At 32.9% G+C, this 72,089-nt stretch overlaps 5 protein-coding genes across 6 annotated transcripts in view; 1 reads left to right on the top strand and 4 right to left on the bottom strand.

The window, feature by feature from the left end:
- Nucleotides 1–23,377: 23,377 nt before the first annotated feature.
- Nucleotides 23,378–34,279, bottom strand: LOC148313492 (endothelin-converting enzyme-like 1). The gene is made up of 12 exons (XM_088261038.1): nucleotides 34,052–34,279; nucleotides 32,772–33,831; nucleotides 31,948–32,052; nucleotides 31,318–31,763; nucleotides 30,492–30,584; nucleotides 30,269–30,396; nucleotides 25,572–25,938; nucleotides 25,111–25,220; nucleotides 24,902–24,966; nucleotides 24,600–24,805; nucleotides 24,370–24,510; nucleotides 23,378–23,916 (listed from the first exon to the last, which is right to left on the bottom strand). Exons 1-12 carry the CDS (start codon nucleotides 34,208–34,210, stop codon nucleotides 23,656–23,658), a joined length of 3,141 nt encoding a protein of 1,046 aa, XP_088117164.1. The 5' UTR covers nucleotides 34,211–34,279; the 3' UTR covers nucleotides 23,378–23,655.
- Nucleotides 34,280–35,109: 830 nt separating this feature from the next.
- LOC148313491 (zinc finger protein 341-like) lies at nucleotides 35,110–37,457 on the bottom strand. 2 transcript variants are annotated; one of them, XM_088261807.1, is made up of 2 exons: nucleotides 37,257–37,457; nucleotides 35,110–36,643 (listed from the first exon to the last, which is right to left on the bottom strand). In XM_088261807.1, exons 1-2 carry the CDS (start codon nucleotides 37,267–37,269, stop codon nucleotides 35,205–35,207), a joined length of 1,452 nt encoding a protein of 483 aa, XP_088117933.1. In that variant the 5' UTR covers nucleotides 37,270–37,457; the 3' UTR covers nucleotides 35,110–35,204. The 2 variants fall into 2 exon arrangements, with proteins under 2 accessions (XP_088117933.1, XP_088117944.1); XM_088261818.1 differs by lacking the exon at nucleotides 37,257–37,457 and adding an exon at nucleotides 36,938–37,167.
- Nucleotides 37,458–38,335: 878 nt separating this feature from the next.
- LOC148313490 (transcription and mRNA export factor ENY2-like) lies at nucleotides 38,336–39,354 on the top strand. The gene is made up of 2 exons (XM_088261795.1): nucleotides 38,336–38,699; nucleotides 38,988–39,354. The coding sequence occupies exons 1-2, from the start codon at nucleotides 38,641–38,643 to the stop codon at nucleotides 39,208–39,210; spliced, it is 282 nt and encodes a 93-aa protein (XP_088117921.1). The 5' UTR covers nucleotides 38,336–38,640; the 3' UTR covers nucleotides 39,211–39,354.
- Nucleotides 39,355–46,470: 7,116 nt separating this feature from the next.
- Nucleotides 46,471–67,570, bottom strand: Megf8 (multiple EGF like domains 8). The gene is made up of 20 exons (XM_088261026.1): nucleotides 67,322–67,570; nucleotides 67,059–67,236; nucleotides 64,585–64,776; nucleotides 63,656–63,882; nucleotides 62,467–62,658; nucleotides 62,254–62,350; nucleotides 61,624–62,054; nucleotides 61,307–61,471; nucleotides 61,066–61,202; nucleotides 60,290–60,529; nucleotides 59,351–59,487; nucleotides 56,708–56,921; nucleotides 55,905–56,437; nucleotides 53,076–55,815; nucleotides 52,063–52,503; nucleotides 51,571–51,744; nucleotides 50,273–51,105; nucleotides 49,883–50,181; nucleotides 49,080–49,327; nucleotides 46,471–48,468 (listed from the first exon to the last, which is right to left on the bottom strand). Exons 2-20 carry the CDS (start codon nucleotides 67,233–67,235, stop codon nucleotides 47,501–47,503), a joined length of 8,445 nt encoding a protein of 2,814 aa, XP_088117152.1. The 5' UTR covers nucleotide 67,236; nucleotides 67,322–67,570; the 3' UTR covers nucleotides 46,471–47,500.
- Nucleotides 67,571–69,291: 1,721 nt separating this feature from the next.
- Nbr (exonuclease mut-7 homolog) overlaps nucleotides 69,292–72,089 on the bottom strand; it is a 3,810-nt gene continuing 1,012 nt past the window's right edge. Inside the window, exon 1 of the mRNA XM_088261013.1 lies at nucleotides 69,292–72,089. This exon is cut by the window's right edge and continues 1,012 nt beyond it. Coding sequence (XP_088117139.1) covers nucleotides 70,140–72,089 — 1,950 coding nt within the window. The 3' untranslated portion in view covers nucleotides 69,292–70,139.

Raw genomic sequence — 72,089 nt, 5'->3', positions numbered from 1 at the left:
ATTTTTCATTCTACTTTCTATTGTTTCTGATAGATGGCACTTCAATCTACTTTTTAGTTTACAGAAGTAACAGTCGGTCGCTATTGCTTCAATGCGTTTTTCCTGTCCGAACGTAAAGAAAGTTTTCTGTCTGAAAATTGTGTCCGAAAAAATCCAGTGGAATCAGTATACTGAAACTAGTTACAACAAGCGAGTGGTCTCTAAATCGTAGGTAGATAGGCCCTGCTTTTCTCAAATGCTGTATTTTTTAGTTACATTGTCAAGTTTTTGTAAAAATAATATTTTTTTAAGAACTGACTTGTATTGACCACATTTGGGGTAACATTGCACCAAGTGCAAAGTATCCACAAAAGGCCATAGTTAATTAATTTGATGAAAAGTCTTAAAACGGCTAATACAACTTGACATGTTTGCTAAATATCTATAGGTTTTGTGTACTTACTTAATTCCTGATGGTATATTTTTTTCAAAAATGTCAAGAACATACAAACAGCGGCCTTATGCCAGACGATACTGCGATTTTACACCGAAGAGAGTGGAGCAGTGTTTGGAGGCCATTCGAAATGGTGCAATCAGTCAAAGAAAGGCTGAAGAAAATCCCCAGAAGGACGATTAACTATAAGCTCAAAGGTCAGCACACAAAACCTGTGGGAAAACCTCCGATATGTGACAAGGGCGAAGAGCAATCCTTCGTAAACTGCATAGTAGACATGAGTGAGTACGGTTTCCCAGTGAGTGTTTTTAACATTCGCTACATTCTAATAGCCTATTTGGATAGATTTGGCAGAAGAGTACGAATATTAAAGAACAACGTACCAGGCTCTGAATGGATAAGATCATTTTTGCAAAGACATAAAACCTTGACTGTTGCTAAAACTAGTCAGTTGCTTAATCGGTTGCCATTAAAAGCGTATGACGATGACGTGCGCCAGAGTTTTCAACGGTTTTTGGAAGAAAACAGATTCAACCCAAAGAATTCAGTCTTAAAACGCAGGAAAACGATACCGATAGAACCAGGTAAGAGCATTGCTCACGATCCAAATGTCGAAATGAACGTTGACGAGACACAAATGCTACCTGAACCAACTACATCAATGATCCCACCTTCCGCATCGAAACTTCCAGCATATCTAGCATTAACTGATTATAGTTACCACGGAAGCTTTGAGGAAGAGGGAGAAGAACAAAAACGATGACTGAAATCAGTTATCGTATTTGTTCTTCCGTTTCATTAGGACCAGTAAAAAAGAAGGTGGGAGAATATGTCGTATTTCATTATGAAGGAGAAAAATTTCCGGGACAGATTTTGGAAATAAAGAAAGACAGAGCTGTTAAATCCATGCAGGAGAGTCTCAAATCGTGGAAGTGGCCGATGAAGGATGACTTTCTTCAATATTCTTGAAAGGATGTAGCGGGTTCCATAAAAGAACCGAAAATGCAATCCAAAAGAGGTTTCTTTACCGTCCCGGAACTTGACCATATTTAGACCTAATTTAATTTTAATTCCTATTACCTATGTAGTACGATATGTTTTAATATCCACCTTTTATTTTTTATAATTTTAAACCTTCAGTATTGAAAAAAAAAACATTTTTGTTAGATTTTTCAATATTTAAAAAAAAAAAATTCTATCAAGTGTCTTATTTTTCCATAATTATACAATATTATAATCTGCATTTAGTGAACTGTGAGCCAAAACCCTTCATAAGGTGCAACAAAACTTGTAGGATAGCCTTTACTTTGCATCAATTTGGATTCTAGTACGAAAAGTGTAGAGAAAATATCATGGTGCAAAGTTGTACTTTACCCCGGGATACTTTGCACCAAAATATAAATATAAAAAAAAAATATAGGCAAAATAGATGAAAATTTAAAAACATATCAGACATGTTACAGGTATATGTGTTATTACATTGCAATAGTTGAAACCTCAGAAAAAGTAAAAAATCTGATCTGAATAGACAATTTTTTGAAAAAATGCAATATTTTGGTGCAATGTATACCCACTTTACGGTACCGTGAGATTGTGTTTTCCGTTCATAATGCTAAATCAGTAAATATGAAATTCAGAGAATTTTTACAAATTCCTGACGATAGGTTTTGTAATTCTCCGAACTACGTTTATTTATTATTTTTAAAATAAAAAATGTATAATGAAAATACTGACAATCTCATTGTTCTAATATTTTTTTTTCAGGAACAAGTTTTTTCATCATAAAATAAATAAATTGAACACAATCAATTACAATATGGGTTTAATTTTATTGTATTTTAGATTAACATCTACAGAAAATGTTAGATTTGTGTTGTGAGTTGCAGAAATAAATCAGGGATAGATTTATATTATGATTAAATTCTTTATTTCAGCTACTAATTAGATTTTTTTTAAATCAACGTTATAAAATTTAGCATTTCAAGCTTATATACAAAAAATAGTTTTATTTGTATAAATAAGTTATTTTTCACATTTTTATTGTGTTACTTTAATTACTTAAAGAAATATTTTAACCTTTCTAAAGATAATATATACCACCTAAATCCATCTCCTTCGTGGTGTAGTGGTTAGCCTGTTTAGCTACCGTGCTGGAGGTTCCGGGTTTGATTCCCAGGGAGGGGGCTGAAAATAAATGTTAGTAGTATTAACTTAATTTAACCCTGGAGTGGCCCCGAAGTGCAGAAGTGATCACCTTGCCTTCATGTAAGTAACGATCAAGATAAAGCTGCGTCAATACGATGAAGTGCCCTATGCACCAGTGGGTACGGATAATGGTAAGAAGATAATATAATTTATCTGGCAAATCGTTTCACCACAGTAACACAAAAGAATCCATTTTTTTTCGTGTAGTCCTTCGGAAATATTAAATTCAATGAAATTGTAAATGAAAATACTTTGTTTTTTAAAATTTTTTCGAGTGGTAAAAAACATGCGTTGTCATTTAAAATTTCATCATGTCTTACCACAAAGTAAATGCCGAAACAATAAATAGAATTCAATGAAGTTTTATTTTTGCATTACAAGTATTTCGTCCATAAATCGTGAAGAAGCAAAGTATCAGATGAATGTTTTCCGCGGCGATCGGTCCAGTTAAGTTATTCACATATCCGAGGTCGCCGAACAAACAAGACATGATTCCTTTAATGCGATTGATAGAGATTTATGTGGCATATTGATAAAGTGGTATAGCCGAAATCAGTCCCCTCCCCTCCGATACTATATCAGATAGATATTGTTAGAGGGTAGTTATACTACAGTAGCCAACATTCCTGCATACGGGAAAATCGTGTGCGAATATTTCTTTCACTCAAATTAGACCACGTTCCGCACAAGATAGAACTTAACATTATTTTTTGTGGTATATTCGAATAAATAATTTAGTTAGCGAATGAACCATGCTTGATAATTATTACTAAACACACAGTATTTTTTTATTTTTTTATTTATTTGGCAGTCACCCAGTGAAAGGATATTTCTGCCAGTGTCAAGTATTATTTTAATTTACAAATAAAATAATAATTAAAAATAATAATAACAATTAAAACAATATTTCATAGTTTCAATGAGTTAAGCTTTATCGTTTTAGAGTATTATAGTGTTACTTAAATATGCAGTATGAATATTGGTTAGAACTTTAAATTGCATAATATTCAATAATGACCTGTCCGATAATTTTTTTAAAGTGATAAATAAAACCGGCCCATCAAATGCTATATTTATATTAATGCATGCATTATAAGACAATAAATTAAGATTTAGATACATTCAGTATACATAAGTATAATATAATTACATTATCAGGCGTTTCCTGGTACGATGTTGGGAAGAATTTTGTGGAATGAATTTTGTTGGAAGATCATTGTCGCCTATGAATATTATTCTGTAAATTGTAGTGTAGTCACTTATGACAAATTTACAACTTTACAAGTAACATGGTTGCCAATTATGAGTAGAATAGAATGGTGAATGGTTACAGAGTATATAAAGTGAAATGTTCAACGAGTCTATGATGTGTCGTAAGCCCTGTAAATACCAGGCTTCAATATTCTCATCCTAATACACTTCTTCATCAATGCTGAGATATAAATTAAATCTTGACTTTTAATAAAATGTTGATAATATGATCAAAATATGAAGCATACAAACATCACGTGTCTCCTAGTAAATATTACAGAAATAACGTAGATTACAAATGAAAAGAAATTCGCATTATATTTCACAATATTCTAGCTAGATGTTGCTTTAAACTCGCATGCGAATGGATAATGTATAGGACGTACAAATTCATTGTCAAGTCGAATCGATGCTAAAAAAATCATGAATGGAAAACGTTGCACAAGTGTATAAAATTATCACTTAACCTAGACGACGAATCTTAAGCAGTTTACAGGCGCAAAGACTTCCATATTCTATTCCAATCAATTGCTTCGTCTCTCGAGACATATATAATAAATCATACTTAATGATTCTTATGGAGTCCTTACCCAAAAAAGAGCATTAAAGATTTGTACCCAAATGATGATGAGGAAAAATAATCAAGTCAAAATATTAATAAATATTTTTTGTATTTGTCCTATCGTTAGTACCATGAAATGTCAGTACTATATATAAATATTTTAAATATTGTGGCTGAATATTTATGTACTTCTTAGGAACTTACAAAGTAAAAATATATAGGTATATCAAAATTATAACTATGCGTATCAAATATTGGGAATAGTTCTGTTGACAAATTTTGTATGAGAGTATAGAGATATAATTGAAGAACAAGATGGGATCTAACTTGTATTTGACGGAATCGTAAGACAGTACTAAACTGGGTTATAAGAAAAAGCAGTAAACCAATCAAATATGCAGAGCTTTCATAAAGTAATATCATGCTCGTTATATTTGTCCAGCACTGGTTCACAGCGGAATAATTCTGAGAAAATGGAAAACTATTCCATCAATAAGGAAAGGAAATTTATACAATGGATATTTTCCGTCTTGGAATAATCCGGTATAATGCGCTCGTGTTGTGAAATGGCGGGACAGTTAGTAGACTATATTTCGCTAGTGTGTAGCGTACACTGGGTGCCCGTAACATAAGAACCGCTCCTTATATTTGCTATATTATAAAAAAATCCCCCGATATACCAGAATACAGCGTACCATGGAAAATGTAGGCCTAGAGAATAGAAAGTCAGTCTCATATGTCATGATTCCTGATGTATAGCTTAAGCTTCTTCTACGTAATGATGGAAGAAGCTTGGAATTTAGACAGGATTTTATGACAAGATTGAAGGTGTTATCCTGCCATATTTTCTGGTTGTAATTCTTGCTCCTCTTCTTTTTACGTAATTTAACATATTAATGTTAATAAATAACAAGGAAGCAAACTTAATGACTGAAAAACGGGTCGACATTAGATAAAACAAATATGTATGTATACAAAAAATAAAAGAAAGTAATGAGGGATTATCTATCGTAATTTTTGACGAACCTCAGGCTATTAAAATCGAATTTTGAATTTAGTACATAAATATTTATACAACGATATAAATATGTAGATGTAATTCATAAATCAAATACTTTTTCGTTTCATTTAAAGTTTTATTAATTTTTAATTTACCACGGTGCGCTTTCACCTTTTAGGAATGAATACCGTCAGCTCAATCTATAAAGTATCTAATTACATTTCATAAGAGCACAATGATATAAGGTACATAATTTTTTAGTGTATTTCAGGATGTTATTCCAGGTGGAGTAGACACTTGACGGATCAAAGTGACGATATTTAAATTTTAATATATTGCAGCAATTATTTAAAACTAACCATGGTATGCATATATCAAACCATAACTGCAAGAAAAATGTTAGGAAAATAAAACCAAATCTGACATGCACTCATCTTTCCAATTGTGTTCTATGGTGGTCATAATATATTTAGTGTAATATTGTACGATACTCCGAATTTAATTTGAATAATGTGCTACTACTATGACAGTCACCCGGTGTGCATTTGAAGGTTCGGGGTCAGGAGAGACCCCAGCGGTAGTTCGACATGTGGACTGATTTATAGCATCAGCTCGCCTTATCTTGTCCCCGTAACGTTTGTTTGTTTGGTTGCCCGGTTTTATAGCTTTACTCGGCCCTTCGTCCGCCGAGGACAGGGTCGTGCTGAAAGATTAAGGGAAGCTGCACCCGTTTAAATTTGCTTAATTTATTTTACGACTTTGCTTATCGAGGTCGATGCTTTTTACATGCTCACATTCACCGAGTTCAAATTATATATGTATATACCTTTGAAAATGTGTGTCCGTAAATAATATCAACAAAACGTATAAAATAATAACTGATGACGGATTAGAGATCGTACTGTATGAAAGATTTTTTTTGTGAAATAAAAAATGTTAGTCCCTATTTTCTGAACTTTTCTTTAAAAAAAAAACAAAATGACCTTCACATTTAAACACGTACTAAAGTTTCAAAAGTAAATAATAAAAATGTCATATGATTATGAATTTGAATTTGGCAGAATCGATTTAGTTTAAAAAATAGTATACAATGGCAAAAATTATGGAATTACAGCTAATCCATCGATGGCTCCAAATTACCGGCGTATTTTTAATGCCATCCCTTAACACTCGTTATATTCGCCTATAGAATATGCTGACTGAACGCTACGCGTCGGCGTCGGGCGCTATGCCTTTATATGTAGTTACAACTTGCAGCTATGACATAAGGCACGAGGCGTATCTAATACAACTTTTAGAGAATAGAGATCGAAAGTAAAGTGACGATTGATAAAATCTCCAAAAGTATTACAGCTGATACTAAGAAAATATGATTCCAGAAGTATTTATGTTTACGTGTGGGTGGAAAAATATGACAATTTAAAACGAGGAAACCACAAAAGTCCTTTAACATGTTTATTACCTAGCCATTTAACTTGGTGCAAAAGTTAAACTTAGTTAGATTTTACTGTCACTGTTTTGATAATGTTCTTTAAAAAAACATACAGATGTACTTCCGGAAAATTACGGTAGTTTTTTTTATCAATGAAGAACAATAAGACAAATTAATGACAAACAATACAACGGGTCAGGAGTCGTAATAATCGTCGGGTATGTATGAGGAGATGCATGAATGTAGAAGAGGCAAAGAATGTTAGCAAATACAGAGTGGTGTGGCGTTCGATTCTCTCTGCCTACCCCTGTGGGGAAGCGGCGTGATGGTTAGTTAGTTAGTTCAATACAACGCATATCAGAATAAGGAACACCTGGTGTACATATTCTAGAAAATATATATACAAAACTAAAAATTAATAATTGTAAAATTCCTTTTATAAAACTATCCTCTATCCTTTTATAAACCAGCAATATCAGTAAAATAATACTTTCAATTAAGGAAATCGGGCGATAAAGGTAATTGTAAAATTCACGATTTAGAATTTTGAGATAAATCACTGATTTGCCGCAACAATGACATAATGCAATTATGGCATTTGAAGTTATTACTTGGAATTAAAATATTATAAAGTGATAATGAGAGATTCGGATATAACGATGTTTTACATTCGTAGTTAATATTATAATATATAAAATTACTAATCACTTCGTGGAAATAATAAATAGTATGTTTCAACTAAGGTGTTGCAGGAAGAGACCAAAATTGTTCTCAAAACCTTTGTCGAGGAGGAAGTAATTATTTTTAGATATTTACATCATGTATTGCAGAATAATTATTTTATGTATTATTGAATTAAATTAATTTTATTTTACGTCAACAAATCCATCAGTGAGGTAAACTATTTCAACTATTATTTTCCAGATTCTTGGATTTCTAATAAATTCATTCTTATTATATTTTTATTTGAAGAAATGAGAGCTTCTCAAGACTGCAATTCTATGGACTATTGCAAAAACATTAAATTCTGTTCTGAAGAAGCAATAAATGTATGTATGTACTTTCTTGGCCCACCGAAAGCAATAAATCAAAAATTCCAATCACGGAGTAATAAATTTTATATGGGGCTATATTAATGGAAGTGTAAAGCTCTCGGAGAGATGAATTGCGTTTGTTTGTGATAAAACAACAAAAACACAATGGATTTCTGATTCCAAGACTCAAATGTAAACTTTTTTTACTAACGTAAATTTATATATTTTTACAATCTTGGAATTTTAATCAATATTATGTGTATGTATAAAATTTAAAAAGGGTAAATTAACTACAAAAATAAACGATGCAATGTTTGAATGATAGCTGCATTATTTTAAAACGAATTTTGATACAAATCAATGTTACATGTTATAAAGTTCAAAAAGGCATGAGAGGATAGACAAATATAACGAAATTGAGTTCTATTATATTTTTTTCGACATAAAAGGATGGCAAAAATATAACTAAATGTTTGTTATTGGATCGTGATAATCTACAGCTCTAACGTTTAATATTTTCTAAAATGATACAATTTATGGAAAAATAAATATGAATACATGAATCTCGTTCCGGAAGTAAAGTGTACAGGGGTTAAAAAATAAATGTTCCAGAATTCTTGCGCAGGATATAAAGAGAAAAGAGAAAATCAGTTACGTGATTCACGTGTAAGTGTGACAAAACTATTGAAGCGTGGAAATTGAGACGCGACACCTCCTGACTGTCAAGTTTTTATGGAGTAGAAATACAGCAGGACCGATCTCGCTGCAAGCTAACAATTTTAATCAATCCACCTCAACAAACACATCTTTTTTATTATTATTTAAGATGGTGTGAAAGTAAGTTTGATGCCTGGATGAAACTTATTAAAGCCTTAGTTTAGCGAAGTTTTTTGAAAAATCTATGTACTCGTTTATAATGCCGTGTGAATATACACACTTAAAATAAAGAATAATTTTAAGGTGGTGGGATTTTGTTTTATTTTTTATCTAAATGTAATGCAAACATGAATATTATTTGCCTTTTTCTAAAGAATTGTCATCAGATATTGAAATGAGTATTGAAAAGAAAATAATTTTATTTTTGCAAATGTTGAATTTCGTTGACAATAAACTTACGCTTAATCCGACCTTTATTTTTATGGAAATCTATGAATAAAGGTCGGTACAAGGGTGTTGCTAAAAATCTTTGGTGTAAAGCTTTCTATGAGAGGAAACGAAAGGAAACCACATTGGTAGGTTAGTCACGTTCTCTTACAAGGAACTACACATATCCACACGGTACTTAGATATGTCTTCGTAATATAACGATAAACGTAACTATGGTCGGGGAACGAAAATGGAGAATGTCAGAATTACTCAAACACGCTGGCAGCAAAGCCAATTGATAAAGAAAGGGGTGCATTCTTTTATCTGGATTGAACACGGTGAATTATTTATTATTTTTTCGTTTGTGTGCTCTGAATGGAAAATGTCCATAAATTGCGGAGAAAATTAAAAACACTTCGTAAACTCGATAAAAATGCGGTCAATGTTTGCTGAAAAAGGGCCATTTAAACGTGAGGATGTAACAAGGGGATATTAGCATTTTAAACGTCCACTTAGGATGGGTCGTCACGCTCTCGGGGGTGTCGGGACCACCTCCCCTGTACATTGTATGGTGTGTTCAGTGTTCAGCGTCCTGTTCCAACTCCGACCACCGGGCACTGGACACTGGACACATCGTTAAACGGGAGTAATGGTGAAACATTCAACATCTGAGGGTTCCAACATGCCTGACTCGGGTACCACTGATCTTATGAGGTAGAGATCTAAGAAAGGTTTTTAGGCATATCTGAGTAAATGAAAACATCTTATTATCTTTACAGCCGTTTAAAAAAAGTATTATTAATGAAAAAACTTGATGCAATCAATCGATTAAATTATAATGAATAATGTTTAGGACACAGTTCGATATACACACACAATAATATTATTTACTGTCGTCGACTCGTAGTTTTTATGTTTGACACCATCAAGTCGCTTACTTAGGCTTACCTGAAAAAGAGCATAAAATTTTTACATTTGTGTTTATTATAAAACCACATTAAAAAAATACATACAAATATAAAAAAAATAATGGATAATATAATGTATATGTAACTGGCGTGATAATATAATAAATGCGATAATAATTTCGTGTGTTCATAAAAAAAAAATATAATTGTCAGTGATATACTTAATTTGTTTTTTTTTGCATTGACTTTAACTATATTTTTCCTAAAGTATAAAATATACATAAAAATACTTATATAATATTATATTTACGGGTTCCGAATTTGTATGTTTTATGCGGATTTTATTTAAACCTTTCGGAAAGGGTTGTTTGTATATGAATCCCTGAAATCTTTTAATGTTTCATAAATACGCGTGGAGATATTAACACAACACATATGGGTCTAATTAAAGTTAACGATTTGCATACAATCTGAGAGGGAACAGATTAGGATTTGATACCTCTATAACTCCGAATAACTATCGCATTTATCGGTACTTGGGATGGTTTTGTAGAGCTTTATAAATTTTGCTTTTGTTAGCTGTCCTCTGGATGTTCTTTTAATAATCTTGGGTAAAAGTCGTTTTGGAATAAGCCGAACAAATTAACATTTCTGTTTGCTTTTAAACCTAACTATTTTGTATTCACAAGGACAACCGAGTTATTATTAATTTACAAAAAAATAACAAAATGTGATTTTCAAGCTAAACTGCCAAAAAGGAAAATCATATACTTTTAATTAAGATGAAACATATTATAGTACCAAAGGTACTTTAATAATAATTTTGTGTTTTACCCTAATTTACCAGAGCAATGAAAAATAAATGTGCAATTTTTTTTCTTTTAGCCTGATTTGAAAGTAAATTTGAAAATCGTGTGTAAATAAACTCCCAAAAATATATGTTATATATTTAAGTTATGTATTTTATTATTCGCAGTAAAAGCAATATCAATAAATAACGAAATTCTGAAAAACAAGTATTTGACATTTGCACGATATTGTAATTATATTCGTCTTTAAATAAAAAATCTCTGTTTTTAGTTGTATATTGTTTTAAAACGTGAAATTTCCATTTAATATGATTTTTCTGTTGGTCCTTCTTGCTTTGTAGATACACCTTTTATAAAATCTACACCCTGCTCAATTTTATGGTAAAATGAAAATCATTTTACGAAACAACCAGAGTGGGCGTATTGGTACCTATTTCAAGATACACCCACATTTATTATTTCACGGTTTGAAAATATTTCAACAAGGATAGATATGGGAAAACAACGAACAAATAAAGCATACTGATGAGTATATTTATCCAGATAAGGTAGTCAAAAAGACCTTCGTGAAGGGTCAGTTTGAAGTACAAGGAGGAGTTCCCCGGAGAGTATGTTTGACCAGTTATAAAATAGTATACGGGGTGACTATTTTCAAAACTGAATATTTACGAGGGATTTTCATAGGGATACGTGTTTTTACTTTTATTACTGCCAACGTGATTTAACACTTATTTTTCGTTCATATTAATTTATTTTACATATTTGTTCATTTATTTCTTACTACTTTCAATGTATTATTGGGCTTATTGCTAAGAAGTAATACAACCGACTAAAAAGTAAGTGATACTAGTTAAATTTTGAACCCTATCCATATTTTTTTTCATCTTTAAACATTCACTTTTTTAAACACTCTATATATCTTACAAGTATAGGGTATTATATTTTATCTCTGACACTAATATAAGCAGACACGATATGACGTGATACAATATAGGGTTACAATTTCTCAAAGTATTTTTCATACGTTTACTCGTATGTGATGGAAAAGACCCATCGTGAATCGTGTACAAATGAATACAAAATATAATTAATTGGAGTAGGTTTAAATTATATTAACTGTAAGGAATTTTGTTAATATTGCCTTGAAATTACACGAAATTTGGAAATATTGAAATTACATGAATCTTAAAAATTACACGATTTAGTAAAATCAATTGAAAAATATTACAATTAGGCTCGAATTTGGAGAAACTCATATTGAAGAGTAAATAAGCACTATATGGAGTTACTTTTAATGTCTATAGGTTGATATTTTACAGTATATTGTTTTAATATACTGGAAAATATCAAATATCTAAAATAGTCAAAACAATAACCGAATGTTGACTGATTGTTTTAATGAAGTTTTAATCGAAGAGGTTAAAGTAAATCATAGATTAAAATTTTTATTTCATTAATTGATTTGGCAGTCACTTTGTGATAATATCTATACATTTAAATTAGTTTCACTTGGCAAATAACACTATTTCTTAAAATCGATTGTGATACGTATTTCGATGCATTCAGCATCATTTTCAAATACCGTATATGGTGCTTAATAATAAAATATATAATAATTAATTTATTTAATAATTGAAATTATTATATTGCCAAACACTGTCCAAATTTTAACTTACAATCAAGTAACCGAAAAAGTAACAGCTAGCAAAATATTTCACAAATGAATGCTGCGAATTTCAATTATGTGTTAAATAGAAATAAACAGGCATATGTAGTATTCCTCGTGCTACTTTAGATTCTTAATTATTTATATCAGCATAGTTTAGTAACAAAAGTTGATTGAAATCTAGATATATCATGAAATGAAATATATTTCCATAAGTGTGTTTTAGACCAACCCTGATTTAATAATAATAAGTAGCTAATCAAAGTACTTAAAAGCACATAACATAACATTTATCTGGTATACAATATAACACAAAATTAATGATACGTTTTCTCGTAAAAGTTTCACAAAACTTCCGTTAAATACGTCATTAGGAAATGACTTACTAATACACACACACGAGTCGATGGAAGCGCTATTCCGTTGGGAGAATGACTTGTTTTCGCTAATTTAGAGCAGTTTATTTTCCATGTATCTAATATTGGAAAAACTTTACGGACAAACTTTCGCAGTTAACGTATCAATTGGCAGAGGGCGATTGGAAATAAATAGGTGGAACAGACTGTGCGACACGTCAACGAGGAAATAATAGAACCAATTTATTTAAATCAAACGAATTTTACACAATGGTTTTATTTCATATTGTTTTATATAGTACCATAAATGTAAATGTCGGTGAATATTATTTGTATTTATTTCTAAAGAAAACGAGTTGATAACTATGTTTTCTTTAAATTTGAAATTATTAACCTTCATTAATAAATGATTAATATATTATTAGATTAAAACCAATATTTTTAGCTTTTCCACTTTATTTTTAATTGACCAGCGACCGGGTTTCGTCGTTACCGACATCATCGATGATGTCGGTAACGACGAAACCCGGTCGCTGGTCAAATAAAAATAAAGTGGAAAAGCTAAAAATATTGGTTTTAATCGAATATATTAAAATGCAATTCCATCACGAAATGTCAATGGATAATATAAATCTATTAATAAATTATTAATTTAAACATATTCATTACATCCATGAAGCAGTGTTTCTCGATGACTATGGTATAAGTACTTTAAATGTACATATTTTTCGTTTATTTGTAATTTTTATTTATTTATGTTCTTGCATAAACACAAATAAATTATTTAATTTTTAAATTGTTTGTTGAAATCAAGAAAACCAAAGAAAGTAGGATCAGGTAAGGAGTTAAGGGGGAAAGGTAGAGGAAACCAAAGAAGATATTATAATGAATAGTTACGGTTCTTATGACAAAGAATAATGTTAGTAGGCATATCAAGAAAGAAACACAATTAATTATATTCGAATTTCAATACAGATATTGCTGTATTTAAATCACATATAATGCGTCCATGATTTAAATGAATATTTGTTTTCAATATAATGAATAAAACAATTGAAATCAGAAGAAAATAATAAAATATAATTAATAATTGTGTAATCCGGTATTAAAATGTAGCATATGATTCATAATCTCGCAACTTGCTTCTTTTCAATGCCGGAAGATATTAATATGCAACAAAAATGTGAAAGCTTTTAGAAAGATGACTGTAACATTGATAATATGGGTAAATTGTAATATTTTAGATCTTCTTGATATTTCTTGATCTTCCTAATAGATGTCTCTATATATTGCAATTAAAAAATATTGCAATTGAATTTGATATTGGCTTGCGACAAGCTCTAACGAGAGCTCCTATACGCGCTCATTTTGTATGGCCGGCCTGGCGAGCACGGAATTGGAGAGCGCGTTAACGCGCTCATGGCAGCGAAACGGTTTAAAACCACTACTGTCCTATATTCAGAATGAAAATGCATCTAATGTAATAAATCACAAATTAAAATAGCCACTTTTCTCTTTATCATTCCCCCGAGCCCGAGCATTCGGCGTTTCCAACCTATTGTCGCTAATGACCGTTTGTCCGCTAAAGGCCGCCCTGGGAACTGGGCCCGGGCGGGGTGCGGGGGCGTGCGGGGGGAGGGAGGCGGAGGGGCTAGAAGAGATTTACACACTTTTCTCGCGCCCAAAGTTACGCCACTTTATCACTGATGTGTACGCACTGAAGCTAATTTAATTACTGTTTCATGTAATATACATTTTAACTACAGAAATAATAGAAACCGTGTTCAATTTCACATTTTACAACATACATAAAATATATAATATTTAAAGCCGCCTCCGTGGTGTGATGGTTAGCGTGTTCAGCTACATGCTGCAGGCCCCGGGATCAATTCCCAGGGAGGGGTAAATATAAATATTGGTGATTTTACACTCTAATATTTATTCAATATTACCCTGGGCTGGTACCTGAAGCGCAGGAGTGATAATCTTGCCTTCACGTAACGATCAAGATTACACTGCGTCAATACGGTGCAGTTCCATACGCGCCATTAGGGTTAGAAGAAGAAGAAGAAAATTTTAATTTTTAGATTTAAAATGAATGTTCTGATATCAGTAAATATTACTTTCAATATATATAAATTGAATTACATTGTATTTTTACATCATCGTTCACCACTCATGACATAAACGCTACATTTTTTATATTATTATTATGAGTTTAAGCAGGGTAATATGGTTAGATTTTTGCCATGAGTTTAAAGCTGTGTGTGAGCAGGATACAGAGACAGTTTTAGAAACACTGATATAAATTATCTTATATTACTATACATAGATTTGAAGGTAATCTTCAAAAATGGTAGGAAATTGTTGTAATTATTCATCAGGTCCGTGAAGGTGCCCCCTCCACCTAGCGGAGAGCCACCCCCCACCAGCAGGGCCTGGTGGCCACACTAGCGCTGCGCCCCCTCCCCGACCTATGACGGATGTAGTACAATTTGTGGTCACCAGAGCGCATCCGGTCTATTACCGCCGCCGTGGAAGATTTACGGCCTATTATGACTTTCCTTTTGCCTTCCTGATTGCTGAGAGCGAATCACAATAATTTATTCACATGCGAGTATTATAAATTTTAATTTAGGTCTTATTTTTCATTTTCTTTCTCATTTATACTTTATGGTAAAGCACTATCTACCCTCTGATTGCAAACATCTATATTAGGTATCAAACGTTTTGACCAATATCACCTAGATATTGCTTCTCAGCAATAAGCTCGCCAATGTAAATATATTTTTTCTGTACATGAAGTTAAAATAAATAAATAATTGCTTTAAATACATCGGCGTAAAAAATATCTCATATTTGACTCCATACAATGGTGTATTTAAAAAAAATGTAAATGCCACTGTCTACCTGTTTTTTTTTAAATGATTCTGTTATTCCTAAATTTTTGTCTTTATTTTAAATAAAATGATAATTAAAAAAAGTTGCATGATGCGATGGCATGAAAATAACGTATTTTCTATATATTTGTTTTTATACATACCGTACATCTATGTGTGTTAAGACACTGAATAGGATTAATGCAGTGTTATAGTGATGGAAAAAAAATCATCGACGCGATGTTAATTTGATCGTTAATTATAAGAAGTCTAGGTGATCACCCCGGCGCTTCAGACTCTTGCATATATTTTATATGATGCATATGACGTAAGTAAAGGAGTAAAGAATGAAGTACTGGCAAAGGGAATGGAGGAGAACCCGAAAACAGCAGCAATGGCTTGGGCATTTCTAAAAGCCCACCACCCCACATTCTCGTATCCGGTGTTGTAATTCTTGACTTCAATCGTTAAGGTACTAGGGATTGCATACTTATACTGGTAAGAATTTGTGTAATTTAAACGGGTCTCTTGAAGAGATAAAAACATACTTTATTATTATTTATATTAACCAAAGCTAGTAAAAGACTTGTATTTAACATTATTAAAGTTTTTTAAATAGAGGGAATGATTAGAAAGTAATATAGCGTAACAGATTGATGAAAAATAAAATGAAACAATGATGGGTTTAAAATTAATCAAGAATCGAAAAACATGGTAGATAAATTCGTAAAAACAAAAGTAGAATCATTTCATTTTTCTCTATTGCCTTTGCTTTTTTTAATACATAAATATTTATAAAGAAGAAAATAAAATAATAATTAATTCAAGCTCAGCATAATAAAATGCATATATGTAAACACTTGTACGTTGTTAGAGTAAAATACGTCAAACATAAAATAATTCTTATCATTTTTTTGTAAATGGTGTCTCTGCTACGTATTTAGTTCTTATTAACAACAACCTCGTCATCTTGTAATGTTTCCTCCATTATAGATAATGACTGTCACCATAACATCCCCATTGATTGATGGTTGATGGAGCTATTGAAAGAACCTCTTAACTTTCACCCTCCGCCTCGGGTTAATAGATTCCAACTTCTTATCGGTCTCTTTGCATACATAATTAATCCTCGTTCACACAGAAGGCACGAAAATCGCAAGAAAACCTTTACAGCATTTAATTAAATATAATTTTAAGTAATCATAAAATAAATCAATTTAAAATATAACTGAGGAAATCTGTTGGATGTTTTTAAAAGTAAATGCACCAATAAAATATGACGCTGAGTACATTTTGATGCTAAATTAAATCGTTATCTTTGACTGGTGCCTAATCAAGGTGTCAGAATTTCAACGAATTGCTGGATGCATCATTGAATGAGGAAAAGAGGAAGAAATAGATAGCGAGATTATAATAATATAGGAAGCGTTCTTAAAATACTATTTTTAATATTCGCGCAATTGTCAGTTGAATCAAAAAAATAAATTTTTGTCTCGAATTAAAAAAAAACATAATGTTACAAAATTTAAGCGAATAAAGTGTTTTTGTAAAAAAAAATTATTTCGAGACTTAAATTCAATATAAATATTTATATAAAAGATACATATGAGAGGAATAAAATAATAATTCATGGCTTTTATTAAGTTTTTGTTCAATATTTTATGAGCGTTTAGCACGGCACTGATGTTTTTTCAATCTCAACGCACATTTGAACACCCAAAATGCAAAACACGAGAGCATCTCTAGTAATAAGTTGATTAATGAACAACTCTCCCCTTCTCCTTCCCTTACTTCCCTAATCCACTACAGTGTAGTTCCCCCTTTTACCCCCTTCCACCCAAACCACAACCCCCTGACACACTTCACCACAACCCTTCTACAGTTTACAGCATTCTTGTAAAGCGAACAATTTGAACATAATATATTAAACTAAATCTTAAGTGTCAATGCAAAAAATTAATTTGTTTTCTACTAACTGTAGGGTATTTGTTTGTAAATAAAAATAATACTTGATACTGGCAGAAACATCCTCCACTGGGTGCCAAATAAATAATAAAAAAAAACTGTAAGGTACATACATATTTAAATACTAATTCTGTTATGACAGCGTTTATTTTTATACTAACTTTACAGTTAGGTATTCTTATTTATAGTTTCAACTTGTTCAATTCATAATCAATAGATAAAGATAATGTAGTTAAACGTTAGATTACGTATGTATGTAGTTAAAATATTAAATTGGTACTCCATCTGAGTGTGTATGACGTCATCATATTTAATGGAGGTACAAGCATTATATTGGAGCCATACGCGTTGATTTTATATATATGGGACTTTACAATACAAAATCTAGAAGTTTACGCATACAATACAAAAATATAAGTCATAAAACATTTAGTCAGAGGTTTTGTCACTGTTTTCAAGTGAATGTCAGGAATGGCCATTTGAAATTATTCTATATAATTATTCTCGAAGTGACTTAAGTATTTTATATCATGGTTAGATTAATTATTTGTTGTTTCAGTAATAACCTGAAATAAAACATAAATCAAAAAAATCACAAAAAATATAAATTCATTTTGGAATAAATTAACAGATTAAAATACAATAAAAAATATTTCTATTGTAAAAATCTTAAACTAAAAATTTGAATGCTTCGATATTTGTGAGGAAGGGAGTGGGAGAGATTGACAATTGTTGAGATATTTCGCAGTCCGAATTTTGGCTCACAGGCTATGTGTTGAAAAACCCTAGTAAATAAAGATAAATAATGTTTTTCAGTATGATGTAAAAATATAAAATATTTTTTTATGCACATGCCATATTTTCTTTCTAGGTTCAAATATAAATTTGCAGAGTCAAAAGTACCGAAGTTTAATAAGAAAAAAAAACATAGTTTCTTTTTGTAATTGACCTAGTGATAAAATTGTAGATATTCAAATAAGAAATATGATAATTATTATTTTGGTGGCGTAACATAAATTTATAAGATTCATAAAAGGTTTTTAAGAAAGTCAATTAATTAATATTATTACGAAGGGCTTTCTTTTGTTACGCCGAAAAATTTATTTTTTTGGGCTGAAATCATTCTGATCACTCAAAAGGCTTAGTTTAGCTAGCCCGAAAGGTTTACCTGTGTTGGGTCGGAAGGCTTCCCTCCTTTTTACGCCAAACATTAAATGGAGATATTTTCATAGCTTCAATTGGTTTAGATTTCAAAATAAACGTTATACTATTTCTATAAAAAATACAACAATCCAAATTTTATATATAATCGAATCATGTATAATCCATAATCGAATTTCAAATCAAATGTTATGACGATGAGAAATAAATGCCGGATTTTTAAAAATGTTTTCTCTAAATAAAATATAGGATATTCCCATACTAATATGCAGTAGAAGAGATCGTCAACCAACGTTTCCAGATTCACTCATATATTATTTAAATTTACATACAAAATCCATTTCTTCAATAACATTTTATCAAATCATATTTAAAACCTTTACCATAACTCAAATGATATTATTATTATGATATAATACTTACTCATTCACTTTATATTATTGTTTTAAGGAAAAATACGTAAAATCATGGTTTGCAACCCGTATATTATTGTGTATATATCAAAGAATTTTGTCTAGCTTCACACCAGTCTGATGATGTCGGTTACGACGAAACCCAGTCTCTGGTTAAATAAAATTTATGTGGAAAAACTATAGCTAATTATGACGGTCGTAAGCCCCGTAAATGTCCAGACTTCCATATTCTTCTTCTTCTATGTTGAATGTCAAAAAAAGAACAAGAAAAGAAACTTCAATAATTGGAGATAATCCAGATTTGTGAACAAGTATTTGGACACATTCAAAATGTTGTAACTATGCAATTGTTATTTTATTAAATAATCCAAATCACTGGAGAAGCCGAGTACATAATGGTATAAACCTAAAACGTAGAATCCGCCCGGCCAGGGGCGCAGGAAGGATGGGCGGTCTGCGAGCGGCGGGTCGCTGGGCGGCGAGCGGCAGGGCGGGGGAGGCCGGTAGGGCGGCGCAATTTTGCTGAGTCTGGACTATCTCCGCCCACATTCTGTACCCCGCCCGCGCTCCTCCAACAGCCCTCACGTACGCACCACAACATGCATTTAAACAAACACTACCTATCATTTTCATTTTTAGCAATATTTATATCATTCATATTATTTTTTGACATCTCTACATAGATGAAGAAGAATATGGAATAGAATAAAATAAAAGCCATATAATTTTTTCTACATACAGACCAGTCTGATGATGTCGGTTACGACAAAACCCAGTTGCTGGTCAAATAAAATGCATGTTGAAAAAATTACATAGTTGTTATTTTATTCTATAAAAATGCAGTTCCACCAAGAAATATCAGTGCAAAACTTAAATCTAAGAATATAGAAGTCTGGGCATTTATACGACCGCCATAAGCTGGTTCAAAACATCACTTTACATACGTGTAACATTCACCAATTCCACTCATGATTGACAACCAGACTACTCAAATTCTTGGAACTTCTATATATTGATAGATTTATATTATCCACTGACACTTCGTGATGGAATTGCATTTTTAATTTATTATTAGATTAAAACCAATATTTTTAGCTTTTCCACTTTTTTATTTGACCAGCGACCGGGTTTCGTCGTTACCGACATCATCAGACCAGTCTGATGATGTCGGTAACGACGAAACCCGGTCGCTGGTCAAATAAAAAAGTGGAAAAGCTAAAAATATTGGTTTTAATCTAATAATAAAAAAATAAAAAAAATTCTATATATTGTTTCAATTTCGAACATAGTGCTTGAATCACTAGAATTTCACTAGAGACATCCATTGGTGAGATGAAAGAAGCTATTTAAAAATTAACTGCTATAATTGGAGATAATCCAGATTTATGAACAAGTATTTGGGCACACTCAAAATATTGTGAATTAATATCATTTATTATCAGACACTGGATTATCCACACTATGTATGATATATCAATAACTTGATATGAAACATCTATCGTTCTTTTTCATCTATAAATGAAGATGGATGTCTGAGCATCCCAGGGCTTACGACCTGGCATTTGGCTGGCTTAAATCATCATTTTATACACTTGTGTAACGTTCACCATTCTGCCCATTATTAAACATAGATATTGCATTAATTTTTAAAGCCTGTATTTATGAAATGGTTTCGGTTACCTTCCACATGGAAAGAAATCGAGACCATCGTTTATATACAGGTTTCAAGAATTATCACAGTATAGATGTTCAATATTGGGTAGAATGGCAAACGTTACACAAGTAGCTCACTCCTTTCAACAACGTCATGTATCAAAAAACTTGATTTTTACGAAGTTCTACTAAGAAATGTCAATAAAAAACCTTAATTGATATTTTGTTCAATAAAGATAAAAAGGTATATTTTTTTTAAGAAAATACCTAGAAATTAGAATTTTTGGTTTATTTACTTTGGCTTATAACAACGTGGATTTTTTTCACAGTTACAATCTAGTAAAAAGTCTCTTGAATGTTTTTTGCAGATACTTGGTGGCACATTTTTTAAACTTTATGAATATACGTACATCTTTAACCCTGACGACGACAAGGTTCTTGTCGAAACCGGTTGAGAAAAAAATGTATTATTTTTAAAAAGTGGTTAAAAACAAAGTTTATTTTATTTTAAAAAGTTAGTAAATAGTCTCTTAAGTAAAATTATCCAGTCAAAAAAATATGAATTCTATTTTTAAATTCGCGGACGAGAAAGTTTGTCTGCAAATAGACAAAAAGTGTTGAATAGTAATATTTTATGGTGAAATTATACTTCTTTTCCAAAAAAAAATTATATAAATTCTGTACCGGTACATTGTGCGGATATTTATGATTAAAAAAAGTCTAATACGTATGTTTAGATTCTGAAAGACAAATAATATCGCTTTTCCCGCCGAGAATTTCCCGCGTATCGTGACCTGCTCGAATCCGCATCCCGGGAACTAGAATATGAAGGCACCGGGTAGGTACTTGGTAGCTACCTACCCAAACACAAACCCGTGGACTCAGCACTATTTCCTCTGCTGGTACAATCGATAAAAATATGCCGCTAGAAGTTCACGATGTATAGAAATACTGGAAATCCAGGAATATTTTAACATTCAAATACACATTTAAAACTTTTTTCTTCGATTTATATATTTTTTCTTTATTTTAAATTCTTTTGCAATTCACGATATGTATATTATATTTACAAGTACAAAAAATATATAATATTAATACAAAAAAATCCCACAAAGGCATGGCCTGTGTATGGGTATACATTTTATTTTAGATTATAATAAAAGGGCACTGGCAAGAATACAATAGATATCAAGAATAAAATAAGATTAAAGGTGATAATTTAAACTAAAAATATTTGATTATAGAAGACAAAAAATGAAAAAATGAAAATGAAAAAAGTTCACCATTTACCATTCTACCCATGATTGACAACACCACTACTCAAATTTTTGGAACTCAGAAATACATTTATCATAAATCTCACGATACTTTATGTTTAAGTCTATTGGAGTTATCTATTGTTTGTTGGAATTACAAGATCCATACCACAGAAATACATCAAACAAATGTAATTCGTACCTATTTTGGTCAAAAGAACTTGCTTCCATTATCTATAAATTCATAAAAATAGAAACTAAATATTATATAAAGTACTATTCCCAAGTGGGAAAAATGGAAGTGGGCTGATCTGAAATACAATAGATCACCTCATTAGTATTTGATTGCATAAACAGTTTTCTTATATTATAATTTTATAAATAAACTTTGTAAAATGTGCCCTCGGCACGGAAAAACATATATAAAGTAAAGGCACATTATTTTTTTATTATTCTTCTTCATCTTCAAACTCTTATCCACACCCCAATGGTGCATAGGGCACTACATCATATAAACGCAGTGTTATTTTGATGGTTGAAACATGAAGGAAAGGTGATCACCCCTCCGTTTCAGGTACCAGTCCAGGGTTATATTGAATAAATGTAAGAGTGAAAAAATCACTTATATTTATTTAACCCCCTCTCTGGGAATTGAACCTGGGACCTACAAAACGGTAACCTACCATTATGACCATCACACTACGGAGGCGGACAATTATTATTTTTTATTATTACATATTTGTAATGAAATAAATGAAGAAACATTTAGTAGATTTCACTGTGTATGTCAATTTCAGCCATAAAATATACAAACGCGTAGAAAAATCACACAGGTTATCTATAGGGTTTCATCGCTAATTAAGGAAGTCCTCAAGTTCAGTCGAGATGCAGTACCTACATAATACTCGCAAGTTCCGTGAGCGGTCTGCTTTATCTGTACTAAGGGTGTCGCGAGCTGCGATCGGTCGAGTCGGGTCACTCACTTACTGGGCTGAAGGATCCCGTTATCGATTTGCTGTTGACATCACCTATATACGAGTAGGTACTAAAAAATGCACGTTTACCAAGATCCTCTGACAAAATATTTTCAGCTTTGATTTTACAAAAAATAAACAAAAATTATATGTAAAGAAATATGCAATAATTTATTCTTGGGTGCTAATTGAAATAGAAAATAATAACTAGAAAAAACATTTAAACTTTTACCCTCGACATAATTCTATAAGAAGGTATTTTTAAAAAATTATTATTTACAGCTTGATGCGTATTATGTGTTAATATTGTAAATTTACGAATATAAAAAAGTCATTTTTAATAATTATTTATTCGAACAAATTTTATTTTTACAAAGTTAAAGCGATTCTACCAATAAAAATATTACATAAATAATATACCTTATTTAGGAATTCAAGATTTCTTAAAGTAATGAAACACAAGTTTTTAAAAACTTTTTCATAATGTACTTATATTAATTTAAAAAGGAAAATTATATCAGAATGAAATCTGTTTTAAAAATATAAAATGACAATTTATTTTTACAAAAACACGTTTATTGTTAACAATACATTCTGCGTTTAGTAATTTCATCAATCATACGAGGTATTACTGTTATCTAAAGCATAAACAGCCTCTGTTGAGGATTCGACCAAAGCCATTGGAACCTTCACTCCTCCTGTCATGCTGAAATTCGCTGAACAATGGTGAGCTTCAGTGAATTCGTCTAAATTAACTGCAATACTATTCATCGAAAACATAGGAGGTAGTTGCGTCCCTTCGTATAGTCCTGTCTGGTCTTCCAAGATGGATTTTTTGGAACAAAATTGTTGCGCGAGAAGCATAAAGAATATCTGAAAAAGAGAACTTATGAATGTTTTGTTCTAACCATTTGAAATGTGAACACAAATACTTACATACTTATATTAAACTGAGACGAATCTATCGTTTTTATGATTACGAAAGGAGATGGAAGTTTGAGCATTCCAGAGCTTACAATATCGTGATTGATGGCTACCGTCAGTCAAAATTCCATATCTACCAAAATTATGACAATAGATAAATAAAAATAAAATAATACTAAAATAAAAGAAATATAACTAATAAAAAAACGATAGATGCTTTGTTTCAATTGAAACACCGATAATATACATTGATACATCATCTGTACGGTGAATAATACAGTGTATGATAAAACAAGTAATAAAAAATACACATATTTATCTTTAAAAAATTAATTAATTGTTGGTGTATCGAGTGTGCACGTAAATAATATATTGATTTTTACTTTACACGAAACAACATACCTTTTCAGACGTTTGATTAACCCATATTAACGGTAAATCAGTCGATAAAATGTCACGAGGAAGTTTGTTATACGCCGTGTAAGCCAATTTTGCTCCTGCTACATCAGTTATGATCTCCATAATCAAATCACCTGGGTTTAACTACGAGTAAACGAAAAAAATAGAATCATAATAAAATAAATAGTAGGTAAATAGTATAAATAAATAGGCAAATTGTTATGTAGACTAACATTTATCATCATAGACCTTTCTTTTCCAACATCAATGAAAACATTTTCAAGCTGCATTCCATCGATTTTTCTCAAAACTCTGATTCCACAGGATTCCAAATAAGAAAATATTTGTTTTGCGAGGGAAAACCCTAATTCAGCCATTGATACGTATTTTGGAAATCCCGGGTTGTCCAAATTCCGAGATATAGCTCCCAAAGGTAAAACTGAAATACATAAATATTTTTGTTTAATGTTATGTTATAAACGAGCAAAAATTACTGTATCTTCAATAAATCATGCAAATATGTCGTATCGCTCACCTATGGAATTAAGAGCCAACAATTTATTCGGTTTTGTATCGTAAGGGAGAGATAGCAACGTCCACCTGAAATATTTTACTCGGCAATTATATAAGTTAAATAACACCAATCAATAAAAATAACTGGGAAAATAGGTAAAATACTTTCAGTCAATATTCGGACTTAAGGTCAAATAACATCTTTTGTCACTGTTAAAGGTAAAAACTCACATGTTTTCAGGTACCAAAGGATCATTTCCATACAAAGAATATAATTGGTTCCGATATCTGACTTCTAATAAATCCGTGTTTTCGATAAAACATCCAGCAGTCATATTGACCTGAAAAAGAGTTTGTATTTTAAAACATATAAGTTTTTTTTAATCGTTTTGCGAAACCACATTTACATATTATGTAATAATATTTGTGGTTTAAACCAAAACGGTTACGTTTAAGAATATATAATTGCATTTTTAGCTGCATTTTAATGTAAAACCACAAAGGTAGCGAATATAAATTATTGTGATTTTTTTTATTATTATTAATGAAATAAATAAATTACATTAAACAAAGGATGTCGGTCTTCAGCCATGTAAATATCCAGACATCTATATTTCCATTGCAAAAAAGTAATAAGTCTTTGTTGAGACATCTTTAAAATAATCGTAATATTATTTAAAAATATTACTCACCTCATAGACTCTATCCAGCAGAAACTGTTTATTCTTCCAAGGCATGTACTCTCCAATACTCAGTAACTTGAGGGTTTTAATTTTATTCAACGCAACCGATGAGTCGCTAGTTTTACTAAGCCATGTATCTATATCAGCACCAAGAGTGAAAGTGAGTTGCTCAAATATATCCCTCGCGTGTTTATCCATTTCATTAACTTTTTCGGACTTGAACGACTCAAGATATAGCGCGGAACTTATATCTGGCATCAGTCTACTTGCCTTTTTTAAGCAATACAACGATTTGTCATTGATCTGAATTTGATCCAACAAAAAGTCACTGTACAGTTTATGTGCATACATGGCTAAGATACTATTGTGAACATTTCTGCAAAAAGATATTATATATAATATAAAAGGGTATTTCCATCAAATAAGGAAGGAATGCAAAGCTGAGACAAGCATTATCGATAAAATTAAGAAAGGTGTGTTGAGATAGTTTGTACATGTAGAACGAATGAGTGAGGAAAGAACGGTAAAACAAATTTATGAGGCGAATGTAATTAGAAAAAGGAGCAGTATGCCAAATACGAGGAGATGCATGAACGTGGAAGAGGCGAAAAATATTTGCAAGGACAGAGTGGTGTGGCGTTCTATTCTCTCTGCCTACCCCTGCAGCGGAGAGGCGTGATGGTTAGTTAGTAAGTTAGTTATTTCCATCTTGGGAGGACATTGAATTTATCATGCACTACATATACTTATGCGAAAATATTTTTTTAGATTCTATTCATATTTATAAAAATCTGAAAAATCATAAATTTCGTCATTATCATTAGCAAGATACACCTGTTGAAAAAAGTTGGCGACATGTTATATCATCACATACGTATGATTTCTTTTTGATAAATTTTCAATAATATTAAAAAGACGTTCCTATTGGTCCCACTAAATGCGTCAGTTAATAATATGGGCATCTGCTATACACTCCGGAAGGTAATTATTATTTTTTTGAAAACGTAATTTTTCCCGACATTTGAAGTTCGGAAAATAACTAATATATTGTGTTAAAAAAGTACAGGTTATCTAATAATATTACTAACATTTTGTCTAAATATAATTTTGTTTAAACAACATAGAAGCTACAAACACTAAGCCATGTCAAATTTAATATGTTGAATGAGATTGTGTATATTTTGTAAAAATGTTATTATTAATTTTAACGAGGGATTTCGAAAAAAAAATATTTTCGACAAACTTTGACATACGGTTTACGTAAGCTTAAAATATTTATAGTAAAATTAGATTGCATTTTGCATATTAAAAGCATTGTAAACTTTGTGGTACCGTAAAGTGGGTATACATTGCACCAAAATGCTGCAATTTTTCAAAAAATTGTCTATTCAGATCAGGTTTTTTACTGTTTCTGAGGTTTCAACTATTGCAATGTAATAACACATATACCTGTAACATGTCTGATACGTTTTTAAATTTTTATCTATTTTGCCTGTATTTTTTTTTATATTTATATTTTGGTGCAAAGTATCCCGGGGTAAAGTACAACTTTGCACCATGATATTTTCTCTACACTTTTCGTACTAGAATCCAAATTGATGCAAAGTAAAGGCTATCCTACAAGTTTTGTTGGACCTTATGAAGGGTTTTGGCTCACAGTTCACTAAATGCAGATTATAATATTGTATAATTATGGAAAAATAAGACACTTGATAGAAATTTTTTTTAAAAAATATTGAAAAATCTAACAAAAATGTTTTTTTTTTCAATACTGAAGGTTTAAAATTATATAAAATAAAAGGTGGATATTGAAACATATCGTACTACATAGGTAATAGGAATTAAAATTAAATTAGGTCTAAATATGGTCAAGTTCCGGGACGGTAAAGAAACCTCTTTTGGATTGCATTTTCGGTTCTTTTATGGAACCCGCTACATCCTTCCAAGAATATTGAAGAAAGTCATCCTTCATCGGCCACTTCCACGATTTGAGACTCTCCTGCATGGATTTAACAGCTCTGTCTTTCTTTATTTCCAAAATCTGTCCCGGAAAATTTTCCCCTTCATAATGAAATACGACATATTTTCCCACCTTCTTTTTTACTGGTCCTAATGAAACGGAAGAACAAATACGATAACTGGTTTCAGTCATCGTTTTTGTTCTTCTCCCTCTTCCTCAAAGCTTCCGTGTGAACTATAATCAGTTAATGCTAGACATGCTGGAAGTTTCGATGCGGAAGGTGGGATCATTGATGTAGTTGGTTCAGGTAGCATTTGTGTCTCGTCAACGTTCATTTCGACATTTGGATCGTGAGCAATGCTCTTACCTGGTTTTATCGGTATCGTTTTCCTGCGTTTTAAGACTGAATTCTTTGGGTTGAATCTGTTTTCTTCCAAAAACTGTTGAAAACTCTGGCGCTTGTCATCGTCATATGCTTTTAATGGCAACCGATTAAGCAACTGACTAGTTTTAGCAACAGTCAAGGTTTTATGTCTTTGCAAAAATGATCTTATCCATTCAGAGCCTGGTACGTTGTTCTTTAATATTCGGACTCTTCTGCCAAATCTATCCAAATAGGCTATTAGAATGTAGCGAATGTTAAAAACACTCACTGGAAAACCGTACTCACTGGAAAACCGTAGACATGAGTCTACTATGCAGTTTACGAAGGATTGCTCTTCGCCCTTGTCACATATCGGAGGTTTTCCCACAGGTTTTGTGTGCTGACCTTTGAGCTTATAGTTAATCGTCCTTCTGGGGATTTTGAAAATTTCTTCAGCCTTTCTTTGACTGATTGTACCATTTCGAATGTCCTCCAAACACTGCTCCACTCTCTTCGGTGTCAAATCGCAGTATCGTCTGGCATAAGGCCGCTGTTTGTGTGTTCTTGACATTTTTGAAAAAAATATACCATCAGGAATTAAGAAAGTACACAAAACCTATAGATATTTAGCAAACATGTCAAGTTGTATTAGCCGTTTTAAGACTTTTCATCAAATTAATTAACTATGGCCTTTTGTGGATACTTTGCACTTGGTGCAATGTTACCCCAAATGTGGTCAATACAAGTCCGTTCTTAAAAAAATATTATTTTTACATAAACTTGACAATGTAACTAAAAAATACAGCATTTGAGAAAAACAGGGCCTATCTACCTACGATTTAGAGACCACTCACTTGTTGTAACTAGTTTCAGTATACTGATTCCACTGGATTTTTTCGGACACAATTTTCAGACAGAAAACATTCTTTACGTTCGGACAGGAAAAACGCATTGAAGCAATAGCGACCGACTGTTACTTCTGTAAACTAAAAAGTAGATTGAAGTGCCATCTATCAGAAACAATAGAAAGTAGAATGAAAAATGACATGTATCAGAGATGACCAGCTCTACAATATCTTTACAGAAGGTGGTGCAAAGTATCACCCATGGTGCAAAGTATACCCACTTTACGGTATTGTAATATAACACTCTCCTTATCATTCATCGTTCAATTTGTGTAATACCACCACACAAAAAACACTACTTCATGACTACCGGTTTCGGACATCATCAGGTCAAATGTAGACTAAATTGAAATTCTTATGGTATGCTATTTATGTAAAACAAAAAACTTGACAGAGTATAGAGCATTAATTTATATTGTATTCATCCGAATCTTTTTTTACAGATTTCAATACGAAAAGTAACGACTGATTTATGATTTAAATATATATTTGCTTGCTTGCTTTTATCCTTTTATGTTTTTATCTCGATAATACTCTGTTTTCTTTAATCATTGTAATGATGGAAGTTTAACTTCTGAAACATGTAGTCTATAATAAAACTCAAGTGGTAAAAAACAAGTGTTTTCTTTAATCATTGTAACATGTCTTACCACAAAGTTATTGCCGAAACAATAAATACATAATAATAATAATTCGATAATACTCTATTATAATCAAATATAAAACCGACAAAACTATTTAATCAATCTGATTTACTGACTTTGGATATTGGATATATTGATTATACACACACACACACACATATATATATATATATATATATATATATATATATATATATATATATATATATATATATATATATATATATATATATATATATATATATATATATGTAATAAAATACCTAGGTACCTACCTATACATTTTATTAAGTACTTACAAATAGTACCTACATAAAACAGTTCTACCACCAGATGTCACATGCGTCGCACAGAATTAAACAAAAGAGATCCGATAGAAAAAATATAATATTATTAACTGTCAGAATCAGATAGATAAAAAAAATATTGTAAAGATTAATTATGAATAAACTTTTATTGTTGTTTCTTTAATTACAAAGCAACACATTGTTTATTTTATTATTATACACCCACTTTACATATTATTTATACCCAATTTACAAAAGAAAAATATTACCACGTTATAAATAAATATATATATATATATATATATATATATATATATATATATATATATATACATATGTATATATATATATAAATATGTATATATATATATATCTATATATATATATATATATATATATATATATATATATATATATATATTTATATATATATATATATATATATGTATATTTATATGTATATATAACATGTATTTGTTGTGCTTTGTATGCGTTATGTAAAATAAGTTCATTGTTTATAATTGAATACTATCATGTTATATTTACCTTTTACTAAGTTGCTTTTCTAAGAATACCATTGCTTCATTCAAGCGACTAACAAAATAAACTTGAATTGTAACATCCTCTGTCAAATGTCTATCGAGAATTGTTCCTAGTAAGTATTCCCAGTCAATCTAAAAACGGTATTATATACAAAATGTTGAATGTAAAGTAATAAAAAAAAACTACATTGTAAGGGTAATGAGTAATAAGTATATTCTGATTTCACCTGAGGCACTCTCTTCTTCAAAGATTTAAGAGAAATGTGTGATGATTTTTTATCTTTTAAAATCTTATTTCTTTCTAGGACAGGTGGCATAGTCTGAAAAAAAAAACAGAACAATAAGAGAACAAACACAAGTTATTCTTATAATACTACAGTTAAAATACATACTGAAAATATAGTATTTTGTATTTCAAATACGCAGCCTTATGCGGCAAATCTATTTAAATTGAATTTAAATTCAACACTCATCGTCAATATGTCATTGTTTGTTATTTTTACCATTTTTTGGAATAGGTTTCTAGTGTTTGACAATATTAAATAGTAAAAATATATATAACTAATTAACTAACTAACCATCACGCCGATTCCCCACAGGGGTAGGTAGAGAGAATAGAGCGCCACACCACTCTGTCCTTGCAAACATTCTTCGCCTCTTCCACGTTCATGCATCTCCTCATACATACCCGCCGATTGTTACGACTCCTAACCTGACCACTTTCAAGTATTTGGCATACCTGATCGTGCCATAAAAATATATATTATACCTATTATTCGTCAGAAATCTAAAAAAGTGGGTAAAGTGATCACTTAAACCAGCCTATGACGGTCGTCAGCCCCGTAAATGCCCAGACTTCCATATTCTTCTTCATCTTTGATGAGATGTCAAAAAATAATATGAAAACTCCTGTAATTGGAGATAATCCAGATTTTGTGAACAATTATTTGGACACACTCAAAATGTTGTATCTAATCGTTTGTTAAATGTATATATTAAGCGTTTCAATCACGTCAAGTACTGTAAGAAAAATATATTTAAAAAAATACAAACCTTCTTCAGAATGCGTAAAATATCATTTTCCATAGACATTAATATTTCTTTAATTTCATTGATCTTATTTTCATTATTATGAAATGCTCCAAAATCTCGTAAAGCGTTATTCAATTTTTTGATATAATCTAAACTGCTCAACTGTTTTTCCTTGCAGTTAAAATATGCCTCGGTAAGGTTTAAGTTTGTCATATCAATATTTGATTTTTCAATACACTCGTTGATATCTTCATTGTTATTTTGATAACTTTTAATAATGTCGTCATAAAACGTTGGCAATACCGTAATACCCAATTTCTGCGTTTCTTGATCAATGTCAATCGTGACATCGAACAGTGGTGCAAAATTTTTACTCAATAAAGTAGTAAGCAGTTTAGTCAAATCGGGAACTTGAGCAGATTCCTGTTCATCGTAGAATTTATCAACGGTGTCTAAAATGATTTTCGCTAAAAAAAAAAAATATATACATAAGCAATAATCCCTTGTTTATTATATTAGATTGTCATAGAAAATTGAAAGCAAAGTAAAAAAAAATATATTTATATGATTAAGACATCGAAAAATGAGGTCAAAATGGAACGAAAAGTTTATCAGACAATGAGTTGTAATACCAGATATATAAATACCTACCAGGGTGCAGTCCTTTTAAGATATTGTACTCCATACACGATGAATAATATGATTTAAAAGTGACTAAATATTCCGAAGTACTTCTATCGGCTGCGATTATTGTGTCTGGAAATAAATTATTATTCGTAAATAAGAAAAGAGGATAATAAACATTATTTTTCACATGGAAATAAGGCTGTAGATTTAATCTACCGTTTGTTTTGTATTATTTTCTTAACTATGAGATAATTTTCCTGTCCAAAAAATAAAATTTTATTAATTGATTCGAGGGTCACTTTGTAATAATATCTACGTATTTTCAATTTGGATTTTATAAGTAATTACCACTGCTCCTTAATATCTATACCGTGTGGTATTGGTTAATTGAACGAAACAAGTCTATCAATAGATTTTAAGACAAAATGGTAGTAACCTAGTACAATTATATTTTTACATATTCTAAAAGAAGATGCATATTTTTCAAATACTTATAATTAATCAGACATATATGTATATTATCTAAGAATACAACTATTGTTTTCTTATCTGCACCATAAGTTGCATAGGTTATACATACTACATTGGATGGACACAGTGTTATATTGATTGTTAACTACATGAAAAAAAGTGATCAGTCCTGCGCTTCAGGTCCAGGGTGATATTAAATAAATACGAAACTATAAAATCATCATTTATTAATTTGATATTCTACGGAAGCGAACCAAGGACTTCCAGCGCAGTTGCTAACTACTACACTAGGAAGGAGGAAAATAGAGGACGGAATTATTCGGAAGTAAAATAATGCATAAATTGTTCTCATTTTTTATAACAAAGTGTATACATACTTTTCAATCTTTTCCAAACATCGGCTGATGGATCTCTCTCGACCAAATATTCTTTGTTAATACCGCCACAGGTGAAATTATAATAGTTGTTACAAACATCTTCACCATGCTGAATGAAAGCTAAAGCCTTACTTGCTATATTTTTACATGTAATAGAATCACAAACAGGTAATTCTTCCTTATCTTTTTTAAACGATTTAGTGCTGCTTTCATTTATATCTGAAATAATAGTTCCTTCTCGATCTTCATTAAATTTTGTTGAGGAAACAGTTTTTGAAGTGGATGAATATGTCGGAATAATAACGATATTGTCACTGATACTAGGTTCGGAACTAGTTAACATATTATTATTCTCATTATTGTTGCTCTCACGATATTGCCAAGTACTGTAGTAATTTGAGGTTGGTGACGACACATGATCGGTAGCACTGCTTACCTGGGTACTTGAAACATCTGTGCTTTTTATTATGGAATATACAGCTGAAGTTATGCTATAATCACCCTTCAGAGTATTAGCTTCTGTAGACGAATATTTGTGGTCCATATTCTTTGAAAGTATTATTTTATCAGTAGAAATTTCAGTTGCAGTTTTCTCTGAAATGTTGTCAATAAAACCAGATTTTGTAGGATGTTCACTGATGGTAGAAGATTCATCGGTAGGTACAAATGGATAATATAGAGTATAATATGAAAATTTAGATAACACTTTAGGTGTCTTATAATCAATGCTTTCAGATGTAGATGTGGACGTGGATAATTTTGGAATAATGGTTTTCTCAGCCCTTTCTTCCTCATTTTCAATAGTGCTTATTTCCATTTGATGATGATAATGGAATTTCTTAAATATATAATCTGTCGTTTCAGATGGAATCTCTGATGATGAATCCTCGCCTATGTTAGGTACTCCCGCAGTGTTAGCTTGAAAAGTTACTGAATTTTCTGTTGAAGATTTTTCATTTTCCGTGAATGCAGTTGGAATTGGTGACAAAATCATTTTTGCAAACCTTTCTTCATTGGAAATTTTTCGATTATGAGAATGGGTCTCAGCTTCTTTTTGATACTATAAAGAAAATCATTCAAAGAAATGCATGATAAAAATAAAGGTTCCCATTCAAAATTACTTTGATAATTAGCAAACACATTCATATGTAAATATATATATCTACATATGTAAATATATATATATACATATATATATATATATATATATACACATAAATATATATATTTGGTGGAGAGTGGTGAATTAATAATTCTAGGAAAATTTAGATTGTACTCACATTATCATATCCATTGTGTTTTTTTAAAGGCCATGAAATCAAAAGTATAATTAGACAAATAACAGCAAAAATCAAAAGTGAACAGGTACACGTTTTCCAAGAGTCATTTTTAGAATTTCGCCTCTGGGGCGTATACACTGTGTAATTTCCTTTAGACATTTTTATTGCAGATACCGCATTAAGAGGTACCTCTATAAAACTGTTCTGGAATGTTGCACTACTGTAAATGAATTGTATTCAAAGTAAAGAGATTGAAAATCCAGCTCAAAACGGTTAGCAGGAAATGTTCCAACCACAGCATCAGATAAGAGCTTGTTATTTCCCACATAAGTGGTGTATACATTATTTGATTTTGGTACAAAAAACAAGGTTCATTATATTTATTATCTTTCAATGTACCTTGGCCATTACTTTTATAAGTAAGGTATGTACTTACTAATGCTTCAGAAGACAATACTTATTACCATATATATAAGACCGTCTTCTAACCCTTATCCGCACCAAACAGTGCATCGAGCACTGCATCATTTGACGCAGTGTTATCTTGATTGTTACTTACATGAAGGCAAGGTGATTACTCTTCATAGAGAAATTATAATATTAGAGGATAAAATCACCAATATTTATTTTCACTTCCCCCTGGGAACCAGGGACCTCCATCATGGTAGTTAAATACGCTAAACATTACACCACGGAGGCAGACAGACATATACATATAAATATTATATAATATATATTTATATATATATATATATATATATATATATATATATATATATATATATATATATATATATATATATATATATATATATATATATATATATATATATATATATATATAAGCTGGAATAAAGAGTTAAAAGAAAGAAAGAAAAAAAAAAAAAAAAAAAAGAAAAATATATATATATATATATATATATATATATATATATATATATATATATTATATTTATATATATATATATATATATATATATATATATATATATATATATATATATATATGTATACCTTTACACACACGCATACAGTAATATATTATTGTTAATAAAAAATTAAAATTCTCAAGTCTTTATTATTATTTACAACAAAAAAACAATAATCAAGAGAACACACAAATCAGGAATATAACAATTTGTAAGTTTTTATTTCAACTTGGATCAGTACATTGTGCATCAGTTAATGGAACAATAATAATCTCTATAGTTGAGTGATCAATGTTTTTTAACTGCATAGAATTCGATTTTGAATTTCGTTTAGAACCCATTTTGAGTGTGTGAGTTTTGACATGCTGATTTAACTTATCGGTCCTAGTAAATTCCATCGTACAACCTAGATGAGATCTGAATGGGCAAGGTTTTTTCTTATTCGGTTGATGTATTTTAATATGACGCATAAGGATATCTTTCCTCGAAAATTTTACATTGCAAATATTGCACGAAAACTTCTTTTCTTTACGGTGAGTCAATAAATGAGATATTAAGTATGTTTTGATTTTGAAACTCAATCCACAAATGTCACATCTCATGCTTTTAGACTCGTCATGTAAATTAAGATGACGTCGAAGGGATCGTTCACTTGTAAATGTTTTATTACAGTGAGAACATTTGTTTACATGGCTCGTTGTAGAAAGGTGATGAGACAAGTGCTCGTGCTTTCTAAAGGCGGTGTTACAATAGATGCACGTATGTTTTACGGTCGGCATTACTTTTGGAGAAGTGTTGTGATGAGTTTGCTGATGTGATGACATTTCAGCGAGTGATGCTAACTTCATAGAGCAAACGTGACAGTGATATTCAGTAAATTGATGAGATATGTTTATGTGCGATATTAAAGAATCAAGATCTACAAACATGGCGAGACATTTACTTTGTATACATTTGTATACTTTTTGATGGCCATGCTCTTTGAGATGTATTTTCAAGTAAATGTATGTTTTGAGACACTTTTGACAATAAGGGCAGTTATACCCCAGATCACTTCCGACAGCATTTTGAGGAAGCGTTTTACTCAACCCATCCGGCCAAACTCTATGGGTAGACATGTGTTTCTTTAAATTTGATTTATGTGAAAAAGTTCTTCCGCACACTATGCACTGAAATGGTTTTTCTCCAGTATGAGACCTTGAATGCAGGAATAAGTCAAAATGCTTTTTGAAGACCCGTTGACAAATAGAACACATTAGAACATTCGGTACTTTTGGAGGATTTTCAACGAGCAGATGCGGAGTTGTCACAGTCTCAGGATCGCAATATGTTTGTTCTTCCACCACACTCTGTTCCACATACTGAACATTTTTATGGGAAACAACTTGCTCTCCCCGAATATCATCTTCCGAAGTGATTATCCATATGTGATTTGACGGTTGAGAGAAGTTGACCAGCTTGGCATTCTCGTTGTTAATCATCAATTGCGGGATAGAACCAGAGTGTGAGTTGATATGATCGCGTTTATGAGATAAGAACTCCAGTAATGTACCGAAGCTTTCTTTGCATTTCCCACATTGAAAAACATCTCCTTGGTCATCCACTATAGTAGGAGAAACTAAGGCATTCTCACCGTACTGTTGACCTTCTTGAGTATTTAAATCTGAAATTTTATCAAATTAATTTATTAAATTTAAATCTGTACAAATCATATATTTTGCTCAAAAACCTTTGCCTCAACATTTTACAGGTTAAGTTCTAACTATAATAACTAGCTAGCGTCGATGAAATGAGTAGCAAGTTATATCCGAAGTATCAACTTATACAAAAAAATAATTATATAGTAATCAAAATAATGATTTACACTATGGTGAGTGACTGTATTAGAAAATGAGGGAAGGAAGTAGTGCAACAAAATACTATAGTAAAGAATTAATTAAGCAGTTTTCTCTATTACCAATTGCTAAGAGCTAAGGCGCACTTGAAATTTTGAAAAACAATTTGAATGTTTATTTTGTAGTCTAAAACTATCCTGATTACGTCGAACGAAAACCAGGACAGAGTTCACACTAGTAAATGATATAAGAAAGTCCGAGAACCAGGACTTTTCTGGTAAAACCAGTGCAAATAGAAAACTAAATTTATGTCCATGTATAAACGAATTAGAACTACCGAAAATTCCTAGTATTTAATTGTCTATTAAGGACTTTAATAATTTACCAGTCGCAATTTATGAGGTGGAGCACAAAGCAAAATTATAAATGTATTCGACTCACTTTCAACATTCATTTCTTGTTTTGAAACGGCGTATATACTATTTTTATTATTAATAATAAATGACTTGCTATTCTTAAATAAAATAGTACCAATGACAACCGTTTAAATTAAATATGTAGGTAAAATGATTTTATTTTATAAAATAGGTTTTGGAATTTCACAAAGTTTGACATTTAAGTCAGAAAAATATTTTTGACAGTAGCTTGACATGTAAACTATGTTCCGTTACTTCTTTGGGCATTGAATGAGCGACACGATCACAAAAATATATTTTGAAATGTGACGAAAAAACTCAAAGCTAAGGCTTAAAGAGAAAAAAGAAGAAGATCCATACGCTTACGTAAAAAATAGCGTTTTTTTTGTTTCCTAAAGGAATTTTGTTTCCTAAATCTAAAGATTCACAATGCTATTCAAAATATTGTCGTCTATACCAACGAACGTTGTACCTAAAACAAAACGAATCAGACGTAGTCGATGATGTATGCATATTAGTTACTATACAATAAAGGTATCAAGGATTGAAAAATAAATAAAGAAATAATGTTTCAAGATTTAAATTAAAATAATTGTGAAATCAGGACATTGGAATTTAATTTTAATATATATCAATGCTCTTTAATTATAAGTTTTTAAGTAGAAAACTTGTGTTATCGAAAAAAAAATTTATTCCAATATTTTTGTAAATGTAAGCTCCTTGGGATAATTAATTGGGGTTATTAAAAAGAAAAAAATAGTTTTAACAGTGAACTGTAAAATATTATTATTTATGGATTTACTCAACATATGCATTAAAAAAACGTTAATAAGTGAGGGATTTTCTAAAGACATTATTTTTTAAATTAAAATAAGGCAATATTTGTGATTGTATGATTGTCAAGAAATATTATTTTGATTAATCAAACGAAGTTTAATTTTTCTAAATCATTTTACAGATTACTTTATAGAAGTACACACGTCATTTGGGCTAGTTATTCTGGTGATTGGAGACAACACCAAACTACATACCTACTTGGAAGGCGATCATTTTAGTCTACTTCGCTTTTCTTCTTGAAATATCTTTGCTTTATCGCACCATAGACTATTTGTTTAAAACGAAAATATATAAAAAAAAATTGTATGGGTTTTGTCAATTTGCTATCTGATCGGCGAAGCATATTCTGGATCGCGGTCTCATGTCGATATAATTCAGATTTCGTTTTTTAAATTTCTTCATATCTCTTGTAGGATACAATAGTTACCGCTGCATTTAGTAACAATATTTACATAAAATTAACACACATTTGAGACGACAACGATTTTCTTACTCAAGGAAGATTGAATTTTTGTTGAAAAATTTCCTGCGAATTCATAATATTAGTCTTGTTTCACTTTTAATTAGTTGCGATGATGGCATTAAACACAATCGCCAATCAAAGAATCATTTTGACTGGAGACAGGGAGAGGTATTTATTAATTTTGTGTATTTTTGTATGAAAAACTGGAAACGTAATACATATTGGTGTTCCTTTCACTTAAAATCAATACCATTAAGGCGGCAATAAAATAATCGAAAAATACGTTTTAATCCTTGACAGTATTATTCTAAATTTAAACTCGACATTTAATGAAAGAAGCTATTATTTTCTTATTTTTAGACAATATTTACTTATTTATTTTGTCTCATTACGTTCTTACATTATACCTTAATAATATATTGCTAAATTTGTTATAATAACTCTTATATATTACAGATTTAAAGAGTTGTTACGCCGTCGCCTTTTGGAATGTGGTTGGAGGGACCAAGTGAGGCTGCTATGTAGAGATGTTGTGAAGGAGGCTGACAATGGAAACATCAGCATTGACACATTGGTTACCAAAGTAACTCCAAGAGCTCGTTCTCTGGTGTCAGACACTGTGAAGAAAGAATTGCTGCAGATAATTAAAAACCATCTACTATCACAAAAAGAGACTTAAGTCATGATCATTTACATTTTCTATTTTAATTTTGTATGAATGTGTTTATTTGTATTTCGAGCAGAGGATTATTATAGTATATTATATTATGTACTTGGAAGGGATGTCATTGATTTAATTTATTAAATAAGAAAATATATAGCACTTATTGTCTTTTCAATTGTAAATATTACTTTTTCCCATTCCTATCCATACAAAGTGATCGAAAATCCTTCTAGTGAATACATTGATTTTTAAAAACATTGACAAAATCAATTAGCATGTATTTTGCTATTGGTTTTGCTGAAATATCACTTGGAGTTGTGACATTGTTGTCGGGCAGTTTTTTCATCAACCCCGACCCTAATTACTGTACTAATTAGGGTCGCATACTAATCACAAGTAACTGCAATTCCGATGTGTACAAAGTTTTTTGGCGTCTCACAATCTACGAAAAGTAAGCAAATAGAACGCTTATAAGCGTCTCCTACTCTCTACCAACATTATGTAAAATATGCTTTTAAGGTTTCCTGCAAACTAGTTTAGATTAGTTCTGGTAGATTATTATAATTATTTAGAAATTGAAGAGTGCTAAGGGTTAACTTGCACTGTGGCGTTTTGGTGCAGCACCCTTTGCACCCAACAGTGCGAACGATTGCTAATTTGATGCAAATTTATGCAATAATATGTTGTTTTTAGTGTAGATCAGATGGCCTAACATCTTGGTAAATAAAAAATCCATTCTATTTCTCGATTTCTATCTGTTGTTTTTTAGTAAAAAAAAAACATTCTTGCCTACCCATGTCTTGTTTAAGGTAAACTGGATTAATTTTTTCTGTCATTTATAATTACCAAATAAAGTTTTTTTTCCAAGTGATAACAAATTTTTATTTAGTTGGCTTAGTGAATATTAAAAAAAGGTTTTTATATAGTTATCATAGACCTGCTGCAACTTTTAAGACCCTTATGGTAAAAAATAAAATATTTTTTACTATTAAGCCTGACAGAACGGACGTTACACGTTTGGATCACACGGTTACATTACATGTACGCCACAGTTGGCTATCGCTTTTGCAATGAGGCACCCATACCCTTCTCATCACTAATGCTAGATCCCCAATCGTTCACTTTTAAATGAAGTATATTTACTTACATAAAATGAGATTACAAAATGTAAGGTTACTTACTACTTGGAAAAAGGAAAATAAAATAACTCATTTAGTCAACATGAAATACTATACTCTATTTTCTTTTTTCAAATAAAATTACAATATACATAATAATAATATATGAACATGTTTAAAATTCATAAGAAAAAAATTTTGAGTCACAAGTAATACTGCAAAGTTAGCTGTCATGTAAATATAAAATATCAGATCATTGATCACATAACATGTACATACAATATTTAATTTGCCTATTTGAATCACAGACATGCTTAATATTAAAATACCTGACAAACTCTCAAAAACGTAAATGTACTTATCGCTCACTCCTTTCAACAACTTCAAATTTCAATAATCGACAATTTTCAGTTGTGCATGTTTTCAAAATGCCCAGAAAATGCACTATACCCCAGCAAAAGCGGCATATTTTAAACTTAATATTACCCGCTACAGGGCAGAAAGCGTTGTTTTTGCATTTTGAAGAAAAGGTATGGTTTAATTATTTTTTTTAAATATACAAAATATTTTTCAAATGGAAAAAAAAACTTTCAGGTTTTACCTAAAAGACCTGTTGCACAGTAAAAATTTCAATAAGTGGCTTGATATTTATTTTTAATACATTTTATTATATTCTTAAACTTTTAAAAGATCTCCTGAAAAATCAAGTTTTTTTTTAATGTATGACGTTGTTGAAAGGAGTGAGCGATATGTAACTTAGTTCACAAAATACAAAAGTGCGGTGGCAAACCAGAGAAAATCATTGTGCACTCAACACACACACATAGGATTCAAACTGATACTTTGATTATATATTGTAAAAAAAATTTGAAGGAATAATTCAATAGTTATAATAATAATCTTATCATTTTGATTTGAAACGCGAATATCCATTGTAAATTATTCTTAAAGGCTAAATTTTTGCTTTATATGTATACTTATAAAAAATAATGTTCATTTTGAAATACAGTAATACTTTTATTGTAGAAAATTTTATTCATTTTTTAATGGTAAGGGCACTAAGAGGATGATGACAACCAACACTAAGTGCTAGGGGGTACTGGACCGAAGAAGTTTAAAAACCAGCATTATATGGGTATATAACCGATTTGTTCACCATGTCAGACTATTTAAACAAATTGAGGATGTTTTATAAATATTTTTAACTCTGAAAGAGCAATTTAATATATTTCTGTGTTAAGTGTCAAAAAATTATAAGATACATATTTTCTTGAACTCATATAAATATGATAGTGGCATTCTATGTACATATTACAATAAATACAGAGAAATACATGAAATGATTAAACAGGCTGACAAAATCAACTTTAGGACCATATTTTTATATATGTACCATATTCTTATATAAATCAATCATTCAAATCGTACTTGGTTTTTGGCCATCACATCAGGTTTTGGGTAAAATGGTTAAATATGTTTACATGGGGACATGAACGCAGTGGAAACAGTTTTATTTAGTGCAAGTAATATATATATATATATATATATATATATATATATATATATGTATTTATAAAAAATACAATAAATAAACGTTCATATTGTAATTATTAGTTTCATTTCTAGTTAACTGTCAATTCTTCTTCTAACCTTTTGTGAGATTCAACAGATTGGTTCTTAGTATTCGTGCCTCACAAAATCTGTTTGTACTGATGTCATAGTACCGCGGTGGGAGCCGCGCTGATTCTGAAGATATAGTCAAAAACCAAACTTAGATTTGTAATCAGTGCCCCTAAATTACATAAGAACACTTAAAAAAAAAGGAAAATCATATGTGCCTGTATACCATTCCAATGCTACAATTTTGTTTATGGGATAAGTTTGTAGCTTGTAAATAATTTAACGCAATGGAAAATACTTTATATTTCATAAAATAAAAATAATAATTTCAATTAGTAACTATGTATTATAATATCATTATTTTTAGTCGTATCTTATAAATGTATTTGTATTTTCAATGTTATGTATTTATTTAATTATAAAATATTTTTTTGTAGTAAGAAAAATGGCACAATTTTTAATTAAAAAATATGACAACTAAAATTTTAAAATAATGGACATATAACATAATTTAAGTTAATAAAGTATTTTCCACTGATATTAATAATTAGACATTCTGTGTTATCTTTCGATTGCATGGATATAACATGGAACATTTAAATACGTTGAACAAATAAAATTAGTTTTTCAAATTCACCGCTTTGTTCAAAAAAGAAAAGTGATTAATACATCAGGTACAAAAAGGTAACAATAATTGCTGCGAAAAAATGAAAATGGAATGTTAAAAATCAGTATTCACTTTAGATCTAGAGATTTCTTGCTGCCTAAACTAAATAAAAATGTCTTAACTAAATCTTTTAAATCTCAAATTGTGTTGCTGCATCAATCTTTATGATTTATATATAAAAATACAATTTTCTTTTACAATAGTGCACTGAACGGCTACTAAAGTAATTTTGTTGCAAAATGAGATTTAGCTTAAATGTTGAGTATAAAAATCATAATAGTACATGAGATACAAGATAGAAATTTTTTTTTAATAATCAAAGTGTGGAGATCTTAAGAGGGGTAGCAAGCTACTGAAACCAGTGGTAAAGATGACATATTTTTTGGAGTTTCACAGATGTTTTTTTAAGGTTGTAGTAAATGGCATCAAGAGTGCTAGTATTAGCAAAAAAGTTTGGGAGCCACTGATTTAAGTTATTCTTGAATAATTTTATGACATTACTTGGTGAACTTTTCTGGAGAACAAATATTTACCCAGGTAGTTGTGCTAAATGTTTAAAAATAATTGTGATATATCAACAACAACAAAAAATTAAAATATATGTATGTATACAATTTTTTTCTGGTTATCATTTGGCTTTTACATATTGCATAAATGATATTACATGGATACTGAAGTTATAAGAGATGTAACCAAATTCAAGTTGCGTAGTGATATTTTGAAGATTTAAAATAAGGAAAAAATATATGTATATTTGTAGGTACAGTGAAACCCTATCTATCGTTCCTCGAATAATCGTTTTCCCGGATGTGTCATTTATTTCTTCTACCCCGGATTCATTTCATACAAAAATAGATCGCATTGATCGTTTCTCTATCATCATTTTATCGCATTCATCGTTTGAATTACGCTCCAAATTTGATATTTTTGACTTTAAAAATTTAAAATAGTAATCAATTGTCTTTTTTTTCTTAAATAAACCATTTTGAATACTTATCAATTGGTTTTATTGTCAATTTGCATGATACCCATTTCCGTTTTTTTTGTATTTTTTTCTAAAATCAACTATTTTTGTGCAAATTTGCAAAAAAGTACACTCGAGTTACTGGTATGTCATACAAATTGTTTTCCCGCATTTATTGTTTTCCCGCATTCATAGTTTATTTCGATAGGTCCCTTGAAAAACGATAGATAGAGGTTTCACTGTACTCTACAATAAAGATGCTCAAATATCTGATCCAGGGTTAATTATGCAAACTAAAACACCAAACACATTTGATCACTGTTGAAACTTATGAGAAAACAAATATATAACTATTCCATAAATAAATACAAATACCATATCCCCAACATATATCACAGCCTAACAATAGTGCTGCCAGACTTAAAGTTACTACTCGTAAATTCAATACATAATAAAATGAAATAATATTATTGAAATTGAATATATGACATTCAATTTTATCCATCAATTTAAGTGACTTAAACATTGGTTGTGACATTGTCAAATAGGTTATCTATTTTACTAAACAAAATCTATTCATATTAACAGTTGCGAATAAAGTTGTTTTGGCGCATTTATATATTGTTTACTGCCAGAATTGTCCCAAAAAAAATTGATGAATAATATTATTTCGACATTACCAAGGTGGAAAAAAATTGGAATATGAAAAGAAATATTATAATACTATTTGCTAATGGGTATCTTATTTTACCTACACAGTAAGTAATCCCTTGGCATTCACAAGTTCATTATTTGCAGTTGTGCATATGACATAATTTATCAGTAGGCTTACCATAATTATGAAGCTCTAAACCGGGACAGGTAGGAAAAAAACCAAATACATACAGTAGAACCTCTTATATAGAGCATAATTCGTTCCAGCATCTTACTCATTAAGCGAAATTTTTTCCCATAGAAATCAATGTAAAATACGATAATGCTTTCCATGCCGAAAGAATACTGAATTTCGATATATTTTTTTTATTAACATTTATTTATATTATAAAATTACTTATAAATTGTATAGGAGTGTAACAACTTCCCATTTTAGTACATGATGTAGTCCAATCCATGTAAAAATTTCGGCATTACCGAAACTGCTTTCCATAATTCTATGTAAGAAATGGACCACCTGAATAGATAAACATACAGTGCCCGCGCAAACCGGGACAAAATCTAAACTGGCCGGGAGCCGTGTCTGAAACCGGGACAATCCCGGTCAAACCGGGACGTATGGTAAGCCTATTTATCAGTTTTGTTTCAATGACAATAACATTTGCTTTGCTTTTAACTCATATTATGAAATTGACTTAATCCCCATGCCTCAAATTTGTCATGGTATCCACGCTGTGTGGCATGAAATTGACCATTGTACTATTTTAAACACATATTTTGTGATATTTTTTTATTTATTACAACAACAGATAATAAAAAAGTTAAAAAAAAAATAATTTTGGCAATAAATTATCAAGTTGACCTTTGAATAAGATGATATGTCCAATAATATACAAAACAAACATTTTTACAATGTGTCTCTTTCGTTTTCAAATATTATAGCTTGAGTTACTATCGCGTCAAGTGGCACAAGCAAGACGCAGATATATTATATTTGCCTACATACATCGGCTTACGCAGATGTATTCAGAGTATGTGAGTTCCTTAATATAATGGTGAAGACTGACCGGAGCCATTTCATTGTGACGTACTAGATTACGATGTGAGCATTCGTATAGTCAGTACAGCGAGCCAAGCGCTCTATCCATAGTTTCGGATGCTAGCTGATGCTCGCCGCAAGCGATGTAACGACATTATGTTAGGACGAAATGCCCCCACCATTACATATTCAATATTTAGCTTTAATGATAGGACCTTTTCATACCAAGACTCAGAGTATGCGCCCAACTCAATTATGTTTTATGGTTGACTCAGTTCAAACCAATTCTGCTGTGATGGGACGCAAACAGTACAAAAAACGACATATTAAGCCAAAATTGATTACAACCTGAATACTTTGAATCTTGGTATAGGCCACTCGTGAATGCTGTGGGCACTGTGCACTGTAGTTGTCTTAGTCACAGAAGTATATATATATGAGTACTGAAGTGATCACGCTAAGTAATTTACATTAAACATTCAGTCAAAATTTATTACTAACTGATTTGTAAATACATATTCTAATACAGGTATGTGATTAAATATTCCAATATTTTTATAATAAATGGCCGGATATTGAGTAATTTAATTTGCAACATCTACTAAATAATATATTTAAATATATAAAACAGAGGTCCTTAGAAACCCATAAATATTATTAACTTTAATATTAAATACATATAATATATATATATATATATATATATATATATATATTTATTAATTTTGTATGTACAATAATTATTAAATAACTTTTATCATCTGTTGGCACATTTCTGGTTACGGACATTTTAAATATATGTTTTAACATAAAATCCAACTATGGGATTCATTTTCTTGTTAAGTCAAACATATATTTGCGATAAATTTTATACATATTATACTATTATTTTGTTTGACAAAACTGGTAACTGATAACATATAGAGAAGGAAATTACATATCTAACCATATTCCCACATACTATAATAAAGATTAGGTAATTATTCACAAAATAAAACATTGAAAAGAGATATCAAAGTAAAATTGAGCTGATTGAAATGATTAGGATTAAAAACAGCTTTTGAATACTAACAATATTAAAGATGGATTGAATCACCAATTTTTTATGCAATTTATCACAGTAAAGAATATTGTTTATTTAAAAGGTTAGGATATGCGTTATAAGTTTAAAAATGTTCTGAATATATTACACATATATATTTTTTCAAGGTCATTTTCCATTTAAAAATTAATGCTTCAAAGGTAATTTATATTTTTTGTTGATAAATAACAAAAGCTGCAAATGAAATTTGCAATTTTAATCATTTGAAAATAAATAATTTAAAAAAAAATTAAACAAAAAAAAAAGGTTATTGAATTAGAATTTTATGGCAAACAATACAAAAATTTGATTTATCACACCACTTCGAATTATCAAGTTATGTATATATTGTTGGAGTGACTAAAACAAAGTAATGTTTTGTAAAATTTGTCAATTTTTTTATTACGAGTATTGTTGTTGGAATAAACTAGCTTTTACTATTTTTATCTCATTCTTGTTTCTTATAATTATTGTTAATTTTAGTTTCACTATGTCATTCAAGGTATTGTTAAGTGCAGGTATAACAAAATTCAACCAGTACAACAAATCCAGGAATACCGCCATGCATAATATTATATACTATTTATGTTTTGTTTAAATAATTCATTTATGCATGTCATTGAAAGTTCTCTGTATATATCAACAAAAGAATTTCAGAAATCAGTTTTTAATGACATTCATGACCAATTATTAATCAAAAGGTTGAAAAAATGATTTGTTAGTTTTTCCATTCATTTAGAAACAAGATTTTTCATGCTTAGCTGTAAACAATATTTTTGCCTGATGGATACAATAAAGTGCAAAAGGAACACAATAATAAGTCATCAGAAATCTGTTTTTGTAATTTTTTGAAGGTATACCATTCCTTAATGAGATAAGATTGTTTTAATACATATTAAAATCTTGAAAAAAGATTTGTCAATTATTGAGCATGCAAATCTGACTCAAGTTCAGAACAATAAGATAAATATTTGATCGAATGAATATATATCCGTATATTTTACCTTCTCTTGTTACAAGAGCTGCAAGAGAAAGGTTATTTACAACCTTACAAGTTATTGCCATCAATATTAATATAATTACATTTATTGTTGTCATGGGTTAAGAATTATTTACAACCAGAAACATAGTACAGTCTCGCTTAGAGAGGTGGTGTGTGAGTCTAGGTGGGAGGCGGGGCACGGCGCAGGAATGTGCGGCCCGAGGAGGGCAGCGTGCGCGCGAGCAGCACCAGCGAGGAGGCGAGCGCCAGGCGAGCAGGCGCGGCGCGGCCTCCAGGCAGGCGCACCAGCACGGAGGCCACGGCCGCCACGCCGTCCGCCGTGGGCTCGAGCGCCACGGGGCGCGCCTCCAGGCCCGCCGCCACGCTGCGCGCCCACGCCTTCTTGCGCTGCGCCCCCGGCGTGGCGGGACTCAGCAGCAGCGTGACGGAGGCGAAGGGCCGCTTGGCCATGTGCTGCATCTCTACCACGTGGCGCCGCCGAGCGCGCCGCACATCCGCCGCCTGCTTGGCCTTCCACGCCACCACGCAAGCCGCCAGAAACAGGAAGAAGCAAGAAAAGAAAACCGAGAAGAACACAAACAAGTCGATGTGGAGCTGATCCTGCCTGAAGAAAACCATTCCTTTACTCGGTTTAGAAACTCCGTCTTCGATATCTAGAGCCTTTAAAACCAGATAAAATTTGGTATACCCCAAGTCGTGTACGGCTTGGGGCAATGTCAAAACCAGGCGATTTTTAAGCCCCTTCACCCATAGTAATGTATTCTTCTTATCGACCGTGATATAGGTGCTTAAACCTTCCGCATCGTGCGAAATTAATGTATACTCGACTTTTTGTAAATGTGATTTTGATTTATATGATTTGTCAAAATTAGATCTATTTAAGAAGAACGGCTCGGTTATTTGAGGATAATTTGGAAAAAAGGTTGAATCAAGTTTCACATGGTGTTCACCGGAGCTAGAATTTACAGAGACCACAAAGGAGCTGTCATTAGGGCTCATGAAAATATCCAGAGCACCTTGAGTTACGTCTATAATGACTCTGATGTCTACATTCATGAATCTTGGAATGACTACGAAGAATACAGTGTGTCCAGGATTAAGCATGCGAGGCCTCACTTTGCACTCATCTGTAAGCAAAAACAAAGTGGTTGTTTTTATTTTCATATGCACATATTGTTATTTTTATGTAAAACACGATGTGTATAGTGTATTTATGAATAATATATAATATATTTAGAGAATCTTTGTAAATAAAAAAAAATGCATACAAATATATATATGTAACATTATAGATTTTTCAGATTTGATTCATTATTATTACTGTATTTCTATTTTTCACTAGTTAATTTTTTTTTTAATAAAACGGATTTTTTAAAGAAAACTTACAAAATAAAAAAATTCTAAATTGTAAGGGAAAGGGAAAAAAGTAATTAAAAAAAAGACATGGTTGAAAAAAATGACCATTACCTGCTTTTATTTTTATTTTAACGATAAATATACACAAATTTAATTTGAAACATTTCCATGCTTTGTAAATTTAAAATATGCGCATTTTTATCCAATTTGTTAATTTGAAATTTGGTTTCTTCAATACTGAATCAACAACCCTTTACTGTGTACTATTGTGAGGCAGTTTGGGACACATGAAGGTAGGATGTTTTCAACATAGCTTTATGATCTCATTGTCCTATGTTTTTTACATTGCAATTATTTTTAATTTATTGATTAAATAACTTACCAACTAATTTTGCATCAAAACACATTTTGCTATCAGCAGTCATCATTTTATAACATTGGTGACCATTTTTCGGATCACCCATATAGGAGTCTTTGCACTTGACACATTGGTAGCGCCAACACTCTTGGGCGGAGTTCTTGCTAGAACTGGATGTCTGGCAAGTAGCGTCACTTTCTGTATTGTTTCCACAGTTACATTTCTCACCAGTAATTGGGTCGCAGATATCCCCGTGACCGTGGCATTCACACCTGTAACGTAAACAGATATTGTAATGTACCAGGCAGGAGTGAGAGATGTTGAAAAGATAAAAAAATATTGATTACAAAATCTTTTTGAATTCTGGTTTCTTTGATTTCAAATTAACGAATTCTTAGTAGTGTAATGTGAAGGTAAGGTAATCATTCTTACATTTTATGGGTCAGTTTTTGTGTAGCAATACCAAGGTGCCGGTATATTGAGACGTAATCTCTTATGTAGTACTTTAAAGCATATTTATGTGAAAGCGCTTCATTTGAAATCAACTGCTTAATTTTAAATGAGGATATCATTGGCATTTAAAAAATGTTAAGAAATATTTCAGTAGGATTTTGAAAATATAATGTACACATAAATAAGAATATAGCTCATTTTTAATCATACAAAAATGATTTAAATAATACATTCACTTCTGGACAGGATAAGTAAAAAAACCCTTTTTAAAATTAATCAGGAGTTTAATGGGAATCAAACCCAGGCATGCCTTTATTGGCATTCTCTTATCTTATTATTATACCATTTTATATATATTTTTAAAAATTACTTACGGGCGACAAGGGTCTCTATAATCTTCAGAACCACGGAAATTGCCATCAATGCACTTTTCACATCTCAAACCATCTGTATTATTGGCACATCTTAAACATTTTGCTTTGGATGTAGGTCCTTCTCCTAAATAGCTCTCAAGCTGTGTTACGCTCATATCCGTGGAAATGAGAGGAATATCAGCCGAATCACTCAAGCAAATAGAACTGTGGCCATTGCAGTATGTTATGCAAGGAATACATTGACCATTGTCCGTGGGATCACCAACAAAGAGAGGTTTGCATTTTTCACACTGTGCACCCTATGAAAAAAAAAACATCTCAATGAAAATCAAAGAATCTCATTTAAGAAAGGAAATAATTTTTATAACACACTTTAAAAAGAAAATTTACCATTGTGTTATTGTGACATTCCAAGCATTGATTCAACTTGTCCGGACCTTCGCATTTTGCGTGCCCATTACATTGACACTGTATGCTACAGTTGGCCCCGACATATCCAAAATCACAATTGCAGTTATCGGGTTGGATGCAAGATCCTCTAACACAGCCTTGTGTGCACACTGGTACACAGGACCCCCCCGCCGCTCGGTACCCGGGCCCGCAGACACACTCGTAGCCCAGGGGCAGGTCTTCGCAGCGCTCCGATACCGGGTCGCAACTGTGGTGCCCGTTAGCGCATTCATTTTCTGGAGGACAGCGCACGTAGTGCCAGGAGATGGTGTCGTTAGGGCTCAGTTCTATCTTGCGGTTCTCCTGGTACAGAGCTCGGCATGTGGACTGCAACGGGTGCTCCGCCGGGCTGTCCAGGGAGCCCTGCGTGCACAGACCGTCTCCTTCGGCACCACCCTCACCCTGGCGGGAGCACCAGCCGCAGTGCGCGTGACGCAGACAGTCCGCACACTGGCTGAAGCTCTCACAGGGCGAGGGGCATTGCTCGGCTTCCTGAGGGCGCAACACGAGCCCGCACACGCCACCCGCGCAGGCCACTCCCTGCTGCGAAGGGGTCACGCAGGTCTGCAGGTGAGTGGCCCAGTGGCATTCTCGCGTGCCCCCCTCGGCACCCTCGGCTCGCAGACAAGAGCGGCAGTCCTTGAAAGTGGGGCATTTTTGAGGACAAGTTTCTAGTTCTCTCAATTTTTGACTTCCTCTACCGAGGCCTTCCTTGGGGACGCATGCCCAGTCGTAGATCGGAGAGTTTGATATAACTTTTGGAGTCCATTCACCTTTAAAAAAAATATTATTGATAACATCACATAACACAACAGAATAAATATGCAAAAAAAAAAATTACATTTGGATGAAGTAGAGTTCTTGGTCTCTTGTACAATAAGACTGTCGATTTACCGGGAATGGATCTTCTAGGATATTTTAACAATTATTGTAAAAGTAGAAAAGTGTAAAGGTATAAAAAAAATATTCAGACTTTTTCATGATTCTAACATGTTATGGTTATTCTCAAACAACATGTTTCAAACATGGGTGCAACAAATATTACAATTTTAAAATTATAAAGGGAAAAAGCAAATTAATTTTACTTAATGTAAATTTATATTTAGAATTAATATGAGAGAATTAATAAACATTTGGGAAATTTATTCAGTATCAATCCTGGTAAATTGAGACATTTCCATGGAATTCAGTGAAAAATCCTGAGCAAAAAGTAACTCAAATCAAATAATACAACTTACTTGATAATAAAACCTGTCTCGTCCAAATACAGGTCTCTCTAGGGCAGTGTTCACAATCTGTAGCGGCGCATTTGTTCTCGGGACAGATGTTCAAATTCATTATAGCAGTAAATGGAGTGTCACACTTAAAGTTCAACCCATTGGAACAATCTTGGCCGTGAGGGATGCACGCGCCTGAAAACAAAAATAATTTGTAATTGAAATGACACTTAACATTCATCTTCTTCTAACCCTCATCCTCACCCGATGGTGCATACGGCACTGCATCATATAAAAGCAGTGTTATCTTAATCGTTAACACATGAAGGGAATGTGATACAGGGTAATATTGAATAAATACTAGAGTGAATCACTTTGGTCACCCCTGGGAATTGAACCCGAGACCTCCAGCATGGTGTTGCCTCCAGCCGAGCGTGCTGACTATTACACTACGGAGGCGAGAATTAAAATTAGCAATAGAAAAAACTTATTTATTGACAGATACTCGCTTACCTTTACCACAAGCGGAACACCATTGGCAGGCAGGTTCAGTTTCAGGGTACGCTGGCCAGGTCGCGAGGCAAGTCCCGCAGGTCGTGAAGTTGGCGCAGGCTCGGTTGGCCACCAGGGACGCATCGCAAGCCGCGCCGTTGTTGGTGATGAGCGTGCCATTGTGGCTGGTGCAGAGGTCTGCCTGGCCGATGGAGTGGCAGTGGGTGGAGTTGAGCCCCCCGAGGGGGTACACGGCGCAGAAGCTGCAGCCCATGTGGTGGCGGCAGACGTGCTTGCCGGTGCTCCACAGGCGGCACAGGTCGGAGGGGAGCGTGACCCGTGTCACGGAGCAGCGCGCCGCCCCCGCCCAGCCTCCCACTACGTACAGGGCTCCGCTCTCCGCGTCCAGGGTCATGGCGTGAGCGTAAACCGGGGGTGGCAGATCTCCAATTATTGACACATCTAAAAGGTTTATGTACTTATTTATAGATTTAGCATTTAATTTGTAACTCCATTGTAATTTATGTATTAAATGTTAAATCAAACACTGATTTTTTGAGTCTACTAAGTTGTATTTTATTTTTGAAAAAACATATAAAAATAAATTTTGTTACAATCGTTTCACCTAGTTATGGCATTTTCAATTATTGGTGTGTTTTTTCAACACTAAAATACAACATAGAATACATCATTAAAAGTAGACTAAAAAAATCAGTGTTTGATTTAATATTTAATACATAATTTTATGTACTTAATTTTTGATGTTCATTACATCCCTTTAGTAGCCTCATTAACGAAAAATTAAAGAAAACTTTTGAAAAAAAAAAATATTTCACTTTTTTTTCATATACAAACAAGCAATTTGTGATATTTAGAAAGATGAAAAAATCTGAAAAAATTGTTGAAATTAAATTTAAAAAATTTTGTAACAAAAATATGGGAGGAATTAGAGTTGTATAATACTTTTTAAATTATGGAATAATTGGAATCACCATTATTGAAATAAAGTAAGTTTTATTGAATAAAAGACTTACCTTTTACTAGGCGAATCCATTGGTTGCAACCATAAACATATGCTGATAATGCATCTGTAGCATTGTGCGGATGGGTACGGCCTCCAAACACAATCATATATTCATCGGTAGTGACGGCAGAATGGAGGAATCGGGCTCGAGGTAAATCATCTCCGGGACTATTGAGTTCAGGAAATGTAGGTAATTCACTCCAAGTCAATGTTTGGTAATTGAGTGCGTACAGTTTATTTGAGATGAAGGTCCCATTTACAGAATACAGTAGTCCTCCGAATACGTACAGACTTTGAGTAGGAGAATGGTAGACTGTGGTGTGACCGCAAATGCCTATAGGTTTAGTGCCCTTTGTTTCCAGTTTACTCCATTTGTTCTTCTCTATGTCAAATTCCCATACGTTTGGCAGAAAACCATGTTCTAGTGAAAATCCGCCTATCAATACCAGAGTTTCCGAATCTTGATTTTTTTGTAAAGTTAGAGTGTGTCCAGCGAGTGCAGGCGGCTGTTGTTCACCCCCCACAATGATATTCCAACGTTGATCCTTGAGGCTGAATTGCCAAAAGTCTCCGAGAGTTTTATTCTGTGCGTCCGCGCCTTGAACACTTAACCCACCGTAAATATAGATGACTTGGCGCACATGAATCATCTCTGCCGCATGAAAATATCTCCCTTCGGGCATTTTGGCTTCAGGGGTGGCCTCCACTGTTACTTGCATCCAAGTACTGTTCCTCGTATCAAATAATCTGATGTCATTCAGGGGCCCGTGAGATAGAGAATATCCTCCAAACATCCAAAGAGAACCTCTTTTGTCAGTAACCAAGGAATGACCGAATCTGGGCAAAGTTTTCCTCAAATGATCTAAAGAGTAAGCCAGATTTTGGGAGTTGAACAATTCAGTAAATATCAGCTTATAAGGTCGGTGTTTAGCGGAACAATCTACACCACCCCACCCCGGCGAACAAAGACACCTGCCATAACCCTTATCGCAAGTTCCACGTTTAAACACTGAGGTACAATTTTTAGGGCAGAGCTCTTTTTCACAATTCAGTCCGGCTAATCCCTCCGGACACACACATTGATTATTATTGCAAACTCTCGGGAAGGGACATCCAATTTCACAACTGAGAATTTTATAAACTGCTTCGAAACCTTGTCCCGTGGGTCCTTGTTTATAGTGAACGGTCAAGTGGCCTGAACGAGCCTCTACTGTCATTGGAGATGCATCGTTACAAAAAACCCCAATAAGCTGACTCTGTTGACCACCTCCCAAATCTGGCAATCCATCATAGACATAAACAGCATTGTCAGCGCAAGACACATTCAATCTCGATGAATTGATTGTCAGTTGTATTAAAGCGGTCTCGCTAATATTTCCCGGAGAAATAATCCAAAGACATTCTTTTACTGGAGGTCCGCCCCATGGAGCAGAATGAGATTTGTGAGACCCTAGTCCCTGCTCTATTTCGTCAGTAAGCATTCCACGAGCTTCACATTGGTAGTAACATCTTCCTCCGTGACGCGGGTCACCGTAGTAATCTCCGGTACATTTTTCACAATTGGGACCTTCCGTATTGTCTCTGCAAAAGCACTCTCCTGTTTGCAGGTGGCAAACTCCGAGTTCCTCATCACCGTGCCCATTGCAATCACACCGTCTGCACCCACGGCTCGACGTGGCATTTCCGTAGCTTCCGACTTTACATCTATCGCAGAATTCACCTTCGGTCCAGTCCTGACACTCATCACAAATACCGACATCTTTATGGCAGGTGGAATGGTTGTTACATCCGCAGTTGTTTGCGCAATCTGCACCGGTCCACCCGAGATCGCATTGGCAGACGTAATCGGGAGCACCCAAGCAATATCCGTGAGCGCAGTTATTATAACAGGTTCTAGTACAACTTGTGCGACCATCTCCTATATAACCTCTGAGACATTTACAACTATATGAGCCGTGAGTATTGGTGCAGATGGCTTGTTTGTGACAATCGTGAAGGCCGAGTCCACATTCATCAACATCTGGGCACTGGGCATAAGCCCACTGAGCTTCTTCCGATGATATGTTAAGGAGAAGGCCGCAATCCGAATGCGAGCTCCCAAAGTCACCTTGCATACATGCTCCCTTGATGGGGTTTTCCCGAGAGTAGCACCAGCCACAGCTGAGAGACTGCAAGCAAGAGCTACAGTTGGCGTGTTGCGTACATGACTTGCATTGATCCGCATGTCTGGAATTACTTCCTAAAGAGCTCACTGGTGCGCTGGGGGATATTGTTCTATCGAGCCATTCTCTACAGAGGCCAAACTGGTATTCGCTCGTGTAAACACTGAAACTAAAGCATTGGTGAGTCGCTTCACACCAAACACATCTACCTCTCTCATCCAAGCATGTGGAACAATTGTTCCTAGTGTGACATGGTTGGGGACACTCTTCCTCTACTTGAACAGCGTCGATCACACGACCCCTTCGTCCGCAGCGAGCATCTTCTGCCCACCATTCGCAACCATTACTAGCAACACATCTAGAGCAACTAATGTAGTTAGAGCAATTGGGGCAGGATGAAGGTTGGAGAGTCAAGTATCGCCAATCCCCATTTAGTAAACATTTTTCAGTCTCGTTTTCAGATCTTGAAATGCATTTATCTGTCAATTCACACCAACCACAGTCGGAGTCTGTAAGACAGTGCAGACAATTTTCATATTGAGAACAAGTACCATTGGAATAAGGCTCCAAGTATTCGAAGGTGAAGACCTGTAAATATACAAAATATCGTTAAATAATTTTCCCTTTCAAAATTTTTGGCGGTATTTTTCTGAAAATAAAGTTCCATAACGAGTTACCTTAGCATTTTCGTGAGTTTTATTGTGCTGTAATTCCATCTTACTTTGTTGATGCGAGCTAAATGGTCCGCTGGAGAGAGCTTTGTGGGCGTGGAAGTCGACGGGCAGGCGTCCCGGCTGCAGGGGCGGCCAGGCGGCGGGTGCACAAGCCGATACATCAGCCGTCAAGTTGGCGGCCAGGGTGCTTCCCAGCTTGAGCTGCGCCCGAGCGTGGCCCGCGCATACGCGCAGAAGTTCCCCCGCCCCCTCCCAAACGGCGGGGGCGCGCAGGAAGCCTCGCAGGCGCGCCACCATCTCACCCTCGGGCTCCCCTCGCCCCCCTCCAGCCGCGTTGAAGTCCACCGTGGTAGCGTTGATGATGGCAACATGGTCCGGACGGCTCCAGTCAGCGGGGTGTTGGTACTTGATGAAGGTGAGGCCTGGCCGCCTGTCCAATGACCGACACTGTTCCGCCCCTGTCACCTCGGTGCCTGTTTCCCCCCACCAGCCAGGAGTTTGAGATGGAGTATCTTCACCACACACACCGTAGTTATCTGGAAAACCAAAATTTGGTGATGTGCGTTTGACTAATAACAATAATTGGAAGTATTCCTAAGTGGGATTCTTCTACATCCTTAACAAAAGTATTCTTGCTTATTTTCGATTTTTGTTAATGTATACGCTTTAAATTTTAGTTTGTAATGTGTACGTTAATTATAAATATAAACTAATTTGAATTTAATTGAATTGAATTGAAATTGGCTAGGCTCAAGAGTAATTGGATGACTAAGATGACTAAATGTAAATAGTTACTAGAGACTGACCGTCTTTGTGATGGCAGCGTGCATTCTGCACACACCAGGTGCAGTGATGCAGGCCCAGCTTGGTGCTAACAGAGGGCAGGCGGGTCCCCGAGGTGGCGGGGCCCCCCAGTGCCAAGCAGGAGTGGCAATCCCCCAGTGCGGGGCATACCCCGCCACATCGCACCGACTGCAGGTTAGTGGTGCAATTAGATCCCACCGTGCGCCCGTAACATACCTGCGTGGAAAAAATATAAGAGCGATTTTAAGTGGTAGTATACGTGACGAGGAATCCGGATGTTTTATTGCGTATCTGTAACCATTTTGTACTTCATTATGACCGCAATAGTCAAACAAGATAATATACTAAAGTTAAAATTTTGATGCAAAAATCGGACATTAGATATTATATTGTAGTTTGAAAAACTTAATCGAAACAAGACATCTTATAAAGGAAAAAATATAAATATACCGTAAAGTGGGTATACTTTGCACCGTGGGTGATACTTTGCACCACCTTCTGTAAAGAAATTGTGGAGCTGGTCATCTCTGATACATGTCATTTTTCATTCTACTTTCTATTGTTTCTGATAGATGGCACTTCAATCTACTTTTTAGTTTACAGAAGTAACAGTCGTTCGCTATTGCTTCAATGCGTTTTTCCTGTCCGAACGTAAAGAAAGTTTTCTGTCTGAAAATTGTGTCCAAAAAAATCCAGTGTAATCAGTATACTGAAACAAGTTCCAACAGGTGAGTGGTCTCTAAATCGTAGGTAGGTAGGCCCTGCTTTTCTCAAATTCTGTATTTTTTCGTTACGTTGTCAAGTTTATGTAAAAATAATATTTTTTTAAGAACTGACTTGTATTGACCACATTTGGGGTAACATTGCACCTGGTGCAAAGTATCCACAAAGGGCCACATTTAATTAATTTGATCAAAAGTCTTAAAACGGCTAATACAACTTGACATTTTTGCTGAATATCTAAAGGTTTTGTGTACTTACTTAATTTCTGATGGTATATTTTTTTCAAAAATGTCAAGAACACACAAACAGCGGCCTTATGCCAGACGATACTGCGATTTTACACCGAAGAGAGTGGAGCAGTGTTTAGAGGCCATTCGAAATGGTACAATTTGTCAAAGAAAGGCTGAAGAAATTTTCAAAATCCCCAGAAGGACGATTAACTATAAGCTCTAAGGTCAGCACACAAAACCTGTGGGAAAACCTCCGATATGTGACAAGGGCGAAGAGCAATCCTTAGTAAACTGCATAGTAGACATGAGTGAGTACGGTTTCCCAGTGAGCGTTTTTAACATTCGCTACATTCTAATAGCCTATTTGAATAGATTTGGCAGAAGAGTACGAATATTAAAGAACAACGTATCAGGCTCTGAATGGATAAGATCATTTTTGCAAAGACATAAAACCTTGACTGTTGCTAAAACTAGTCAGTTGCTTAATCAGTTGCCATTAAAAGCGTATGACGATGATGTGCGTCAGAGTTTTCAACAGTTTTTGGAAGAAAACAGATTCAACCCAAAGAATTTAGTCTTAAAACGCAGGAAAACAATACCGATAGAACCAGGTAAGAGCATTGCTCACGATCCAAATGTCGAAATGAACGTTGACGAGACACAAATGCTACCTGAAACAACTATATCAATGATCCCACCTTCCGCATCGAAACTTCCAGCACATCTAGCATTAACTGATAATAGTTCACACGGAAGCTTTGAGGAAGAGGGAGAAGAACAAAAACGATGACTGAAACCAGTTATCGTATTTGTTCTTCAGTTTCATTAGGACCAGTAAAAAAGAAGGTGGGAGAATATGTCGTATTTCATTATGAAGGAGAAAAATTTTCGGGACAGATTTTGGAAATAAAGAAAGACAGATCTGTTAAATCTATGCAAGAGAGTCTCAAATTGTGGAAGTGGCCGATGAAGGATGACTTCCTTCAATATTGTTGGAAGGATGTAGTGGGTTCCATAAAAGAACCGAAAATGCAATCCAAAAGAGGTTTCTTTACCGTCCCGGAACTTGACCATATTTAGACCTACTTTCATTTGAATTCCTATAACCTATGTAGTACGATATGTTTTAATATCCACCTTTTATTTTATATAATTTTGAACCTTCAGTATTGGAAAAAAAATCATTTGTGTTAGATTTTTTCATATTTTTTTGTGTTTTTTTTGTTTAAGTGTCTTATTTTTCCATAATTATACAATATTATAATCTGCATTTAGCGAACTGTGAGCCAAAACCCTTCATAAAGTGCAAAGAAACTTGTAGGATAGCCTTTACTTTGCATCAATTTGGATTCTAGTACAAAAAGTGTAGAGAAAATATCATGGTGCAAAGTTGTACTTTACCCCGGGATACTTTGCACCAAAATATAAATATTAAAAAAAAATACAGGCAAAATAGATAAAAATTTAAAAATATATCAGACATGTTACAGGTATATGTGTTATTACATTGCAATAGTTGAAACCTCAGAAAAAGTAAAAAACCTGATCTGAATAGACAATTTTTTGAAAAAATGCAGTATTTTGGTGCAATGTATACCCACTTTACGGTATATATATTTTATACAATTTCTGTAAAATAAATTATTGATTTCTTTCGGCGATTAATGCTGATAGCTGAAATTAACTACTTACTTCATCAGCCGAGCACCATCCGCATTCCGGATCAGCGAGACACTCTGCATGGGAGCGATGGCGAGGACAAGCTGCTTCCGGGTCTCCTGCACCCACCCCACCCAGCCAGCCGGGTACAACAAATGCCAAAAGATCACCTGCAACCCAACAAATGTAAAAATAAAAGGATGAGAATCACGGGGATTGTTAAAAACAAACCATTTCTTAACACACTTAGGATGGGAAAGGTATTTCTACTTGTTCAGTTGATTAATGCTTAAGGACTGGAAGGGTATTTCTACCTTCCGTGTCAGCTTCATTTGAAAGTCAGAAAAGAAGAAATTATTATATGTTTTTATATGAATATAATGTACTAATCAAATACCATTGCCAGCGGTCCACAGGCGTAAAAAATCCCCGTCCAAAATGTGTTATTGTAAAAAGTGATGTGAGGCAATCTTTCAAATGTAATTTTTGTATCTTTAAGTATTTTTTGTCGACAAAATAATGAAAGCATCAAATAAAATATGTTTGGACCGCTTAAATGTATGCTCCTTGTACCCTCTACTGACGGTTTTCGTGCCCCAAACTATAACTCTAGGTTTCATCTACAGATGTCGCGCAAGTCGCATAAAAAGTTTAGTGCATCACTTCCTAACATGTGTGTTACTACCTCTTATGTATGTAAAATCTTTGAAATATACTTTTGAAAGGAAAGGAAACATTAAGCGTTAACAGATTGTTACAATCCAATTACAAACACTCAATTGGAAAAAAAACATGGGAACAAAAGATGTGAGAAATACATCACAAATACTAAGACAAATTAATAAAGAAAATTTCATGGATCTTATTTGCAATTGGCTGGAATTGAACCCGCGATGCCAGTTTCGCAATCAAGTATCTAACCAACTGCACCACTTGTCGTCAATATTTCAATTTTACAGAATTTTGTGTTACCGTTGACATTCCCGTGGTAGCCCCCGGCCAGGAGGAGTGTGGAAGGAGGGCGCAAGGCAGCGGCATGAGCAAATACCCCCTGAGTCTTGGGGTACTCGCTATCAGGCCCGCTGCCCCCCAGGACCTCTCCGCTGGTCCACGCATGGCACCCCAGATGGTACAGGTACATTTGGTTGTCGTAGCATATCTCCTCCTTGTTGTGGCGGTGAGAGTACCCCCCAAACACAACCAGATAATTGCCTGCAAAACAATCAGACATGTTTCAACACTATCGACTCGTACTAAAGCCCTGATTTTTAGGTCTTTCTTTAGCAAAAAATAAAGCGATATTGAAATTGGACCTTTTAAACAGTAGTTTATAAATATGTATGTGTTTTCTTGAACAATTTTTTTTCTAATTATCACATGTAACAATGTACTTATCATATAATAACGTAATGGTGTACTAGCAAAAAGTTACATCTACTTTAAATAAGAAAATAAATAATAACTTTGATCATTCCACAGTGAATTCCCATATTTTCAAAAGTGAAATATCAACCAATGTAGCTATTTATATGTTTAACAAATTATTTGTTTCTATCCTTTGCAACCGTTATACATTTATTGCAGAGTTATGGTTCTACTCAACACAATCAATTTGCAATAAGTGAATAATTCTTACATTAAGCAGAAACAAACATAATGTATTTAAAAAAAATGAATAATATCCACTTGTTGTGGTTTGTTGCTCAATATAACAACAACCGATTTGATATAATGAATGAAATTCTTACCGATAATAGTGGCAGTATGAAAGGCTCTTTCTCTGGGAACATATGTATCTCTGAGATGAGCTCGTGGATAATGTAGCTCACTCCAATGTTTATTCTTTATGTTAAACGCAAACATTTGGTCGGAAAGTTTGGAAAACCTGAAAACAATTTTACTCCAATAATACTAATAGGATATTTTAAAACATATAATTTTTTCAATTTCATAATTGAACTTCATAGAGTAAAGATTAATTTTATTTACCTGGCAACTCCCGCAACAACCCCTCCATAAATAATAATGGAATGTGAATAAGAATGATACACAGCGCTGTGAGCAACAACTCTGACGTCCAGTTCCTTACCACCTCTAACCCTAACTTCTTCCCAAGATTCTGTGTCACTCGATGATATTGTAATACGAAACATCCTGAAAAAAGAAGAATAACAAGAACGGTTAGATATAAGTTAAATCCATTTTACTTAACTACTTTGTGTAATTATGGCCATTTGCCACATTAGAAATCTTGTGATTCTATGGCGTACTGTCTCGAAAGAGTTCTAAATGAATGAGCGTAATACCTGGATGAAAATTCCCCATCACTAGTACTGCCACCAAACAAGTACAGCTCATTATCTACTGCTGTCAGCGTATGTCGAGTGAGAGCCGGAGGAGTGAAGAGAGAATTTTCCGCTCGAATGGACCAATTTTTTTGTACGGCATCAAAGAACCAAAGTTCGTTAGACAAACTCCCGTTGGCCAATTTTCCTCCGTACAGCATAAAGCCGGTTCCTATTTGGCAAGCTGCATGGCCGTATCGAGGATCAGGCTTGTCCTTCTTGGTGTTATTAAAGGATTCATAGTCAACAGTGGACATGTTGGTATAGCTGCTTTTGGGACCTTCCTGAATATCCAAATGTGATCCGGGCGATCGATTGCGTCTCACAAGAGATGAATACAAAAATTGATTGAAAAATGTTCCTCTGTTTAGACCCCATCTGTCGGACCCATCCTGAAAAAAATATAAACAAATTTGCTATTTAAAGTTTACCTTGTCATGTTTGTCCTTGTTACTCTTACTCTATATGTGGATTCATTATATGTATATAACTGTTGGTAGAATTTATAAATTGAGAAATTTATTGATGAAAATGCTATGTTCATTATCCCTTGAAATAATAATAATTATTATAATAAACAAAACAAATTACCTGTAATACTTCTTTCAGTAGCGATTGATCAAATTCATTTGAGGACATTCCTTGAATAACTTTACCAAACTCATCTTCCCATTGACTAGTTGCAAATCTGAAATATTTATTTTTAATAATGGTATAAAAACTTGGAAAGATATAAATTAATATGAAATAAGAAAACAAAAATGATTTTGTCAATGAATAAATTTACTGGATAAAATAAAATACCTGTAAATTTGCAAAGAGCCCAAAACATTGTTTAGGTCGTAACCTCCAAAGATATAAAGTGAATCAGTATGGTTAACATATATAGCAGAGTGGGCAGCTCTTGGAGTTAATCCACCTCTTGAATGTGACAGCCAATGCCATCTATTACCATTAAAATCTGAAGAATTTAATGAACACGCTACACCAGAAAACCTACAAAAACAAATGATGATAAAAGGTTGTGTCAACATAAAAAAAATCATTATAGTTTTCAATAACATTACCGTAGAATGGGACTACTTGAACTTTTATGTGTTACTTGAGCCCAGTACAAAAAAGAGATTTAAATCTGTATTGGTCTACAATAATGAATGTATATCGTGACAATAAGTGTCACCTGTCAGGGAAACAATGAACAATGTCGATACATTCATTATTGTAGACCAAATACAGATTTGATTTTTTTTTGTACTGGGCTCAAGTAACACATCAAAGTTCAAGTAGCCCCGTTCTACGGTACATTAATTGAATGTAGTGTTATATACACATTTACAAGCAAATAATGAAATGTAGATATTTTGCAATAATGCAAGAAATATAATACTGTTATTGAAATAAAACTCAATTTTTTTGATATATCAATGATTTTTGCGATGAGGCAAAATTTTTTATACATTTCCTTCCGGCATAACCATTGTTGATTTAATTTGAATGACAGATGTCCGATTCAATCATGAATCATATCGTCATTGAAATCAATGAACACGGACAGTGTGTAATCTAATAACTTAAATTTGAATAATTACATCAATTTACTTTTACACTGTCATAGAGGCATAACAATCAGTGTTTTAAAAAAAGTAAAAAAAAATAATTCAGAAAAAAGAACTTCGTAAATAACTTAACATTCACAATCCTTGCCTCCCCTGTCTTCGTCCATAAAAAAAACTATGGACACGTGTCATCTCATACCTAAGCAAGTATGTCAGCATAAGGTCTGGTGAAAATAATTTTAAGGAACCTAATTATTTTGGTAATAACTTGATAATAATCAATTTAATGAATTCCATTTTTTTAAATTCTACATTTTAAAAACTATGCCGCACTTTCACAGTTAAATAAGATAAAAACTTTGACCATTCACGCTGGACTCTAACCTATCTTAACAATGGCTGTTGATAAAAGTTAAAATATTTTATATAAAACTCACCCTTTGTGACAGTGACAACGTCCTTCACGACAGACTCCATGACCAGAACAGGATTGGGGGCATAACTCTACGCTGCAGTCATTACCCCCCCAATCGCCTTCGCACAGACAAGTGTGCAGAGCACACGCCCCTCTGTCAGAACAGTTATTAGGACAGTTGTGTGTGAAGAATTCTGCTTTAAAACCGTCCAGCACATAATTTGTATCGCTGTACAATAAGATGAGCATCTGAAATCAAATTTGTAATAGAATAAACTTTTTATTTACAACATTTTGAGTGTGTCCAATTACTTACAAATCGGGATTATCTCCAATTATAGGAGTTATTCTTCATATTATTTTACCAAATACATAAACTATTTAACCAAAACAAAAATTGTTTTAAAAGAATGGGAAAGGAAGGCAGACATATTTTTTTTGCAATTGCCAGGAATCTAACCTACAATGCCAGCTTTGCAGTCAAGCATATAATCAAGTACACCATGTCAGATTTCATGAAAATAGATACGGAGTGAGTTGATGCATACATATCGTCGGTGTACTGGCAAAAAACGTTAACTCGAAAATATACAATTTTGACTTAATGATGCAGTATTATAAAGTTTTCAACGTTTTAGAAACTGGCAAAATACACAAAGTAGTTTGAAATGTCATATTTATGTGGTTTCACAGGTAAATTGAAATTTAAGTTTAATAGCGGGTATTTTATTCAGGTTAAAAGCTTTAAATGTTAACGTTTTTTGCCAGTATACCCACGATATAATGTTTGGATCGGTCAACTTTCCGTAGAGATAGGATGCCATAGCAATTGTAACTAAGTTGACAAAAGGGGAAGGATATGTAGTTTCTGAGGATTTAACTGTTATTTTTTTAAATTGTGAGATGTTTTACCAAAAGACGGAATAAAATCAAATGAAAAGGTAAACATACATAACCGCTGGTAGCTGTTATTTGCTGTGGTTCAGTTTTCCCACTAAAGCTGCCGAGTAGTGGTGCACGGAAGGAGTTCCCGTCGTACACAAACACATAATCATATGAACATTCAGTTCCCATGCTCCGGAACTTTAGAGTAATAAACTGACTGGCATTTTGAGCCCTGATCAACCATTCACAATGCGAGTCCTGGAAAATAATATAAATAATGATTTATTAAATTATATTGTATACCCACACACAGGCCATGCCTTTGTGGGATCTTTTTTTGTATTTATATTTATTTTTGATTCATATTTTTTTGTATTTGAATTTATGTCATGTAATGCAAAAGAATTTAAAATAAAGAAAAAAAAATTAAGTCAATTAAAATCTCATCTAATCTTCTTCAAAACCCTCATCCGCACCCAATGGTGCATAGGTCACTGCATCATATAAATGCAGGGTTATCTTGATCGTTAACACATGAAGGCAGGGTGATCACTCCTGCACATTAGGTACCAGTTCAGGAATAAATATTTGAGTGAAAAAATCACTTATATTTATTTGACCCCCCGCTGGAAATCGAACCCGGGACCTCCAGCACGGTAGCAAAACACGCTGACCATTACACCACGGAGGTGGACGCATCATCTCATCTAATACTTTGCCATAAATAAAAGAGTGAAAAAAATCCTTTTAAAAATGAAAGTCATAATTTTTATGATAAACCTTGTATTAATATATTCTCCTATCAACATTTTGGGCACCCTTACAAGAACCTTCATTAGGACGGAGTGATACTGAAATTGTGTAGTAAAAAATAGCTTTTCTGTAGTAGAGCTCCATAAAAAGGTTCCTGAAAGAATGGCTGAAACATTGGTACAGCAGATAGAAATAAAACAGCTTAATCCAAATAAATAAGTAAAATAGTTTCATAACTCCATTATAACAAAACAATCCATTATATTTGATCATATATATGTAAACTGCACTATGAAAAATGTTATATAAGTATTGCAGTCTTTTTTATTTCCTCAAGAAAACTGAATATATTTTCTAAGTATTACTTGTGGTTACTTTAAAAGACTTGCAAGATGAACTGATTTGGTAGCTATTGTATATATATACAAATTTTAAAGAAGTAAAAAATTTTTGCAATCATTTTGCCAACTTTAAAAAAAATATATTTATTCATTTTGCGGTGCCCCAACCAGCATAGACAAATATGACACGAACGGCGTCCAGAGAAGAGCCAATATTGACAAATACCGCAGACGAGCGTGACGTCACCACGCGTAGAACGAGACAAACCATTAAATAGACAGAGAGCTAGGAACTCAGTCTCTCTCATCATCCAGCTACCACCAGGACCAAGTCTACCTCCAGTTACCATTAGCCGCATAGTGATTTCAATGAAATATTTAAAAACCAAAAGTGTAACGTAATCAGTAATCATTCATTTGTATTAATGTAATGTAGCGATAAGTATTTTCTATCATTGTTAAAGATTGTAGAATAAATTGCGAATGAAGTAAGTAATTATTTAATTCAATTGCAATTCCTTTATAAACGCATCTACCCGACTGAGTTTCTCCAGGGTATGCTTGGCTACAATAGTTTAGAGACTAGAAGGAATGTGTATTTGACTACGCATTTTTATCGATTGTTGCGCGGTATGATCGATAATCTTGAAATTATCCGGAACATTGGTCTGTATGTTCCCGATAGTTACCTAAGACAGCGTCGGCATAGATTGTTTCACATTCCTATACACAGGACCAACCTGCCCATGGTTATGCCTGTAGGAAGAGCTACCGCTATGTTGAACAATATCTCATTGGATATTGATCTGTTCCATATGTCTGAAGGAGTTTTCCGAAGCGGGATTCTTCTACACCTTTGGCAATAGTTCTTGCATATACTTTATTTTAATGTATACAATTTAAATTTTTTATAGTTTGTAATGTATATATTAATTGAAATAAATAAATTGAAATTGAAATAGAAATTGAAAAATCTTCCGAGGAGAAACAAGTGGAGGTTTGGAGCACACCATAATCCGTGCAAATTTTTTATTTTTTTTTGAATTACCTAATGTACAAGTGACTCTGAAATCTAGCTACGGCTTATGCAACACCGTTTATCATGTCCCTACTCAGGCTTCAACTTTATAAGTTTCATAGCCTATGCCTACTTGTGAGTGGATTTACTCTTTATGTTTAAAGTTACTATAATTTCATGTAATTCATGAGTGAAAATTCTAGACAAAAACACTCGCTAATCCGTGCAATCCATCATTCCCCACAATTTATACAGGAACAGTCGAGGAAACACAAGTTTCATGTGCATGTGCAGTATAAAAAGATCAGGATTGTATTTAATTATAATACAAGTCGATAAAAATAGGTAAATAAAATAATAATAACAAACAACAATAATAATATGGAGATATTAAATCCATATTTAAGATAGTTTAAGTGGATAATTACCTGAGTATAATTGGAGCCAGAAGGACCATCAGTGATAATACCCGAGGAATCAGTAAAAACTCTTCGAGATTTATCACATGGTGCCGTAGTTACTGCTGCACAAATAACAGCGACTAAGCACATCCATGTGCCAGCTATTAAGCCAGCACTTCTCTTTCTTACTCTTGGATGAATCATGCTACAAATACAAAAAAAGTTTAGTACATTATAAAACGAAGAAAACTTATTTTGAAGACCTAAAAAGACGATAAACATTGACTAACTTGATTTCATGCGCTGGTCCAAGGCTATCAACTTAAAATTCTGGTCGGTCATGTGTCCTGGCAAGGATTTTGCGTGATTTAGTGTGTACGTATTTAAATGGTTGGTTTCATAAATAAAACATTATAATATCAAAAGTTAACAGAAATACTGAGTTCACAAGGTTTTATAATTCCCAGCACCGATGACAAAATACAAACACAAAAATAATAATTTTGTCTCCGTCTTGTTTGACATTAGCGGCCATAGACAAAACTTGTGTAAAAGTCACAGAGAGTGCTAAGGACTAGGGTTGTTCCTATTATATATCTACAATATAAACTACTCGAGGGCCGCATATCCACATAATATGTAGTCTATCACGTGTTTCTAGAGAGTAGGTTTTTTAAAATTATCAAGTTACTATTATGCAATAATTTCATTGTTTGCTTACATCATTGGAGATATATTTCATTATATCTACTGGTTCTACAACATATATTCCATTGTTAGAAATTTTCCAATTTATTTCATGCCAAGTCATACAAATTTTGTGAATAGCAATTTTAATTTTCATAAAATTGTTAATTTGTAACTAATGTCGACTGCACAGGCCTACACTCTGAAAAGTACTTGAAGCTTATGGGGTGCCCACGAAAAGAGAGGGGCTAATTAAGTCTCTTCACATTAATAGCGAGTGCCGTATGAGAGTTGACAATGATTGGTTTGGGGTCTCTACCGGAGTCAGACAAGGCTGCGTACTTGCACCGTTCCTCTTTATCATCCTCACGGATTGCAATCTTCAAAAGTCATTATTATCTGACCGGGGTGTAACCATCTCCGCGTCCCAGAAATTCTGCGAGGGGGAGATGGACGAAGTCATCAATTACAACAGATGATGCTGTTGTAATTGGTGACTTCGTCAAGGGTCTTAAATTAATTGTAAATAGGGTGAATAGGTATTCTACTCACATAGGGCTCACAAGAAATGTTGCAAAAACCAATGTGTTGTGCAACAGCTCATCACCAGAAACCCTTGACGTTGAGTAACCAGCTCATCAAAAGGGTCGAAAGTTTCAAGTACTTGGGAGCGTACATAACTGAAACTGACAGCCTACAAAAAGAGCTGGGAGTGCGTGTAGGACTCGCAGGGTTCTCATGTAACAGTATGAAGGCTGTCTGGAGATCTAATTTATACTCAGTGAAGACCAAATGCCGCCTATACAATGCCTACATTGCTCGTATTCTCTTACATGGCACCTAACAAGAGCAGCCGTGTACTTAGCTTCGAGAATATGTCTGCAAAGAATTTTAGGTGTGCGGTGGTTTGACTTTGTGAGGAATGAAGATATAAGGCGTAAAACGCAGCAAATCTTGGTCACAACTATCGTCAAGGAAAGGCGATTCAGTTGGCCAGGCCATATACTCTGCATCCCGAGAGTCTGAATCAAGCTTGCCTCTTTTACAAGGTATGGTTTGCGCCGCCCAAGACGACCGCTGCTGACAATTTGTCGGCAGTTCTCGTCCGAATTTAAAAGATTGCACTAGGTGGCCTGAAGGTTTATCTCCGATTGGCTCGAAATGATTTATATTTGGGCAGGAAAATTTGTAGAGCTTATTTCATCAAGAATTCATTTGTTGATGGAAAGATTTTTAGATTACAATGCTCTCATTTAGAAATATCTTAAAGTAATTAAAAAAAAATAGACATGATTGGTATGCGATATACGTGATTTGTAATATATGAAAAAAAAAGTTAAACGATTAAATTTGTGATTATTATGGCCGCTAAAAATTGTTTACATGCAGCGACACTTGAATTTTAGCATGTTTAATATTAATGAGACGCCCTAATTTTTTTTACAATGATTTTTGTCTGCAATATGCGAAGTCCGTTAAACAGAGGTTCGTTATATCAAGGTATTACTGTATTAGGTTACGCTGTGATTTATCATTAAAATAACATTCCCTATTTGAATTATTTATTGAAACAAATTCTGTTCAACCAAGAGCATGTTGGTACTAACACTAATGAAATAAAATTAATGGTAAAACCCGATTTATTTACAGTAACAAATGCAGAGAGGCATCTTTTAACTTGGATTTAAATCTAACATAGACCACAATATTACTAAACATTTTCATACTTGATTTCTACTACATACAAATAAATAAAATGCTTTTTAAAATTTTATTTATAAATTTATTAGATTATTAAATATAACAATCTTGAAAAAATATTTATTATAAAATATGAAATTAATAATTGTCACAGTATAAAGGATATGAAATTAATGATATAACCTGGGCTTTTTTCTAAAAAAAGGTATGGGAAATGAATATTTGTTTTAAAAATATGCATACCATCACTTGGTGTTTTAAATAAAAACAAATGTGATATAAGTATGTTTATGCAGACGGCAAAAAATTGAATATATTCGTTAGATATTCATGGTTTAGCGTTGTATATTTGCCATTATGACAATTACATGCTTATTTGTGTATTTTGACACCTTCCATTGATTTTGATAAAAATTATTTAAATTTTTTTATAGGAAAAAGCCTTAGATACACCAAATGGTCAGATAATATTTACAATAAAAATAATTGTGAATTATTATATGTAAACATAAATTAAATTGAAGTAAAAAAAAGGAAGCATACTAATGAACAATTAAAAAAATACAAACACAATTGGAATCAAAAGCACAATTATAGGAAATAATACTAAAAATAATAATAAATGCCTTATTTTAATCAGTATACAATGTTATTTTCAATAAATTTATTAGTACCGAGTCCTATTATTATAAGATGTATATAATCACTTAAGATAAAATATTAATCCTGAGTGAGGTTGAAAAATAAATGGCTTAAAGTTATTGGTAGATAACCATTCCGCCAGTAACACTTCCCACAGCTCTGGCATATATAAAATTGTTCATTGTTCTTTAAATCAGCAACAGAAACTGTTTCTAATTCAATATAAACTCCGTAGGAGGTCAAGCATTCCTCAACATAAATTTTCTCAGGAGATAAAACAAGATTCTGATGAACAGGAACTAAGATATTTTCTTCTTCATCGTCGCTTTCAAAGTTTCTATAATTATAATCAAAATTGGAACTACTCTTAGTATTTGTTTCAGTAGAATTTTGGGAGCAAGTTGAGGCGTCAGAATTGTGCAAATGCAAAGCTGGAAATTTATTTAGAACATATTTTTTTTTAGAATTGAAACTGTCTTTCAACTTTTGCATTGTTTGACGAGATATAACTGTAATTTCTTTAGAATTACAAAACTGACACCTCGAGTATATTTTATCCGACTGCAAGCGCAAGTTAAAATATGAAAGGACTTCTTTGACTTGCTTTTCTAAATCAGAACTGTGTAACTTATAAACATGATTACTGGCTATTCCCTTGAAATTTTTTTTATGTAGCACACTTTTAATAACTATAAACCTGTTTTCTTCAGAGGCAGTCTTCACACAATTTTCCCATTTCAAATTATCCGCATTTAAAATTGCATCAATGCCGCAACATCTCAAAAAGCTGATTAATGGTGACAATGTGTTTTCTAATAAAAGCTTTACATCTTCAACGAAAACAGGATTATCATTTGGACCTTTTAAAGAATTGACATGATGGATTTTATTTTTATTGTGCTTTTTCTTTGTTTTCTTAATTTTAGATTTTTCAGACTGAGCCATTACTTTCAAACAAATATCATCAAAATCAAGATTCGCATTCAAACATAATTTTTCCAAAACGGAATAAATTTCTAATAAAACATACGCATCTAAAGCCGCATATTCCAATTGCGTTTTTCGTAATGGTCTGTTTTCCCAATTTGAGCATTGTTCGTGTTTCTTTAAAGGCATTCCTAGGCATTGTTCAGCAATCGAACTTAATCCTTCCCCAATATTTTGTTTTTTATAAGGCATTTGAACTCCGAACGATAAAACACTTTTCCATAAATATAGTAACTCGAGATAACTAAGGCTTTTGAATTTCAAGCAACTCAAACCAGGCACTGAAGTTCTGATTTCTCTCATATCATTTTCAAGTCCAAAACCTAACTTAATAACATTATTATTATCCAAAATATTTTCAGCGAGGAGGCCCCAAAGACTGGTATGTTGGGGGTCATTCAGAGCTAGTGCATCAAAAAGGAAAATGTTTGCTTTAGTAGAAATCTGAATGAGAGAAACGGTGCTCTGTTTAGCTCCAAACGATGGTTTCCATTCAGAGTCTAGCCCAATAAGAGATTCTCCTATTAAGCCATTGTATACAGCATCTTTAAATGCTTCCGGTGTATCAATAAATATAATTTTGTCAGAAGGTAAAGATAATTGCAGATACTCAGTATTATGAGATGTACTGGGTGATGACACCCAATTGTAATAGTTGTCAACAGAATCTTTTTTGGAATTCAAAAAAGCTTTCACGGCATCCGGATATAATGTCGGGGAAACATTAAAATGTTTAGCCCACTTGTAGGCTTCCATGGGTTCATACTCATTTACCAAGTGAATTAACTCATCTACTAATTCTGGTTTATCACTCAAAGTATCAATCACCAGATCATCCCAAGCACTGTCACTGATAATGTTTTCTTGGTATTTCTGATGAATTAAGAAACGAATTCCACCAATTGCACGATTCCTGGTAAGGTGTTCACAGGTACTCAGAGGGACATTGTATGTATTGCACAGTCTGGAAATCAGCTTGCCGAGAGGCTTGTGATAGAGTTTACCCCAATTAACTTCAGGAACATCCTTGACCGAGAGAAA

The sequence above is a fragment of the Brachycentrus maculatus genome, unplaced genomic scaffold (genome assembly GCF_059751285.1).
Source record: "Brachycentrus maculatus isolate JH-2025_06_01 unplaced genomic scaffold, ASM5975128v1 h1tg000010l, whole genome shotgun sequence".
Lineage (NCBI taxonomy): Eukaryota > Metazoa > Arthropoda > Insecta > Trichoptera > Brachycentridae > Brachycentrus > Brachycentrus maculatus.
Note: the sequence above shows the minus strand (reverse complement) of the source record. Positions and strands in the feature narration are given on the sequence as shown.

What these genes read in the sequence shown, in the direction of transcription:
- LOC148313492 (XM_088261038.1), bottom strand. Translation starts at nt 34,210, where the DNA reads ATGTCTAAAGGAAATTACACAGTGTATACGCCCCAGAGGCGAAATTCT. An exon ending in TGTTTGGAAAAGATTGAAAA is followed by an intron (nt 32,053 to 32,771) that starts GTATGTATACAC and finishes ATTTATTTCCAG; the next exon opens with ACACAATAATCGCAGCCGAT. An exon ending in CCTTTGGTACCTGAAAACAT is followed by an intron (nt 24,967 to 25,110) that starts GTGAGTTTTTAC and finishes AAAATATTTCAG; the next exon opens with GTGGACGTTGCTATCTCTCC.
- LOC148313490 (XM_088261795.1), top strand. Translation starts at nt 38,641, where the DNA reads ATGATGGCATTAAACACAATCGCCAATCAAAGAATCATTTTGACTGGA. An exon ending in TTGACTGGAGACAGGGAGAG is followed by an intron (nt 38,700 to 38,987) that starts GTATTTATTAAT and finishes TATATATTACAG; the next exon opens with ATTTAAAGAGTTGTTACGCC.
- Megf8 (XM_088261026.1), bottom strand. Translation starts at nt 67,235, where the DNA reads ATGATTCATCCAAGAGTAAGAAAGAGAAGTGCTGGCTTAATAGCTGGC. An exon ending in GATGGGGAATTTTCATCCAG is followed by an intron (nt 61,472 to 61,623) that starts GTATTACGCTCA and finishes TTCTTTTTTCAG; the next exon opens with GATGTTTCGTATTACAATAT. An exon ending in ACGCTGCCATCACAAAGACG is followed by an intron (nt 56,438 to 56,707) that starts GTCAGTCTCTAG and finishes TTGGTTTTCCAG; the next exon opens with ATAACTACGGTGTGTGTGGT.